Source organism: Phacochoerus africanus, chromosome 3, assembly GCF_016906955.1.
Source record: "Phacochoerus africanus isolate WHEZ1 chromosome 3, ROS_Pafr_v1, whole genome shotgun sequence".
Lineage (NCBI taxonomy): Eukaryota > Metazoa > Chordata > Mammalia > Artiodactyla > Suidae > Phacochoerus > Phacochoerus africanus.
This window is the reverse complement of record NC_062546.1, coordinates 3,981,325-4,050,919: the sequence shown is the minus strand read 5'-3', so window position 1 is coordinate 4,050,919 and position 69,595 is coordinate 3,981,325. Positions and strand designations below refer to the sequence as shown.

The 69,595-nt window shown below is 52.7% G+C and overlaps 2 protein-coding genes across 4 annotated transcripts; one reads left to right on the top strand and one right to left on the bottom strand.

Annotated features, from left to right (window-relative positions):
* The first annotated feature begins 39,033 nt into the window (after positions 1–39,033).
* Positions 39,034–51,619, top strand: NELFCD (negative elongation factor complex member C/D). 3 transcript variants are annotated; one of them, XM_047770754.1, is made up of 15 exons: positions 39,034–39,165; positions 43,160–43,275; positions 43,746–43,855; positions 44,684–44,793; positions 45,606–45,713; positions 46,196–46,348; positions 46,825–46,913; positions 47,487–47,652; positions 47,854–47,988; positions 48,403–48,542; positions 49,193–49,307; positions 49,780–49,875; positions 49,958–50,098; positions 50,908–51,037; positions 51,142–51,619. In XM_047770754.1, the coding sequence occupies exons 1-15, from the start codon at positions 39,079–39,081 to the stop codon at positions 51,174–51,176; spliced, it is 1,731 nt and encodes a 576-aa protein (XP_047626710.1). In that variant the 5' UTR covers positions 39,034–39,078; the 3' UTR covers positions 51,177–51,619. The 3 variants fall into 3 exon arrangements, with proteins under 3 accessions (XP_047626710.1, XP_047626709.1, XP_047626711.1); XM_047770753.1 differs by having other exon boundaries at positions 46,783–46,913; XM_047770755.1 differs by lacking the exons at positions 39,034–39,165; positions 43,160–43,275 and having other exon boundaries at positions 43,746–44,558; positions 46,783–46,913.
* A 1-nt stretch (position 51,620) lies between these two features.
* On the bottom strand, positions 51,621–59,953 carry CTSZ (cathepsin Z). Its single transcript, XM_047770756.1, has 6 exons — positions 59,683–59,953; positions 59,105–59,268; positions 55,767–55,946; positions 53,855–54,005; positions 53,123–53,285; positions 51,621–52,110 (listed from the first exon to the last, which is right to left on the bottom strand). Exons 1-6 carry the CDS (start codon positions 59,829–59,831, stop codon positions 52,000–52,002), a joined length of 918 nt encoding a protein of 305 aa, XP_047626712.1. The 5' UTR covers positions 59,832–59,953; the 3' UTR covers positions 51,621–51,999.
* Positions 59,954–69,595: the final 9,642 nt, after the last annotated feature.

Genomic DNA, 69,595 nt, shown 5'->3' with positions numbered 1-69,595 from the left:
ACAAAGGTTCCAACCCTCCATTTACTTGCCAGCACTTGTTACTTTCTATTTATTTGGGGCTTTTTGGATAGTTGCCATCCTGATGAGTGAGGTGGTGTCTCACTGAGGTTTTGATTTGCATTTCCAATGATCAGTGATGTTGAGCATCTTTTTATGAGCTTATTGGCTATTTTTCTGTCTTTGTGGGAGAGAGGTCTCTTGAGATCCTTGGTGGTTGTTTTTTTAATGAGGTTTTGTGTGTTTTTGTTTTGTGTTGTTTTTAACAAAACAAGCTTTAAAAATTCCTTTTATTCAAACAGAATGCAAAGATCTTAGAATTTCCATAAAGCAAGTCCTTAATTTAAAACAGATTTTGACCTTATTGTTGTCCTTATTTTTACTTTTTGTTAGGAGTTTCACTTAACAAATATGGTATATTTGATATATGCATTACTAGCCCAAATTAACGTTAAAAAAGAAGCATATTTTAATAATTGGCAGAGTAGCTCCTCATGTAAACATAGCTTAGGTTGAGTTTCTTTTTTTTGATATTTAGCTTATTAAAATTATAGTTGGTTTATAATGTGGAAATTTCTGCCGTACAGCAAAGTGACCCAGTCATATACATATATATATATAAACATATATACATATAAACACACTCTCTCTTTTTTTGTCTTTTTTTGCTATTTCTTGGCCGCTGGCGCGGCACATGGAGGTTCCCAGGCTAGGGGTCGAATCGGAGCTGCAGCCCCCGGCCTACGCCAGAGCCACAGCAACGCGGGATCTGAGCCGCGTCTGCAACCTACCCCACAGCCCATGGCAACGCCGAATCCTTAACCCACTGAGCAAGGGCAGGGACCGAACCCGCAACCTCATGGTTCCTAGTCGGGTTCGTTAACCACTGCGCCACGACGGGAACTCCACACTCTCTTTCTTATATTATCTTCCATCATAGTCCATCCCAAGAGATTGGATATAGTTTCCTGTGCTGGACAGTAGGACCTAATGAGGCTTTTTGTTGCTGTTGTTTTTAGTTTTTGTTTTTTGGGGGGTTTTTTTTTGTTTGTTTGTGGTTTTTTTTGCTTTTTTTTTTGACTTTTGTCTTTTTAGGGCCACACAGCAGCATATGGAAGTTCCCGGGCTAGGGGTTGAATTGGAGCTGTAGCTGCTGGCCTACACCACAGCCACAGAAACACAGGATCTGAGCCTCATCTGCGACCTACACCACAGCTCATGGCAACCCTGGATCCTTAACCCGGCCCGGGATCGCACCCTCGTCCTCACGGATACTAGTCAGGTTTGTTAACCACGGAGCCACGACGGGAGCTCCAGGAGTTCTTGATATATTCTGGATATTCATCCCTTACTGCAAATATTTTTGCCTGTTTTGTAGATTTACCTTTTACTCTGTTGATATTGCCTTTTTTTTGTGTGTGTGTATCTTTTTTGCCATTTCTAGGGCTGCTCTGGTGGCATATAGAGGTTCCCAGGCTAGGGGTCGAATCGGAGCTGCAGCCCCCGGCCTACGCCAGAGCCACAGCAACGCGGGATCCGAGCCACGTCTGCGACCTACACCACAGCTCGTGACAACACCGGATCGTTAACCCACTGAGCAAGGGCAGGGACTGAACCCGCAACCTCATGGTTCCTAGTCGGATTCGTTAACCACTGTGCCACGACGGGAACTCCTGATATTGCCTTTTGATGCACAGCATTTAAAATTTTTCTCAAGTCCAATTTTTCTATTTTTTTCTTTTGTGCCTATGGTTTAGTTTATGTTCAAGAAATCACTGTCAGAGTTCCCTTGTGGCAGGGGGGGTTAAGGATCGTGTTGTTCCTGCAGCGGCTTGGGTCACTGCTGTGGTGCGGGTTCAGTCCCTGGTCTGGGAATTTCCACATGCCGGGTGTAGCCTACAACAAACAACCACAAAGCAATCATTGCCAAATCCGGCACCATGAGGTTTTGCCTTGTGCTTGCTTCTAAGATTTTTACAGCTTTGGGTCCTACCTCTCACATACGTAGGTCTTTGATCTATTTTGAATTGATTTTTATATGGTGTTACAGAAGGGTTTAACTTCATTTTTTTACACGAGGACGTGCAGTTTTGCCGGCACCGCTTGTTAAAAACACTATTCTTTCCCCGACTGAATGGTCCAGGCACTCTTGTCAAAAATCATTTGACAGTATATTCATGGGTTTCTTCTGTTCTCTTTAGTCTAGTCCATGGGTATATCTGTCTACACGCTAGTGAACCATTAGCAAACTCTCTTGCTTACTGCGGCTTTGTACTCCGTTTTGAAAAGGAGTAGAGTTGAGTCCTCTAGCTTTGTTCTTCTTTCACAAGACTGTTTAGGCTCATCAGGGTCCCTTGAGATTCCATATGCATTTTAGGACGGGTTTTTCTATTTTTGTGAAAAATAGACATTTTTTCCTTGATTTTACTAGAGATGGCATATTGAGGATTACACTGAGTCTGTCGACTGCTTTGGGTCGTACTGACCTCTCAACAACATGAAGCCTTCTGGTTCATGAAGATGGAATTCATTTCCATTTATGGATGACTTCTTGAATATGTTTCAGCAATATTTTAGAACGTTTATTGTACATGTCTTTAAATTCCTTAATTCCTAAATGTTTTGCTGCTATTGTAAATGCAATTGGTGTTGTAATTTCCTTTCCAGATTATTCATTGTTAGCATATGAAAATACAACTAATTTTTGTGTGTTGACTTTTGTCCAGCTACTTTGCTGAATTTATTTATTCTTTTTTTTTTTTTTTGTCTTTTGTCTTTTTAAGGCTGCACCTGCGGCATATGGAGGTTCCCAAGCTAGGGGTCGAATTGGAGCTGTAGCCACTGGCCTACTCCACAGAATCCGAGCCACATCTGCGACCTACACCATAGCTCACGGCAATGCCAGATCCTTAACCCACTGAACAAGGCCAGGGATTGAACCTGCATCCTCATGGATGCTATTTGGGTTCATTAACCACTAAGCCATGATGGGAACTCCCTATTTAATAGTTCTAACAGATTTTCTGTGTGTAATCTTTAGTGTTTTCTACATGTAAGATCATAGCATCAGGCAAACTCTTGCCTTTGGAATGGATAAGCAGTAAGATCCTGCTGTATAGCACTGGGAACTATATCTAGTCACTTGTGATGGAGCCTGATGGAGGATGATGTGAGAAAAAGAATGTATATATATATGTGTGACTGGTCACTTTGCTGACAGTAAAAAATGACAGAACACCATAAACCAGTTATAATGGAAAAAATAAAAGTTATTTTTTTAAAACAAGAATATTCTGGTGCAAAAGATTTGTTTACCAATGCATTGTTTATTGTGTAAAAAAAAAAGGAAACCTAATTGTTGAAGCTAATTGAGTAATGTTTGACATATTCATTCAATGAAATATTTAAAGAAAAAAATTAAGATCATATCATTGGGGAACAGAGAAAATTATACTTCTTCCTTTCTGGTTTGGATGCCTTTTCTTTCTTTTTCTTGCCTAATTGCTATGGCTAAAATGTATAGCATTATGTTGGATAGAAGTGGCGAAAGTGGGCACCTTGTCTTGCTCGTGATCGTAGGGGAAAATCTTTGTCTTTCACCTCTAAGTATGATTTACCTGTGGGTGTTTCATATTTGGCTTTTGTTGTACTGCGGTAGTTTCCTTCTATTCCTAGTTTGTTGGTGTATTTTTTTTTTAATCATAAAGGGGTGTTGAACTTTGTCAAATACTTTTTCTGCATTAATTATCATGTGCATGTGAGTTTTTTCCCTTTCCCTCCCTTAATGTGGTGTATTTCCTTTGGCAGTGTCTCTATCTGGCTCTGGCATCAGGGAAATGCTTGCCTCACAGAATGAGTTAGAAAGTATTTCCTATTCTTTCATGTTTTTGGTCAAGTTTGAGAAAGATTGGTATTGGGTCTCCTTTTAATGTTTGTTAGAATTCACCAATGAAGCCATCAGGTCTAGGGCTTTTCTTTGTTGGGAGATTAATGATTACTGATTGAATCTCCATACTAGTTATAAGTCTATTCAGATTTTCTTTTTCTTCAGAATTCAGTGTTTTTTTTTTTCTTTTTTTTAAGGGCTGTACCTGTGGCACATGGAGGTTCCCAGGCTAGGGGTGGAATCGGAGCCATAGCTATGGGCCAACGCCACAGCCACAGCAACGCAGGATCCGAGCTCACTCTGCAACCTAACACCAGAGCTCAGGGCAACGCAGAATCCTTAACCCACTGAGTGAGGCCAGGGATCGAACCTACAAACTCACGGTTCCTAGTAGAACTGGTAATGTCCCTGCATTCATTTCTGATTTTAGTGATTTGAGTCTCCTCTCTTTGTAAATTAGTCCATGTAGCTAAATGTTTTGTAAATTGGGTTGATTTTTTCCAAAGAACATTTGGTTTCATTCATTTTTCTCTATTGTTTTTCTATTCTCTATTTTGTTTATCTCTGCTCTAATCTTTATTATTTCCTTCCTTCTGCTAGCTTTGGGTTTAGTTTGTTCTTCTTTTTTAGTTCCTGAAGTTGTAAATTTAGATTAACTTGAAATCTTCCTTGTTTTTTTCATGTAAGTGTCTATAGCTATAAATTTCCCCATTAGTACTGCTTTCGCTGCATCCTGTAAGTTCTGGTTTGTGGCGGTTTTGCTTTCATTTATCACTAAGTACTTTAAAATTTTCTTTGCTATGTCTTCTTTGATCAATTTGCTTAAGAGTGTTAATTTGCACAAATGTAAATGTATGAATTTTCTAGTTTCCCATTCTTCATTTCTAACGTTGTCCTGCTACGGTTGGAGAAGATACTTTGTGTAACATCTAGCTTTTAAAATCTACTGAGATGGAGTTCCTGCTGCGGCTCAGTGGGTTAAGAACACACCAGTGTCCACAAGGATGCAGGTTCAATCCCTGGCCTCACTCAGTGGGTTAAGGATCTGACATTGCCACCGCTGAAACATAGGTTGCAGATGCAGCTCAGTTGCAGCCTCGATTCGACCCCTAGCCAGGGAGCTTCCATATGCTGTTGGTGTGGCCATAAAAAGAAAAAAATAAGTCGATTGAGATTTAATTTGCGGTCTAATATATGGCCTATCTTGGAAAATGTCCTATGTGCACTAGAAAAGAATGTGTAGGCTGTTGGTGTGTGTTCTGTATATACCTGTTAAGTTCATCTGCTCTAACACGTACACTGTTTAAGAAAGCTCCTGAGAGTAGATATTTTAGGCTCTGTGGGTGAAGGGCAAACTCAATAAGGTACCTACTTATACAACAAGAGAGGATACAAACTTCACACTTTTTTTTGGTCTTTTTAGGGCACCACCCACGGCATATGGAGGTTCCCAGGCTAAGGGTTGAATTGGAGCCGTAGCCAATAGCCTACACCACAGCCACAGCAGTGCAGGATCTGAGCTGTGTCTGTGAACTATACGGACTAAGGATCCAGCTCACGGCAATGCTGGATCCTTAACCCACTGAGTGAGGCCAGGGATCGAACCCACAACCTCATGGTTCCCAGTCGGATTTGTTTCTGCTGAGCCACGATGAGAACTCCCACAAATTTTTAACTAATGAAATTCAAAATGTAATAAACTATAATTTTTTGTATAGGTCAACTGTTGAGAAGAATGGAATGCTTTTGGGGGGATAATGTTTGTTTCATTGATGGTCAAAGTTAGTGTTCCTATAATCAAAATCAAATGCAAATATTCATCTACAAAGGCTGATCTGTGATGAGATTTTGTTTTCCATCTTTGAAAATGCCTTGGAGTTCCCATCATCGTGCAGTGGTTAACGAATCCAACTAGGAACCATGACGTTGCGGGTTTGATCCCTGGCCTTGCTCAGTGGGTTAAGGATCCAGCGTTGCCGTGAGCTGTGGTGGTGTAGGTTGCAGACGCGACTCGGATCCTGCGTGGCTGTGGCTCTGGCGTAGGCCGGTGGCTACAGCTCCGATTCGACCCCTAGCCTGGGAACCTCCATATGCCGTGGGAGCGGCCCAAGAAATGGCAAAAAGACAAAGAAAGAAAGAGAGAGAGAGACAGAGAGAGAGAAAAGAAAGAAAAGAAAAGAAAAGAAAAAGAAAAGAAAGAAAAGAAAGAAAAGAAAGAAAGAACGAAAGAAAGAGCCTTTTCACACAGACGGGTACTGCCAACCCTGGTGGCTCTCCGCAGACATGTGACGTTCATTGACCATGTTCATCACACACGAGGCGATTACAGAATTCCGTTAGAGTCTTCTCTTGGTATTTTTTTTAGCATGTCGTTTCATTTCAGATTAATCACTTCCAAGGGAAGGTTATGTGGAATCTATTCTGCTTTATCGTTAAATGGATTTTTAAATGTGTAGATTTCCTTTGAGCTTCCACCAATGTCTAAAAACACTCCTTGAACTGTAGTTTGAACTCAAAAACTAAATGCACTACAAGTTTATTTGGGAATGGAGATCTTCGCTCTTGTCTCAACTTTTGAAGCATGGGACATATATAAAGCCGCTTGACATTCCTTGTGATTCAAAAAGTATTAGATCCCCGCCCAGACCTGCAGCATATGGAAGTTCCCAGGCTAGGGACTGAATTGGAGCTGCAGCTGCCGGCCTGTGCCAGAGCCACAGCAAAGCCACATCCAAGCCACATCTACGACCGACACTGCCACTCACGGCAACACAGGATCCTTAACCCACTAGGCGGGACCAGGGATCAAACCCACATCCTCACGGGTATTAGTTGGGTGGGTTTCCACTGAGCCACAATGGGAACTCCCCAGTCTAATTCTTCAGTCACTTCTAACTTAGCACCCACTCCTTAAATAAACACCAACTGAGTAGTAACATCTGCCCTGTTTTTAAGTTGTTGCCGTTTCCATTGTCCTAAATTCCTCAAGCTACTGTTCTTAATACAAGGCTTCTGGTCTTAAAAACTCCCCCCCCCCCCCACCCGGACACATTTATTCAGCTGTTGCAATCAAACATCTAATTAACTTACCATTTATAAATGGTTTCTTTCTTGGCTAACAAATGAGCCACTTGACGACTTATTTTGATAGCAGACTCCTTTTCATGTTTTATTTGCATGAAGACAGTCTGTCATGATAAGGTATCATTTAAAATTTTCTAACTTTTCTGACCATACTTCCCTCTGATTTGGGCAGGTTCTGATGAATGCTTAGGCTGCTGCTTATTGGTGTATGTTGCACCTTAGACATAGCTTCGGGGTCACCACACAGTCAACACGACATCTTGCCACGTAATTTGATAAACAGAATCCACACTCCATTATGCCTGACAAGCATGGCATTCGCAGTGCACTTTTGTCTTCTTTTTTTTGTTTTGTCATAAAGGATATGCACTGGTAACTTCTTTTTTTTAAGTCACCGTATGGCAGTATGTGTGACCCTCAAAATGCCGTTGATTTCTAACTGCATCATGGCAATTTGCATTGTCCCCAGCAGCAGCATAAAACCATGAGAGCACCATACACGGGGCTATAATTCCCCTCCTTTTGCTTTGGTAGCAGGAAAAATACCCACAGGAAATGTGGAACAGTACAACTGGATGGACACTGAAACCTGACTTTCAACTCATTTTTCACGTGCCATGACAAAGTCTTCTCTCATTGTTTTCCACCTTTGAAAAACGTGACAACCATTTCGCTCATGGTCTACATAAAAATAGGTGACATGGGGAGTTCCCGTCGTGGCGCAGTGGTTAACGAATCCGACTAGGAACCATGAGGTTGCGGGTTCGGTCCCTGCCCTTGCTCAGTGGGTTAACGATCTGGCGTTGCCATGGGCTGTGGTGTAGGTTGCAGCCGCGGCTCGGATCCCGCGTTGCTGTGGCTCTGGCGTAGGCCGGTGGCTACAGCTCCGATTCGACCCCTAGCCTGGGAACCTCCATGTGCCGTGGGAGCAGCCCAAGAAATAGCAAAAAGACACACACACACACACACACAAAAAAAAGGAGACATGGCAAGATGTGGTCCAGAGGCTGTAGGTGCCACCCCTGCTATGAGTCCAGAAACACAGCATACTTCACGCCGACTAGGAGGGCTGTGATCAAAGACAGATGACAGCAAGTGTTGGCAAGTACACGGAGAAACTGAAACCCTCACGCGTTGCTCCTGGGAAAGGGCAATGGGGCAGCTGCTTTGGAAGACAGGTGGGCAGCGCCTCGAAAAGTGAACCATAGCGTCACTCTGCGACCCAGCAATCCTGCTCTCGGGTGTATACCCAGCAAAAATACATTCCCACGAAAACTCGTACACGATCGGTCTTCGCAGCATGATCCACCAAGGCCCCGCCGTGGAGGCAAAATCCAAGGGTCCGTCAGTTGGGGATGGGTAAGCTAAGGTGACACATTCACGCCATGGACTACTAATCATAAGGGATGAACTCCTGGTGGCGAACACAGTCTGGCGAAACCTCGGAGACACGATGCCAAGCGAAAGAAGCCCGTCACGAAGGGCCGCAGATTACGTGATTCCATTGACATGAAGAGGGAAGTAAGCACATCCGTAGGGACAGAAGGGACATTCGTGGTTGTCAGGGGCCGGGGAGAGAGGAATGGGACCTTTTTTTTTTTCTTTGCACCCACGTCCTGTGGAAGTTTCCAGGCTAGGGATCAAATGGGAGCTGCAGGTACTGGCCAGCGCCACAGCCACATCAATGCCAGATGCGAGCCACATCTGCAACCTACACTGCAGCTCGCGGCAATGCCAGATCCTTAACCCTCTGAGCGAGGCCAGGGATTGAACCTGCATCCTCGTGGATACTAGTCGGGTTCTTAACCCATTGAGCCCCAATGGGAACTCCGGACTGGGGTTTTTTGGGGGGGTAGGGGGGGGCGATGGCAATATTCTGGAACTAAGTGATCATGATGGTTGTGTGACCTTGTGACTACACTAAATCCCGCTGAATTGTGCACTTTAAAGAGTGAATTCTATGGTGGAAGCGCTATATCTCAATAAAATAAGGTACCATACTACACAGACACCCCGCCTTTTCCCCTTAATATTATCCGGAGGTTTGTCTGTTTGTTTGTTTATTTACAGCTGTGCCCACAGCATGCGGAAGTTCCCCAGGCCAGGGATCAAAACTATGCCACAGCAGTAACAATGCCAGGTACTTAAGCCACTGAGCCACAAGGGACCTCCATCCAGAGGCCAATTTAAAGGGGATGAGACATGTAGAAGCTGTGAAATTCCGTGGCTGCTTCTGTCCCCCTCAGCAAACGTTACCGCACCAGAAGCCCAAATCTCAAGACGCTTGCCTGGAGGCAGGGAACAGGACCTGAGAGCCTTTCTCTAACTCTGTTCAAAGGTCTCTGAACTGGTTGTGAGTAGGTCTAACAGCTCGGAGAATCAAACCATCTCAGATGGAGCCTGTAGTTTGCAGAGAACACACAACAGAGCTCACCGGCTATGTTTAGCTGTACCTAATGGCAACCGTTGAGAAATCAAGTTGACAGGTTGGAAGTGGAATAAAAATATCCAGGAACTGGAGTTTTCTGGTGGCCTAGTGGGTTAAGGATCCGGCTTTTACACTGCTATGGCTTGGGTCACTGCTGGAGTGCGGGTTCAATCCCTGAACCAGGAACTTTTGTGTGCCTTGCATGCAGCAAAAAAAAAAAAAAAAAAAAAAAAAAAATCCAGGAACAGCCTGTGATTTCCCCAGACCCGCATATTCTGAAAGGGGGCTCATGGCCCCATCTCCCTAAGGAAAGATCCTCCGCCCAGGAAAGGCGGCCGTTTCTCTCTGGCCCTCCTTCCCCAAACGTTTGCTTGGCTGGGAACCAGCATCCAAACCCACCGTAACCCGGGAGTGCAATGTATGACCAGGGTAAGAAAGAAGAGCCGGAATTTGCCACGTCCTGGCTGTGTTTATGAGAATGGACTTGGGGTGCTTGGGCAGCACGGTGGGGCTCGCTTTTCCACTGGAACGACGTGACGGGTCGGAGCGCATCCCCTCGGGAGGCAAGGCAGCCGCTTTAGCAGTTTGCTGTTTCAGCTAATGTTTTGCGCGCCTCTCTGTGCAAAGCGACAGGAGAAGGCCAGTAGTGCCTGGCATGAAAGAGAAGAAAGACTCCAGAGACTTCAGGAGGCAGGAAGGCTGCACCGGGAACCAGCCCTGCTCCTGCTCACCCCCCCCGCCCCCCCACCAGGCCTCCTGTTAGGCCCGGAAAGACTACCTTTACCTTTGCCTCGAGGAGTGGCTTGGCGAGAAAGACGTCAGTCTTTTAAAAGGGGAGAATAGACTTGTGGTTCCCGAGGGGGAGGGAGTAGGATGGACGGGGAGCTTGGGGTTCATGGATGCAAACTATGGCCTTTGGAATGGATTAGCAATGAGATCCTGCTGTGCAGCACTGGGAACTCTGTCTAGTCACTTATGACGGAGCGTGATAACGGGAGAAAAAAGAATGTGTGCATGTACGAGTAACTGGGTCACCATGCTGTAGAGTAGGAAAAAAATTTGTATTGGGGAAATAACAATAAAAAAGAATGATAACTTATCATTATACATAAATATGTCATGATTTTAAATAAATAAAATATTACACATGTTAAAAAATAATTAAAAGGACTAGATGGGGAACGCAGGGGGTGATGGGGGTCATAGTTGGCCCTACCGGTCAGGTGCCGTGGGGATGGGGGGGGCTAGGTTGGCTGATCCAAGGGCTCACTGTCACCGGCCAGAAGCAAAGCGGACCTTGTTGTCCTAACAGGCAACAGGCACCCTTGTTTATCTAACATCACAAAATGGTGTGGTACCCAGAGATCTCAGCTGTGGTTAATTAACCATGGGGGGGGTCCTCAGGAATTAAAGGCACAGACCACCCCTCCCCTTTTTTCCCTCCGTAAAAGAAGTCCAGGTCTAATGAGAATCGGCACAATTAAGAAAATCATCAAAGGCAAGACACAAAAAGTCAAGGCCTTTCAGGTAAGTCTTGATGCTCGGTCCCTTGCAGGACTCAGTCTCGTCCAGACAAAGCAGAGGTCAGAGACGGACCAGGAAGGTAAGAAGGAGCAGCTGCCCTGAGGATTTTTTTAAGGCTTTTCTGCACCAAGAGTCCCTTGGAGGGGAGAAGTGAGTTCATTCATCATCTAGCACGTCAGATCCTGCAGCAGGAGGAATATTATGCAGACACCATCAGAAGCTACATGTATTCTCAGACAGAGAACTTGGGCTTATAGCTGTGTTCGTTTGTTTGTTTGAATGCCCGCAGCATGTGGAAATTCCCAGGTCAGAGACTGAACCCACGCCACAGCAGTGACAACGCCGGATCCTTAACCACTAGGCCACCAGGAAACCCCCTGCAATTGTGTTTTATTATTTTTTTAATTTTAATTTTTTGCTTTTTAGGGCTGCACCTGTGGCATATGGAAATCCCCAGGCTAGGGGTTGAATCAGAGCTGTAGCTGCTGGCCTACACCACAGCCACAGCCCTGACAGATGTAAGCTCCATCTGTGACCTACACCACAGCTCAGGGCAACGCCGGATCTTTAACCCACTGAGCAAGGCTAGTGATCAAACACACCCACGGCACATGGAGGTTCCCTTTTCATATTTTCGTCTGTGACCTACAACACAGCTCACAGCAACACCAGATCCTTAACCCCTTGAGTGAGGCCAGGGATCGAACCCACAACCTCATGGTTCCTAGTCAGGTTTGTTTCTGATGCGCCACGATGGGAACTCCTACACTATAGATTGTAGATGTTAAAAGGATATGTTTAAAATATTACCTTGTCTATGGACTTGACAACTTAGATAAAATGTACAACTTCTTTGAAAGGTAACCTTCCAAAGCTCACTACAGAGGCAATAGGTGATCCAGATGTTCCTATATATAATATAGAAATTGCACTGTAAAATCTATAATATAGAAATTGCACTGTAAAATCTATAATAAATTGCACTGTAAAATCTATAACAAACTGCACTGTAAAATCTATAATACAGAAGTTGTACTGTAAAATCTATAATACAGAAATTGCACTGTAAGATCTATAACATAGAAATTGCACTGTAAGATCTATAACATAGAAATTGCACTGTAAGATCTATAACGCAGAAATTGCATTATAAAATCTATAATATAGAAATTGCATTGTAAAATCTTCCCCAAGCCCCCAGATCAAACCAAACCAAAAGTCAGCCTCAATGGGTTCAGTAGTTAATTCCACCAAACATTGAAAAAAGAAATAGTACAAATTCTCACAAAATCGTCCAGAACATGGAAGGGAAGAAGTTACTTCCCAGTTCATTTTTGAGGTCATTACTCACTATCCCAACCTGAAATAAATAGGATAAGAAAAAGTAACCTTCAGACAACTACCCCTCGTGACCATGGACACAAAAATTGTAAACACGTTATTAGCAAACTGAGTCTGTCCATACATGTAAAGCATAATACCTTGTGAAAAGGGAGAGGAGATTATCCTGGAAACAAGGCTGCCTTAATATTCAAGACCCGATCAATGCAATTCAATAAAGCAAAGAAAATCCACAGGAACATCTCCGTGCAAAAAGAAGAAAAAAAGAAAGAAAAAGGTCAAACATGTGACACCACATTCAACATCAACTCATGATTAAAAAAAACAAAAGTTTCCACTCATCAGGACCAGAAGGAAATTCCTCCACGCAATCAAGCGCAATTACAAAAGCCAGGCAATTCACATCGGATGTGATTGGGAAAGACGAAAGGCTTTCTCCCCAAATCAAGAGCAGTGCAAGGATATTCAGCTTGGCCACCTCTGCTCAGTGTCCTCCTGGAGGCCCCAGCCAGAGGAACGAGGTCAGAACAAGACATTAAAGTCATGCGGATGGGTGATAAAAAATAAACAAACGCTTGGATTACAGAGTTTTAAAAAAAGGGTCTAGAATCAAGGCATTTAGCAAGGCCACAGCATACGAGGCCAATTCAATCACGTTTCTATACACTAGCAATGAACCACTACAAACCGGAGACTTTTACAGTTCGGTTAAGGGGCGTGCAAAATCGCGAAATGCAGAGGCTAAAGTCTAACAGAACATGTACAAGACCCGCATGCTGAAAAATACCCAACGTCGAAAAAAGGAATCAGGCCTAAGTAAGCGGAGACGTGGGCTGTAGTCATGGCCTGGGAGATTCAACACTGTTTAAGTGAAAATTCCTGCGTTCCCGTCGCGGCGCAGCGGAAACGAATCTGACTAGGAGCCCTGAGGTTGCGGGTTCGATCTTCGGCCTCCATCAAGGGGTTAAGGATCCGGTTCTGCCCTGAGCTGTGGTGGAGGCCAGCAGCTGTAGCTCTGATTGGACCCCTACCCTGGGAACCTCTATATGCTGTGGGTGTGGCCCTTAAAAGCAAAAAAAAAAAAAAAAAAAAAGAAAAGAAAGAAAAAAAATTCCACCAAAATTGATCCATAAATTCAGTAAAATACCAATCAAAATCCTAGAAAATTTTTTCTAGAAATATACTGACTCTATAAATTTATATGTAAAGGCAAAGGAACAATTAGTGCCAAAATGGGTTTGTTTTCTGGGTTTTTTTTTTTTTTTGTCTTTTTGCCATTTCTTGGGCCGCTCCCACAGCACATGGAGATTCCCAGGCCAGGGGTTGAATCGGAGCTGTAGCCGCCAGCCTACGCCAGAGCCACAGCAACACGGGATCCGAGCCGCGTCTGCGACCTACACCACAGCTCACGGCAACACCGGATCGTTAACCCACTGAGCAAGGCCGGGGATCGAACCCTCAACCTCATGGTTCCTAGTCGGATTCACTAACCACTGAGCCCCAACGGGAACTCCCAAAATAGTTTTTAAAAGGCAGCACCAGCAGCATTTCCAGGCTAGGGGTTGAATCCCAAGTCGGAGCTGTATTTGCGACCTACACCACAGCTCAGGCAATGCCAGATCCTTAACCCACTGCGCGAGGCCACAGATCGAACTCACGGACACTATGTCAGGTCCTTAACCCTCTGAGCCACAATGGGAATTCCACCAAAATAATTTTTAAAAGAAAACTACGGGACTCCTGGTTTCCGGCCTGGCATGTAAGGGGGATTAGAAGTCAACACCCCTGCCTCATGCGTGAAAAACGGAACAAACTGAAAAATCGACAAGCCTCAGGTCTGTCAGAGAAGTGAGATCAGGGGGCAAACGGCCACCCCCCACCCCCCAAATTAAAAACACACACAAGCTGATGGAACCACAACTTACAGGAGCAGACACCTCCGTGGATCCAGCACCTGGGCAGGTAAAGGTGAGGTCTTGACAAACTGCCAGAGGCTCAGGGTGGACAGTTCTGAGAGTGAGAATCTTCAGGGGGACCCAGGGATGGGAGAACCCCCCACTCTTCCGGGTTTTGCTTCCAGGGGCTTTACCGGGTCCTCAGAGCCAGCATCAGAAAACAGCTCCCTCCTGCTCCCAGGCCGGGGGAGGAAAGAGGCCTCTTTGAAAGGCTCCAGAGCTTTCTGTTCTCAACAAGCACAGCCCTCAGGGGAAAGTACTTCACCAGGGCCCCACCTACCAGGGGTTTACCTGGCACACTTGCGCGGGGGGAGGAAGATGCCCACCTCCTGCCCTCTCCTGCCATCTGAACCCCCTCAGAGGGAGCAGAAAAGGCCAGAAGCAGTGGTGAAGTCCACAGTCCACGGGCACAGCGTCACCAAAAGGTGGGGAACCTGGTCCAGGACTGGAGAAGCCGCCCTTTCGCCCCCCCCTCTTACCTGGGCGCCACTAAAGGGACGGCAGGTCCCTTCACCCAGTGCCTCACGTTGAAAGGTGGCTTTCAACAAAAACTTAAAAGGATACTAGAAGGCAAAAAACACAATTTAAGGAGACAGAGCAGATGTCAGAACCCGACTTGGAGATGGCAGGGAGATTGCAGGTATCAGACTAGGATTTTTTTTTAATATTATTTAATTTAATGATTGAATGGTTTAAAAGATTTAGAATTCAATTAAATGATTAATATGCTAAGAGCTTTAAGGGAACAAGTAGACAGCATGCAAGAACACAAGAATAATATAGGCGGAGGGGTGAACATTCTAAGAAAGAATAAAAGAGAAATGCTGGAGATTAAAAAAAAATAATACGGAGTTCCCATCGTGGCGCAGTGGTTAACGAATCTGACTAGGAACCATGAGGTTGCGGGTTCGATCCCAGCCCTTGCTCAGTGGGCTAAGGATCCGGCGTTGCCGTGAGCTGTGGTGTAGGTTGCAGACTCGGCTCGGATCCCGAGTTGCTGTGGCTCTGGTGTGGGGTGGCAGCTACAGCTCCAATTCAACCCCTGCCTAGCCTGGGAACCTCCATATGCCGTGGGAGCAGCCCAAAGAAATGGCAAAAAGACAAAAAAAAAAAAAAAAAACAAGAGAAAGAAGGAATGCTTTTGATGGAATTATTAGTATATTGGACACAGCTGAGGAGAGAATCTTTGCACCTGGGGATACGACAATAGAAACTTCCAAAAGCAAAGAGAAAAAACACAGAAGAAAAAACCCCCCAAGACAGAGCCTCCACCACCTGTGAGACAGCTACCAAAGGTGTAACATAATCATGAATGAGAGCCCCAGAAGGAGAAGACAGGAGCGGAAGAAATATTTTGCAAAAATAATGGCAACAATTTCCCCAAGTCAATATGAGACACTGAAGCACAGGGCCAAGACCTCCAAGAATAAATGTGAAACAAACAAACAAACAAGAACAAGAACAAACAAACCTCTAGGTACATCGTACTGAAACTTAAAAAAATCAAAAATAAAGAAAAAATTTGAAAGAAGCCAGAGGAAGGAAACCACTTTACCTACAGAGGAGCAAAGACAGGAATTCTACTCACCTTCTTTTCAGAAACCTTGTACGCTGGAAGAGAGTGGAGCAAAGTATTTTAAGTTTTTAAAGAAAAAAACCCCTGGAATTCTGTACCCTGAGAAACGATCCTTCACATGTAAAGGAGAGGAGTTCCCGTTGTGGCTCAGCAGGTTAAGAACCCAATAGGATCTGTGAGGACGCAGGTTCGACCCCTGGCCTCGCTCAGTGGGTTGAGGATCCAGTGTTGCCGTGAGCTGCGGTGTAGGTCAAATGTGGCTTGCATCTGGCACTGCCATGGCTGTGGCTGAGCCTGGTAGCTACAGCTCCCATTTGACCCCTAGCCTGGGAACGTGCCTATGCTGCAGGTGTAGCCCTTAAAAAAAGAAAAAGTGAAGGAGAAATGACAAAAATGCAGGGTATGTGTTGCTGGTAGACCTGCCCTTGTTCTTTCGAGAGAAGGAAAATGAACGATGCAGTTCAAAACTTGGATGTACATATAAAAAGGAACTGGAGAATTAATAAGTGAAGATAAAATCCAAACTTCCATTTTTCCTATTTTTTATTGACCTAATGCATCCAAATGATTAATCCAATTGATCTCGATGCAATAATATCAATAATCACATCAACCAACAATGGTCTAAATGTGCCAATTGAAAGACGGAAATTGTTAGGCTCGGAGTTCCGTCGTGGCGCAGTGGTTAACGCATCCGACTAGGAACCATGAGGTTGCGGGTTCGGTCCCCGGCCTTGCTCAGTGGGTTAAGGACCTGGCGTTACCGTCAGCTGTGGTGTAGGTTGCAGACGCGGCTCGGATCCCGCGTTGCTGTGGCTCTGGCGTAGGCCGGTGGCTGCAGCTCCGATTCAACCCCTAGCCTGGGAATCTCCATATGCCACGGGAGCGGCACAAGAAATGGCAAAAAGACCAAAAAAAAAAAAAAAGAAAAAAGAAATTGTTAGGCTGGATGTAAAAACATTACCCATCTATATGTTGTCTACAAAAAACCCTTTATTTATTTATTTGTTTATTTATTTATTGGTCTTTTTGTCTTTTTAGGGCCACAGGGAGGCATATGGAGGTTCCCAGGCTGGGGGTCCAATTGGAGCTGTAGCTGCCGGCCTTCACCACAGCCACAGCAACATGGGATCCGAGCCGCATCTTCCACCTACACCACAGCTCATGGCAACGCCAGATTCTTAACCCACTGAGCGAGGCCAGGGAGATGGAACCCGCCTTCTCATGGATGCCAGTCAGGTTTGCTAACCACTGAGCCACGACGGGAATGCCAAGAAAACCATTTTAGACATAAAGACGCATATAGATAAAAGTAAATATGCAGATGGAGTTCCCTGGTGGCTCAGTGGGTTGAAGATCCAGCATTGTCACTTCTATGGCTCTGCTTACAGCTATGGCACAGGTTCGATCCCTGGGCTGGGAACTTCCACATGTCATAGGCACAGCCAAAAAAAAAAAAAAGTGAATGGGTAGAGGAAGATACACTATGCTAACACTAGTTTTAAAAATGGGGGAGTTTCTGCTGGGGTGCAACGGGATCGGAGGTGTCTTGGGAGCACTAGGATGCAGGTTCAATCCCCAGCCTGGCACAGTGGGTTGGGGATTTGGCATTGCCACAGCTGCAGCTTCAGTTGAGACTGTGGCTCTGATCTGATCCCTGGCTCAGGAACTCCATATGCCTCAGGATGGCCCAAAAATGAAAAATAAAATAAAAATGGGAGTAGCTATATTCATTTCAGACAGGGCAGACTTCAGAGCAAGGATAGTTATTAGGGATAAAAAGGGGCTTTACACAATGACAAAGAGGTTGATTCTCCAGGCAGATGTTACCATCCTTCAGGCAGATGCCCCTATAACCACCGAGAATCAAAATACTTGAGGCAAACCCTGACAGAACAGCCGGGAGAAACAGGCGAACCTGCTGTTAGAACTGGAGGCTTCCACCCACCTCTGTCAGCAATGGATACACTCCCCAGGCAGAAGGTCAGTGAGGACACAGTTGAACCACCATCAGTGCGCTGTGGCTATAAATGACATCGCTCGAATACTTGTCCAACAAGAGCAGATTACTCAGAGATTCCGTCCATGGCTCAGCAGAAATGAATCCAGCAGAAACGAATCCGACTAGGAACCATGAGGTTGCAGGTTCAATCCCTGGCCTTGCTCAGTGGGTTAAGGATCCGGCGTTGCGGTGAGCTGTGGGGTGGGTCACATACGCGACTCTGATCCTGCGTTGCTGTGGCTCTGGCGTAGGCCGGTGGCTACAGCTCCCATTAGACCCCTAGCCTGGGAACCTCCATATGCTGCGGGAGAGGCCCTAGAAATGGCAAAAAAAAAAAAAGAAAAAAGAAAAAAAAAAGAGAAGAAATAGACAATCTGAATGGGCCTATATCTGTTAAAGACATGGAATCCACAATCAGTAGTTTTCCTCGGCGCTCCCGTTGTGGCTCAGCAGTAATGTACCCAACTAGCATCCATGAGGATGCAGGTTCCATCCCTGGCCCCGCTCGGGGGCTTAAGGATCCTGTGTGGCTGCGGCTGTGGTGGAGCCTGGCAGCTGCCGCTCCAATTTGACCCCTAGCCTGGAACTTCCATATGCCACCGGTGCGGCCCCAAAAAGACAACCACAAAAAACAAAACCAAAAAACAATCAATATCCTTCCAAACAGAAAGTAAAAGCCCAAGACTCTTGACTGGTGACTCCTGCTACCCCTCTAAGGGAGAAATTACACCGCTCCTCCGCCACTTCCTTCAGCGCATAGAAGCCCAGGAGAGCCTCCCAATTCCTTCCAGGAGGCCAGCGTTCCCCTAATACCAAACCAGACAAAGGCACCGCAAGAAAAGCAAACTACAGACCCACGTCGCTCACGAAAAACGTCGCCGACCATATATCGGCACCTCAGACCTGACAACGTATTATAAAAAGGGTGATGAATCACGACCAGGCGAGGTCTCCAGGTACGCAGAGCTGGTCAACAGGCAAACACCCACCACATCGACAGGCTGAAACAGAAAAATCACAAGATCACATCAACAGGCACAGGAAAAGCATCCCACAGAATCCAGGACTCATTCAGGATAAACACGTTCGGTAAAGAACAGAGGGGAGCTGCCCAATCTGACAAAGACTATCTGAGAAAAACAAACAACAAACACACACACACACCCCCAAAAAACCGCTTTTGGCTGACGTCATACTTAATGGCGAGACACTTGAAGCTTTCTTGCTGAGCTCAGGCAGGAGGCAAAGATAAGCCCTCTCCCCACTGCTTCTCAGCGTTGTACCGAAAGTCCTAGCTGATGGCATGACACACGAAGGTAAAACGAGAGGGACACAGCTTGGGGAGGAAAAAAGAAAACGGCCGTGTTGGCAGACGGTTGTCTACGTGGAAAGAATACACCCCCGACTCCTGGGACTCGAAAGCGGTCGTAACAGAATGGGAGACGACGAGCTTGAGATACAAACGTCCATTGCTTCCCTACACAGCAGCAATGAACAAGTGGACTCTGAAATGGAAAACACAATAGCACTCGTATGAGCACCCAAGAAAGGGGCTCTAGTGTAAAACTCACCAAATATTTGTAAGGCCTACGAGGAAAGTTAGAAACTCTGGTGATAAAAATCAGCCAACCGCCATGGAGAGAGAGTTCAGTTTGTGGACTGGCAGACCGGGTATGGCCAAGACACCGATTCTTTTCAACTCGATTGGGAAATTCCAGGCAATGCCGTCATTTGCCCTGTGGATGTGAACACACCGACTCTAAAGTTGATGAGAAGAGAGAAGCGTCCCGCAAGAGCCAACTCACTATCGAAGGAGATAAATACGTCTAAAGACTGACATGACCAAGCTTCAAGGCTTCCTGAGGTGGTCTCTGAGGAGGCTGGGGACCCTGGAGTACTGCTGGAGGAACTCTCAGCAGCCTTGGACACTGTGGACCCCGCCTTCCTTCATAAGAACACACTCGGCCCCCCACCTCCTCTGGCTGTCCTCCTGTTTCACCCCATGGTCTCCAGCTTTCTTGCCCACGCCACCTCCTCCCCCTCTTGGCCACGGAATGTTGGAGATCTGAGGACTTGGTTCTAGACCTTCTCTCTCCATCCATATTTGCACCCTGATTTCTCCTTTGAGCTCTCAGCCTTTACAGCCACCTCCCTATCAGCAGCTCCCCTTGTCTGTCTTCGAGGCATTTCAAACACTAACTGTGCACTGTCATGGGCCCTCCACCTGCCTTGCTCACTCCGGGTCCTTTTTTGATGCTCTTTATCGGGGGAACCGTACCACCATTTCTGCTCAAGTCAGAAACCTAAAAGTCATGCCTGAAACGTGTCCCTTTTACCCCATTTCCCATCCATCACCCAATGCCCCCGCAGCAAATCTTCTTACTTCTCTCTGTCTTCATTTTACTAAACTGGTGCATCATCTGTCACCAAGTTGGCTGCACTAGCCTCCAGGTGTCTCCTCTTGCTCTCTCAGATCCTTCCACCACCGGAGGGGTTTCATTGTTGCTCTTAGCACGCTCGTTCTGTTTGTTTTAGCTATCTTATTGTCACTGCTCTGCTAACCTCTCCGTGGCTTCACAAAATGCCAGACTCTGTGGGGTCCAGTCTTATAACCCCTTCCTTGCATTCCCCAGTGCGCCATATGCCCTCTGCAGCCACACGCCTTCACATTTGCTGTTTCCTCTTTTGGGTTGTGATTCCCTCCTCTGCCTGGTTGAGCTGACTTTCAGTCGTGCTTCAGACCTCAACACACGCATCGTTCCCATAGCCTAGCCTTCCCGATGCCCCAGGAGAGGACAGGTTGTCGGACCGTGTCTTGCTGTAGACCAGCAGTTCTCTGTCAGGGGCAACTTTGCCCTTCAGGGGACATTAGCGACGTCTTAAGATATTTCTAACTGTCGCAGTGGAAGGGTAGGGTGGGGTGGGACATGGGCATCTAGTGAATATCACCCAATACTGGACATCCATACTGGACATCGTACAATGCCCAGGGCAGCCCCTACAACAAAGAATTATCCGGCCCAAAATGTCCACAGTGCTGAGGTTGAGAAACGCTGTGGTCAGCCTCTGTTCTCTCCTCTGGAGTGTGTGTTTCAGTCATGACTGGACAGTGATGGTACGTGTCTTTGACTGGTGTCTATCTCAGTGTGACCGTGAACTTCAATTGAGAGCTGTAGTTATGGTCGTTCTTGTTTCATATGGGCTTCTCTGCGCCTGGCACATCCCTACACTTATTTGCTGGTCACTAGGATACGGGGAAGCTTCTTCCCCTCTTTTTGGTAGGAACATCTTGATTTTCCGGGGGGCAACACCTTCTTCGGGATTTTGCATTTGGTCTTGGTAGGCGCGTCCACCACGGTACAGTGGGTCTATGGCTGAGGTAGACTAATTAGACCTTCTGTTTTTGAAAAGAAAATTGAACATTTTATTAATAAACATGGACTAGATATCGGAAAACAGCCATACGCCTTCATTTCCGTCTTGTCTTTGGCTGTTTTCACAAACTGCAGCAGAGCTGAGTAGTTGTCACAGAGGCTGAATAGCCCGCAGAGCTGAAAATACCTACAACCTGGTCTCTTACAGAAAATTTCTGCAGCCCCTGATCTCAGGCACGATTCATGAGTTCGCACTGACGAATTCCTCGGAGCAGGCCTGGACCTCTCTGAGCCCGGCTCGTTCACTTTTCCTTCAACTGTGCCACCTTCCCAATAACATCCCATGACCCCTTCCCCCTGCTCCCTTTCTTGGCTTGGTTTAGCCAGAAGAGTTGTCAGATGTCACCTAAAGAGCCTTAACTATGGCAGCAACCCTGTGGATGTGTGTGAAGTAGCTTAACACTGCGGGAGGTTGGATCCTGGTCCCCTAGAATATGTGTCCACGTCCTAAAGCTCAGAATCTGTGAATGTGACCTTGTTTGCAAAAGAAGTCGAGGTTGCAGACATACCGAAGTTAAGGATCTTAACGTAATCTGGGATATCATCCTGGATGAGCTGGGGGGGGGCCCTTAATCCAATCACAAGTGTTCTTATAAGACACACAGAGGAGAAGGCCCTTGAGGATAGAGGCAGAGCGTGGGGACTCCTTGGCAGATACAGCCCTGGGACACTGGACCCGGGTGAAGGTGGAACAGGCAACGGCAGCAACAACAAATCCCCTAGAGCCTTCGAAGGAAGCACGGGACTGCCTGGGGCTTTGAAGGAAGCATGGGACACCTTGATTTTGGACTTTTGGCCTCTGGAACTATGAGAAGACAAATTTCCCTGAAGTCCCCAGTTTGGGGTCATTGGTCACAGAAGTCGTAGGAAGCTAACACAGCAGTCTCTGACCGTTTCCTGATGCTCTTAGGGTAAGGTCCGGTCTCCTTCAGTGTTTACAAGGCCTTTCATGGCCTGGCCGCTGACTCCCTTTTTGAAAGGTCACTACCTTTGTTTTAGGTTGAATTGATTGTTTCGGTTCCCAGCATAGCTGAATGGGAGGTACAGGGCTTTTGGGTGCGCCTTACGCCTCCCCACCTGTGCAGACGCCCCCGGCGCCCGCATCCCCATTACAAGGGTGCGTTAACGTGGAGGACCCTACCCTGACACGTTTTCATCTTCCAAAGTCCGCAGTTCACCTTAGGGTGACTCTTCGTGTCGTGGAGTCTCTAGGCTTGGACAAGCTTATAATCACATATTCACCTTTTCAGCATCGTCTAGTAGTTTCGCTGCCCTAAAGTTCATCTGTGCTTCATGTACTCGTCTCTCCATCTCCCCCAACCCCCGAGAGCTAATGATCCTTTTACTGTCTCTCTAGTTTTGCCTTTTCCTGAAGGTTATCTATTTGGAATCATATAATACATACCCTTTTCATACTGGCTTCTTACACTTAGTAATATGCATTCAATGCTTCTGCAGGTTTTTTTCCATGGCTAGATATCTCATTTCTTTTTAGCACAATATATGTTCAATTCTTTGAATGTCCCCCAGATTGTTTATTTATTAACTGAAGGATATCTCAATTGCTTCCAAAGTTTGGCAATTATTGATAAAGCTGCTATAAACATCAGTGTGCAGGGTTTTGTTTTGTCTTTTTAGGGTCCCAGCTGCAGCATGTGGAAGTTCCCGGGCTAGTGGTCAAATCAGAGCTGCAGTTGCCAGCCTGCGCCACAGCCACAGCAACGGAGGATCTGATCCACATCTGTGACCTACACCGCAGCTCATGGCAATGCCAGATCCTTAACCCAATGAGCGAGGCCAGGGATCGAACCCACAACCTCATGGTTCCTAGTCGATTCATTTCTGCTACACCACAATGGGAACTCCTCCAACATCCATTTCTGATTAAAAAAAAAAAAAACAAACAAGAAAAACAAAACAAAAAATCCCCTCCAGAAAGTGGGGATAGAGGGACCCTACCTCAACATAATAAAGGCCATATATGACAAACCCACAGCGAACATCATTCTCAATAGTGAAAAGCTGGAAGAATTCCTGCTGGGATCAGGAACAGGACGAGGATGTCCACTCTAGCCATTACTATTCAACATAGTTCTGGAAGTCCTAGCCATAGCAATCAGAGAAGAAAAAGAAATAAAAGGAATCCAAATTGGAAAGGAAGAAGTAAAACTATCATTGTTTGCAAATGACATACCTTACCTGTAAAATCCTAAAGACACTACCAGAAAACTGCTAAAGCTCATCAATGAATTTGGAAAAGTTGCAGGATACAAAATTAATACATAGAAATCAACTGCATTTCTATATACTAACAATGAAATATCAGAAAGAGAAATTAGGAAACAATCCCATTTACCATCACATCAAAAATAATAAAATACTTAGGAATAAACCTACCTAAAGAGACAAAAGACCCGTACTCTGAAAACCAAAAGATGCTGATGAAAGAAATCAAAGATGACACAAACAGATGGAAAGATACACCATGCTCTTGGATTGGAAGGATCAATATTATCAAAATGACTATACTACCCAAGGCAATCTACAGATTCAATACAATCCCTATCAAATTACCAAGGACATTTTCCACATAACTAGAACAAAATATTTTAAAGTCTGTATGGAAGCTCAAAAGACCCAGAATAGCCAAAGCCATCCTGAGATAGACCTCTGAAAGGAAACCAACCAATGATCAAAGTCAAGTTGATGAGACACTCTCTCATGTGGGACCAGGGTGACAACACCTGAACTCTGATCCATCTTCACATCATAAATTGAATCTAAAAGTGAATGTATTTGAAGTACAGGAGGAGATAATAAAGAAAATGGAGGAAGAGCTAATATTTGAAGAGATATTAAATAAAGGCATTTTCAAGCAAATAAAAATCCAAGAGACTGTATATTAACAGTCTCTCACTAAAGGACCTTCTAAAAAAGGTACTCCAAAAAGAAGAAAAACGACTGTAAAAAGAAATTTGGAGATGTAGCTAGGAACTATGAGCAAAGGAAACAGTGCACATATGGGTACTTCAATAAGCGGTGCTGGGAACACTGGACAGCTAGATGGGAAAGATGAAACTAGAACACTTCCTAACACCACACACAAAAATAAACTCAGAATGGATTACAGACCTAAACGTAAGACCAGATACTATAAAACTCTTCGAGGAAAACAGAGGCTGAACACTCTCCAACACAAACCACAGCAACATCTTCTCAGATCCACCTCCTAGAATCATGACAATAAAAGGAAAAATAAACAAACGGGACCTAACTAAACTGAAAAGTTTCTGCAAAGGAAACCCTAAACAACACAAAAAGGCAACCCACAGGATGGCAGAAAATGTTTGCCAGTGAAGCGACTGACAAGGGATTCATCTCCAAGATTTAGAAACACCTCCTGTAGCTCCCTACCGAAAAAGCAAACCACCCCTTCCAAAAATGGACGGACGATCTGAACAGACCCCTCTCCAAAGAAGACATACAGATGGCCAGAAACCCAGGCAACTGTGATCAACATCACGCATCATTAGAGACCCGCACGCGCTTCAAACCTGCTACGAGCCACCGCCTCACGCTGGCCAGAAGGGGCGTCGTCAAGAAGTCTACAGACAGTAAATGCTGGAGAGGGTGTGAAGGAAAGGGCCCCCCCTTAACCCTGTGGGTGGGAAGGTTAACTTGGTGCAACCACTGTGGAAAACAGTATGGAGAGTCCTCAGAAAACTGAAAGTGGAAGTACCGTCTGATCCAGCAATCCCGCTCCTGGGCATCGATCCAGAGAAAACCATGACTCGAAGAGACACGTGTACGCCAGTGTTCATTGCAGCTCTATACACAGTTGCCAAGACATGGAAACAACCTAGATGTCCATCGACAGAGGCGTGGATCAAGAAGACGTGGTCCGTACACACAACGGAACCTTACTCAGCCACGGAAAGGAAAGACCTACGGGCATTTGCAGCAACATGGATGGACCTAGGAATTACCCCGCTAAGGGAAGTCAGCCGGGCAGTGAGACGCCAACGTCAAATGCTATCACTTACATGTGGAATCTGAAAAAAGGGCACAACGAACTTCTTTGCAGAACAGATCCTGACTCGCAGACTTTGAAAATCTTGTGTTTTCCAGAGGAGACAGGTTGCGGGGTGGGGGGATGGGCTGGGGGTTTGGGGTGGACACGCTGTAAAACTGGGTTGTGACAGTCACCGTACCAGCATAAGTGTAACCACGTTCATTGAGTCGGCAGAGACAAGGCGGTAAAGAGGCGCCAGGAGGAAAAGGAGTCCCGACTTTCCCTTGTTTCTTTCATAAATTGTGCCTTTGGTGTTACACCCGAAAAGTCATCACCAAACGGAGGGTCATGGAGTTTTCTCTGTTGTCATTTTCCGGGAGTTACTGTGTTTAGCCCTGAGGTCTGTGATCCATTGGAGTTGATTTTTGTGAGAGGAGTAAGGTCTGCATCAAGATTAATTTCTTTTTTTTTTTGCAAGTGGCTATCCGATTGTTTCAGCACCTGTTGTTAGAAACACTGTCTTTTCTCCATTGTGTTGCCTTTGATCGTTTGTTAAAACTCAGTTGACATAATTATGTGGGTCTATTTCTACACTCTCTCTCTCTCTTTTTTTTTTTTTTGGCTGCCCCGAGGCATGTGGAGTTCCCGGGCCAGGGATCAGATCTGGGCCTCAGTTGCAGCCTATGCTGCAGCGATGGCCATGCCAGATCCTCAACCCACTGTGCCAGGCCCAGGGTGGCACCTGCATCCCAACGCTGCAGAGATGCCACTGATCCCATTACACCACAGCGGGAACTCCTATCTACCCCATCGCTCTATTTGCCCATTCTTTTGCCAGGAGAACAATGTCACAGCTGGAATAGCTTTCCAGGAAGCCTTGAAGCTTGGTCATGTCAGTCTTTAGACGTATTTATCTCCTTCGATAGCGAGTTGGCTCTAGCGGGACGCTTCTCTCTTCTCATCAACTTTAGAGTCGGTGTGTTCACATCCACAGAGCAAATGACGGCATTGCCTGGAATTTCCCAATCGAGTTGAAAAGAATCGGTGTCTTGGCCATACCCGGTCTGCCAGCCCACAAACTGAACTCTCTCTCCGTGGCGGTTGGCTGATTTTTATCACCAGAGTTTCCAACTTTCCTCGCAGGCCTTACAAATATTTGGTGAGTTTTACACTAGAGCCCCTTTCTTGGGTGCTCATACGAGTGCTATTGTGTTTTCCATTTCAGAGTCCACTTGTTCATTGCTGCTGTGTAGGGAAGCAATGGACGTTTGTATCTCAAGCTCGTCGTCTCCCATTCTGTTACGACCGCTTTCGAGTCCCAGGAGTCGGGGGTGTATTCTTTCCACGTAGACAACCGTCTGCCAACACGGCCGTTTTCTTTTTTCCTCCCCAAGCTGTGTCCCTCTCGTTTTACCTTCGTGTGTCATGCCATCAGCTAGGACTTTCGGTACAACGCTGAGAAGCAGTGGGGAGAGGGCTTATCTTTGCCTCCTGCCTGAGCTCAGCAAGAAAGCTTCAAGTGTCTCGCCATTAAGTATGACGTCAGCCAAAAGCGGTTTTTTGGGGGTGTGTGTGTGTGTGTTTGTTGTTTGTTTTTCTCAGATAGTCTTTGTCAGATTGGGCAGCTCCCCTCTGTTCTTTACCGAACGTGTTTATCCTGAATGAGTCCTGGATTCTGTGGGATGCTTTTCCTGTGCCTGTTGATGTGATCTTGTGATTTTTCTGTTTCAGCCTGTCGATGTGGTGGGTGTTCGCCTGTTGACCAGCTCTGCGTACCTGGAGACCTCGCCTGGTCGTGATTCATCACCCTTTTTATAATACGTTGTCAGGTCTGAGGTGCCGATATATGGTCGGCGACGTTTTTCGTGAGCGACGTGGGTCTGTAGTTTGCTTTTCTTGCGGTGCCTTTGTCTGGTTTGGTATTAGGGGAACGCTGGCCTCCTGGAAGGAATTGGGAGGCTCTCCTGGGCTTCTATGCGCTGAAGGAAGTGGCGGAGGAGCGGTGTAATTTCTCCCTTAGAGGGGTAGCAGGAGTCACCAGTCAAGAGTCTTGGGCTTTTACTTTCTGTTTGGAAGGATATTGATTGTTTTTTGGTTTTGTTTTTTGTGGTTGTCTTTTTGGGGCCGCACCGGTGGCATATGGAAGTTCCAGGCTAGGGGTCAAATTGGAGCGGCAGCTGCCAGGCTCCACCACAGCCGCAGCCACACAGGATCCTTAAGCCCCCGAGCGGGGCCAGGGATGGAACCTGCATCCTCATGGATGCTAGTTGGGTACATTACTGCTGAGCCACAACGGGAACGCCGAGGAAAACTACTGATTGTGGATTCAATGTCTTTAACAGATATAGGCCCATTCAGATTGTCTATTTCTTCTTTTTTTTTGTCTTTTTTTTTTGCCATTTCTAGGGCCACTCCCGCAGCATATGGAGGTTCCCAGGCTAGGGGTCTAATGGGAGCTGTAGCCACCGGCCTACGCCAGAGCCACAGCAACGCAGGATCAGAGCCGCGTCTGCAACCCACCCCACAGCTCACCGCAACGCCGGATCCTTAACCCACTGAGCAAGGCCAGGGATTGAACCTGCAACCTCATGGTTCCTAGTCGGATTCGTTAACCACTGAGCTAGGTCGGGAACTCCCAAGATTGTCTATTTCTTCTTGAGTGAGATTAGGCACATTGTATCTTTGAGGGAATTTACCTGTTTCATCTGTTATGAAACTCGTGGGCATAGAGTTGTTCTTAATATTCCTTTCTTGTATTTTTAATATCCAAGAATCTGTAGTGATGTTCTCTTTCTTTTCTGATAACAGTCATTTGTGTCTTCTTTTCTCTTTCCTTTTTTTTACTTTTTTATGACTTTTATTTTTTCCATTATAGCTGATTTATAGTGTTCTGTCAATTTCTACCGTACAGCAAAGCGACCCAGTCATACATACATATATACCCATCTTTTCCTCACATTATCCTCCATCACGTCCCATCGCAAGTGACTAGATAGAGTTCCCTGTGCTGTACAGCAGGATCGCATTGCTTATCCACTCCAAATGCAATCGTTTGCATCTATTAACCCCAGTCTCCCAGTCCATCCTACTCCCCCCCCCCCCCCCGCCTTGGCAACCGCAAATCTGTTCTCCAAGTCCATGAGTTTGTTTCTTTTCTCTCTAGATGGGTTCACGTGTGCCACTTGTTAGATTCCAGATAGAAGTGACATCATACGGTATTTGTCTTTCTCTTTCTGACTTGCTTCACTTAGTACAAGAGTCTCCAGTTCCTAATCTCACCTTTGCAAGTCTTCACATGGTAGCCTTTGGGTGTCTTCCGGAAACGTCAGACCAAGTGGGTTGAGGGCATTGTTCAAGGCTTCTACACCCTTTTCAATTCCTTGCCTGTGGTGAGAACACATAACATGAAATGTACCGTCTTAACTGTTTGCAAGCGCACAGTTTGGTAACAGTAATATACTCCCATTGCTCTCACACAGATCTCCAGAGCTTTCGTACTTCACCAATCTGATACTCTGTACCCATTACAAAATAACTTCCCTCACCCTCACCCTTCCCCTTGTACCCCCCCATTCTACTTTCTGTCTCTACGAACTCAATTACTTTAGATACTGCATATAGGGCGACTTATAAAATATGCGTCTTTGGGGGTCTGGCTTATTTCTCCTAACGTTGTGTCCTCAAGTTTCATCCCTGCTGTAGCACGTGGGGAGGTTTCCTTCCGTGTTGAGGCTGAGCGATAGTCCATCGTCACATAGACGGCATTTTGTTCATCCAGCCATCCCTCAGCGGACCCCTGGGTTGCGTTCACCGCTATTCTTTACTCTTGTGAACGAAGCTGCTATGAACATGTGTACAAATATCTCTTGAGACCCTGCTTTCATTTCTTTCGGATAAACACAGGTGGAACTGCTGGATCAGGTGATAATTATATTTGTAAGGGTTTGAGGAGCTGCTGTGGTAGTTTCCAGAGCCACTGCTCCACTTGACAGTCCTATCTTTGCTGACGTTTTTGGTCCAGCTGTTCATCGATTGTCAAGAGCAAGATCCTGAAACTTCCAACGATTATTGCTGAGTTGCCTATTTTTCCTTTCACGTCAGCCAATCTTTCCATGATTTACTCTGGGTTAACCAACAGAGGGTCACACACACACACACATATATATATATACACATATAATTGTTATATTTAACTCAGGTATTGATCTATTTACGGTTACAATTTATCTTGAAGTCTTAAAGTCTCCTTGTCTGATATTGACAAAGAAACTCCAGCTCTCTCATGGTTGCTATTTGCATGCTGTCTTTTTTTCTGTCCTTTTAGTTTCAACCTATTTGTGTCTTCAAATCTATGGTGTTTCGTTAAAGAGAAAACACGATTAGGTCTTGCTTTGTCATCCAGTCTGACAGTCTCTGTCTTGGGAAAGTTTTAGTGTTTTCACATTTGATGACATTCCTGATATGACCAGATCTGTGCCAGTGTCTTGCTATCGATTTTCTATTTGTCTTTTGTGTCTTTTGCTCTCCTTTGCTGCCTTATTTGACATTAAATATGTTTTCATGAACCACATATCTGTGGATTTTTTTTCTACTTTTTAAAAGTTATTTGAGGAGTTCCCATCGTGGCTCAGTGGAAATGAATCCGACTAGGAACCATGAGGTTGTAGGTTCGATCCCTGGCCTTGCTCAGCGGGTTAAGGATCTGGCGTTGCCGTGAGCTGTGGTGTAGGTCACAGACATGGCTCGGATCTGGCGTTGCTGTGGCTGTGGCTTAGGCCGGTGGCTACAGCTCTGATTAGATCCCTAGCCTGGGAACCTCCATATGCCACAGGTGCGGCCCTAAAAAAGACCAAAAAAAAAGTTATTTGAGTTCCCCCGTGGCTCAGTGGGTTAGGGATCTGGTGTCACTGCTGTGGCTCAGGATGCTACTATGGTGCAGGTATGATCCCTGGCCTGGGAACTTCTACAAGCCATGAGTATGGCCAAAAATAAGTAATTAAAATAAAACGAAAGTTATTTTAGGGAGTTCCCTATGGCACAGGGGATTAAGGATCTAGTGCTGTCACTGCAGTGGCTTGGGTCACTGCTGTGGGGCAGGTTTGACCCCTGGCCTGGCAACTTACACATGCCATGGGCACAACCAGAAAAAAGTTGTTATATTAGTATTGCTGTGAGGGATTAACAGTATACATCTTACCTTAGCACAACCTGCTTCAAAGCAACATTAAAGTAATTTCAGTAAAACAGGGCAACTTTGCTCCCATGTCTCATTCTCCCTCCCATCCTCTGTGCTATTATGAACCCAACTATCCATCGTCTCATCCAATTTTATGTATTTTTTAAAAGGCAAGAGGAGAAATGTAATCTATTTATAGAATCTTTTCAATTTACTCTTTCTGACATTCTTCATTTCTTCCCATGAAATCAAGTTACAATCTAGCAGTAATTTCAACTTAAAGACCTTCTCTTTAGTATTTCTCATACAGCAGGTCCACTAGCCACAAAGTCTTTCAGTCTTTGTTTATCTGAGAATGTATTTATTTCACCTTCATTTTTTATATTTGTTGGGCAGAGAATTCTTGCTTGACAGTTGGTTTTCTTTCAGCATTTCGAGAATGTCATTTTGCTGCCTTCGGTCTCAATTATTTTTGATGAGAAGTCAGTCATTAATTATATTTGCCTTGTTGCTTTCAAGAGCAGGAACGTACACGGGCAAAAATGTCACTGAGTCACACTGCTCCTACGTGAAGCATGGAGATTTTCTTTTCTTTTCTTTCTTTTTTTTTTTTGCCTTTTTTAGGGCCGCACCTGCAGCATCTGGAGGTTCCCAGGCTAGGAGTCAAATCAAAGCTACAGCTGCCAGTCTACACCACGGCCATAGCAATGCTGGATCTCTAACCCACTGAGTGAGGCCAGGATCGAAACTGCGTCCTCAAGGATGCTAGTCAGATTCGTCACTGCTGAGCCACAACGGGAACTCCCGGTGATTTTCATTAAGAAAGGCTTCTCAGTTTGTTGAATGCCTTTGGTCAGTTTGCACAAGGCTGCAATGCTTGTTTTTGACCGTTTTGTCCAGTTTTGGGGAGGGGGGATTTGTTGATCTCATTCTGTTGTCATGCCACATATAAGTAAATGGTTTCTCTTTCAGCTGAAACCAAAGCCACTGGTGAGTATCAAATACAGAAGGGCATAATTTGATTTATGGGTTTTTTTTTTCTTTTTATCTTTTTTCTTTTTATGGCCACATCCACGGCATATGAAAGTTCTCAGGCTAGGGGTTGAATCCAATCTGTAGCTGCCAGCCTATGCCACAGTCACAGCAACACCAGATCCGAGCCACATCTGTGACCTACACCACAGCTCACGTCAACGCCGGGTCCTTAACCCACTGAGCGAGGCCAGGGATCGAACCCGCAACTTCACGGACACTGTTCTAGATTCTTAACCTGTTGAGCCACAAGGAATCCCTGATTTATGTTTGAAAAGGTCACTCTTTACAGCTTTATGCATTAATGTTTGCTGCATGAGAAATTTTACCCCAAATGGGAATTCCCTCGTGGCTCTGGTTCAAGGGCTTTCATGAGGCTGCAGACAAGATGTCAAGTGGGGTTCACAGGCAGTGGGAGACCCACTTCCAAGTTCACTTTCTTGGCTGGCGTAGGAGGCTCAGCTTCTCACCGCACCGTCCTCCCCCTGGGGCTGTCCTGCCGGCGCCTCGGCGTCTGTCTGCCTCCAAAGCCTGTGACCCGGGTGACGGTGACCAAGATGGAAACCACGGTGTCTTTTTGTGACCCATGTGGAGACATCTCACCCCGCCCTGCTTATCCCATTCGTTAGAACGGAATAGCTCCGTGCAGCCCACTCTCCAGAAGAGGCTCCATCGAGCTCCCTCTCAAAGAGAGGCGCGTTCCAAAGCTTTGTGATGACAAGCGCGTCACTTTGGAGAGGCAGAGAGGAAATGAGGGGCTGGAAACTGTACCCCCTCTAGATCATTACAGGCACTTAAAGTTTGTTCATGAGCCTCTCCTGCTCAAAAACCTGCTCAAAAACCTGTTTTCCACTGCCTCCACCCTATGGCAAGAGGGTCAAACTCACCCTATGGCAAAAGAGGGTCAAACTCTTCAGCGTGTCATTCAAGGCATTCTGTGATGTCACCTGCTCTCCAGCTTTCTCTCCCGCTGCCCTTGGCTCTCCCCCCACCAACCAAACGGAGCCATTTCTCATTCCTCACCGCTGTCTTGGTCCTTCTCCTTCCAATGTCCTTTCCTCTAATTTCAACAGGCTCCCATCCTGCCTACCCGCCTCAGGATCCCTCGAAAGCCCTTCCTCCCCAAGGAACCATGCCTACCCGCTCGGTCAGAATTGAAATCTTCCTTTTCTGAATTTCAAGAAGACTTGATCAGCACTTCTGTCACAGGAAATGCCATTTTCACTCTTGTGTTGAAACAACCTCTATGCACATGCCATCTCGCTCCTCGTGGGTTTTCGGTTTCTCTATGGCCTGGGTCACGGTCAGCTTTCTTCCTCCTTGGCATGTAACCTTGCATCTAGAAGTTCAGTAAGTATTTGTTCATTTTCCTTGCATTGTAGGACACAAATTACGACAACAACGAAAAGTGGGAGGAGTTCTGTAATCTTTGGATTTTTTATGATAAAGTGATTTGCCAAAATTAAAAAAGAAAAAACGTAGAGGATGGTTGGACGATAGGCTGGAATAGAGCAAGGACAGAGGGAGACAGGTTACTTGAGGGTTTTGCAGCATCCAGGTGAGAGCCAGTGGAAACGAGGGCCAGGATGGTGGCAGTGGAGACGGGGAGAAGAGGAGAGAGTTACCGTATTTTTTTTTTTGCTTTTTAGGGCCGCACCCATGGCATATGGAGGTTCCCAGGCTAGGGGTCGAATGGGAGCTACAGCTGCCAGCCTACACCACAGCCACAGCCACGCAGGATCCAAGCCATGTCTGTGACCTACACCACAGCTCCCGGCAACGCCGCATCCTTAACCCATTGAGCAAGGCCAGGGATCGAACCTGCAACCTCATGGTTCCTGGTCAGATTCATTTCCACTGAGCCACGACAGGAACCCCTGCTGTATGTTTTTAAAGTGGGACAGAGCTGGGATTTGCCTTTGGATTGCACGCGGGAGAAGGGACCAGAAGTTAAGGATGACTTGCAGGTGTTTGGTACTAGTAACTGCAGCTGGTGGCTCCTAGAGGGTAAGAAGGCAGGAACACCTGTTGGGATGCTTACAGAGATGTTCACATGCCCAAGGGGAAGCCTAATGTGAGGTCAAGGAGCAGGTAGTTTATAGATACCCAAGTCTGGTGACCAGAGAAGACACGAGGGCTGGAGGGGTACATGTGAGAGTTCTCATCAGCCAGGAGATGGCCTCGAAGATGGAGGAGAGGCGTTGCCTGGTGGCTCAGCAGATTAAGGATCGGGCTGCGGCACGGGTGCTATCCCTGGGCTGGGAGCTTTCTCGTCCTGCAGGTGTGGCCAACAATAGACAGAGAGAGGGAAAGAGAGAAAGAAAGAGAGAAAGAAAGGGGAGGAAAGATGAGGATGAAAGAGACCCCCTAGGGAAAGGCTGGAGAAGGGGAGCGTCCCCGCCGGAGTCCCGAGGCTCTGCAGTGTCTGGAGGATGAACGACAACAGGAGGAAACGTCTGAGATGAATCAGCCGAAGAGGCAGGAGCAAACACGGGAAGCGCGGTGGGGCTGCCAAGGCAGAGGAGGGAGAGCACTTCAAGAAGGCAGAGTCGCCCGGGCCAATAACTGCCAGGAGGTCAAACCGCATGAAGACACAAAAGTGTTCTCTGGATGTGAAAGAAAGGTTGGTGTGGTTCAGGGGCCCGAAGGAGACAGACGAGAGAGGGAAGTGGGTCGAAGGAGGAAAGGATGAAGAATTTCAACATCGGGGGGCTTATTACACACTCACCAGCTAAGACCCTTGACACGCCATCTGTCCAAACTCCGCCATCTACTCACTCCATCCCCAGACCTGCCTCAATCTCAGTTACCATCGGTTTCCCCTGGACGTTCCATCCACAGCACCCCGACATCCAGCCTCGACTTTGCCTCCTTCAGACCCTGTCTCTGTGGCAACCAGAATGCCCTGGGGAGACCCTACCTCTGGCCATGTCACTCCTGTGTTTAGAGGTGTTCCATGGCTACCCATTACCCTGGGGGTGAAGTGCAAACCGCGCCACGGCTCCAGGCCAGCTGGCTCCCATCTACCGGTCTCTCTGTCTCTCTCTCCTCCTTTCTTCTCTGCTCTCCAGTCATTTTCTTGCACTGCTGTCTCATTTTCTCTACTGTGCCCTATTCTCTTTGTCCTCTGGGTTCACAGCAATACCAGGTCCCTAACCCCCTGAGCGAGGCCAGGGATCGAACCCGCATCCTCATGGATACTAGTCGGGTTCTTTACTGCTGAACCACAATGGGAATTCTGAGTATATAGTTCTTAAATGGATGAAATGAAACCAACTTCTCTTTTCCAAGGAAATGCTGCCCCAGACTTTTATGGAAATAGGAAGCTATCTTAAACGATTTTAGAGCACTTACTTTAAGTAATACAAGCTAACCTGGATATCTGCCATGAGGCTTTTCAAAAACAACAGGTCAACAAAATCTCTGGAGGAAAGACCTACAGACCCAATTCAAAATCACTGATACCTACAGACAGAACGTAGTGCTTTCCTTAGGGGTTGTTTATTCATCCATTTAATAATAAGTAACCTTTTGGTTGAGAGAGAGGTCGGTTAAATAATCCCTGATTTCCGTAAAAGCAATTAGTTATACATATATTAATTTTCCGGCTTTCGATTCAGGCACTATTCAAAAAAAAAAAAAAAATCTGAGAAAAGAAGTAGAGGGATATTCACCGCCATCCATTCTCTGCCACATTTTCAAAACGCAAATGAAAATGAACCCTGGCACAAGTCAGCAGCAGGGGCGCTCATTAACTTAATACACTTTAATCTTGTGAACAGAAGCAGGAGCCTAGTCGCTGAATCTGGGTGGACTCCCACCTGCGTGCAGGGCATCGCCGCCGCCGCCGCTGCCGCTGCCCGGGTGTTCTGACGTCACCTCCGATCAGCATGGGCCCAGCCAAACTCCTGAGCCAACTCATTAGGGTCCCTTGCAGAAACGGGCCCCCCTCCTGTGCTTCCTGTCTCTCTGGAGACCCACCCCTGACACACAGGCTGCAAGGCTCAGCAACATCTTCTCAGGCTGGCTCCTTGCCCCCCCGCCCCCCACCCCCCACCCCAAGCTGCTGCATCCTCAAGACTTAACCTTCATCTCGCAGCAGCTCCCGGCCCCTTCTCTACCCCTGTGAAGCCTCCCTGAGGCTTCCCAGCTTTTGCCTTCCCACCTCCAGCATCCTGCGCCTGTAAGACCTCCCGCCTGTAAGGCTGTGGGGAACCGCTTCCAAAACCCAGGTATGATCCGGTGGCACCCTTAAAGCAACCCAAAACTCCCCCAAGCATTTCATCCTCATCAGAAGGGCTAGTATTTACCGAGCACCCGCTGTGTGCACGCTCCACTCAGTGCACTTGCACGCATCAGCGCGTTTAATTCCATCAAACAGTCCTCAGCAAAAATCCTTACTCCCCACCAAGCCCTCGCCCCGCAAGCCTGGCCCACTTCATCCAGGCTTCTCCCTGGCCCACGAGGTGCCAGTCTCAGCTGCCTTTGGGGTCCCAGGACACACGGCCAGCCTTTGTCCTGGCGGCTCTGCTCTGAAGTGTTCTCTCCGTGGTCCAGATGCTTCAATCCTTTCGCCCTACGACCCTGAGCTCAAATATAGGTTTCTTAGAGAGGCCTTCTCCGGAGTGCCTGTCGGTGGCTCAGCTGAAACGAATCTGACCAGCATCCATGAGGACAAGGTTTGATCCATGGGCTCGCTCCGTGGGTTAAGTATCTGTAGGATCTGTCGTTGCCGTGAGCTGGGTGTAGGTTGCAGACATGGCTCAGATCCCACGTTGCTGTGGCCGTGGTGTAGGCCAGCGGCTACAGCCCCCATTAGACCCCTAGCTTCCGACTAGAACCTCCATATGCTGCAGGCTCGGCCCTAAAATGACCAAAAAAAAAAGGAAAAAGAAAAGAGAGAAGCTGTCTCTGATGGCCTAAAGTCGGTCTCTCCTATTGTCACCGAACACCAGCACTTGTCACCCTCTGTCACTATTTTATTTGTCTGTTCCCCCAGGAGAATACGGGCTCCCACAGGGTGAGGGCCGTGTCCAGTGGGTTCACCCAGGGGCTCCACGTGTAGCCTAGCGTTGGCATTCAGGGGTCATGCCATCAGCCCTGGTGGAGGAGGAAAGAAAGCAGGCGTGGGAGCTCAGTGCTGGTGGGCTCTGTAAGTGGTTGCTGTGACCGATACTCCAGAGCTCTCGTTTCTACCACTTTCAGGCCTGCGTCTTACTCTTCAAAGCAGCTGGATCTGGTGGTGGTAAGAGCCCCTCTCAGATCTTCCCACAATGATCCTCAGCTTTTCAGGTTTGAATTCAGGGGTACTTGATTTACAGTGTTGGTTTCAGGGGTGTAGCAAAGCGCCTCAGTTACGTATAGTGCATATATTACATATATGTATATAGATATACCTTCTTTTTGAGATTCTTTTCCATTATAGGTTCTTACAAGATACTGAATACAGTTCCCTGTGCTATAAGTAGGTCCTTGTTGTTTACGTATTTCGGCTATAGTAGGTGTGTATCGGTTCATCCAAACTCCTGATTTATCCCTCCCCCACTTCCCCTTTGGTAACTGTAAGTTTGTTTCTTCATTTTTCTTTTCTTTTCTTTTCTTTTTTTTTTTTTTGCCTTTTCTAGGGCCGCTTCTTGCGGCATATGGAGGTTCCCAGGCTAGGGGTCCAATCAGAGCTGTAGCCACCAGCCTCCACCAGAGCCACAGCAGCGTGGGATCCAAACCGCGTCTGCGACCCACACCACAGCTCACGGCAACGCCAGATCCCTAACCCACTGAGCAAGGGCAGGGACCGAACCTGCAACCTCATGGTTCCTAGTCGGATTCGCTAACCACTGCGCCACGACGGGAACTCCTATACATTTGTTTTCCATGTCTGTGAGTCTGTTTCTTTTTCATAAATAAGTTCATTTGGATCGTTTTTTAGATTCCACATATAAGTAATATCATATGATATTTGTCTTTCTGTCTGATTTACTTCACTTACGGAGATAATCTCTAGGTCCATACATGTTGCTGCAAATGGAAGTATTTCATTCTTTTTTATGGCTGAGTACTTTTCTGTTGTACACGTGCACCGTATCTGGTGATGGACATTTAGGTCGTGTCCATGACTTGGCTGTTGTAAACAGCGCTGCTTTGAACACTGAGGTGCATGTATCTTTCCAATTAGAGTTCGTATTTTCTGGATATGTGCCCAGCACTGGGATCGCTGGATCGTATGGTAGTTCTATTTTTAGTTTTTAAGGACCCTCCGTACTGTTTTCCACAGCGGCCGCACCGGTTTATGTTCAGACCAACAGCATAGGGAGATTTCCTTTCCCCCACACCTTCTCCAGCATTTATTATTTGTACTTTTTTTTTTTTTTGGTCTTTTTGCTATTTCTTCAGGCCGCTCCTGCGGCATGTGGAGGTTCCCAGGCTAGGGGTCGAATCGGACCTGTAGCCACCGGCCTACGCCAAAGCCACAGCAACACGGGATCCGAGCCGCGTCTGCAACCTACACCATAGCTCACGGCAACGCCGGATCGTTAACCCACTGAGCAAGGGCAGGGACCGAACCCACAACCTCATGGTTCCTAGTCAGATTCGTTAACCACTGCGCCACGATGGGAACTCCTATTTGTACATTTTTTGAGGAGAGCCATTCTGACCAGTGTGAGGTGACACCTCATTGTCGCTTTGACTTGCATTTCTCTAATAATGAGCAATGTTGAGCATCTTTTCATGTGCCTATTGGCCATCTATTTGCCTTCTTTGGAGAAATGTCTGTTTAGGCCTTCTGCCCATTTTTTGATTGGGTTGTTTGGTTTTTTTGATAGTGAGCTATATGAGTATTTGTATATTTCATTTTATTTTGTCTTTTGTCTTTTTTTTTTAGGGCCACACCCGTAGCATATAGAACTCCGTATTTATTTATTTTGGAAATTAATAGGCTGTCATTTTTTGACCGCCTGTAAAAGCATCATATCAGTTACCCTTAGCAACTACTTCCATGGTAAGGCCCCCTTTTCCAGGGCCACACTATGACATTTGCCTTTGAGGGCCCTTCTTCTGTAAAGAAATATTAAAAATTTTTATTTTACACTGTGCTACTTCTTTATACAAATTATACTTGTACAAATATAATCCAGCCTGGATTCATTATTATCTTATTTATTTTCTCATTTTGGAAGAACTAAAATATTTTCATGGCCCTAAACCCTGTGCCTGATACGGAAGCCAAGTCTTGGGCCCAGGTGTCAGAAGAGGAAACGGATGGTCAGAGAACGAGCTCTCAGTGGAGAAGGGACGGGGCTGGGACCCGAGCCCGGGCCAAGTGTGAAAGTAGTTGGAAACGTCTTCCCGTCTGCCCGGAGCCCAGAGCCCGCGGCTCCAGCCAGGTTGTGCTCCCGGATCAATTCCGGTCGCTCTATTGGCGGGAAGGTAGGCCGCCCTCTGCGCCCCGCCCCTCCGTCCAGGCCCCGCCCCTCCGTCCAGGCCCCGCCCCTTAGCCCTGGCCCGGCTCTTCCCGCCCGGGCCGAGGCGCGCGTCCGCGGTGGGGGAGGGGGCGGGGCCGCGGGGCCGCGCGTGCGCGCTCTTGCCCGCCGTGCGCATGCGTGCGCCGGGCTCGGGCGCGCTCGCGGGAGAGGATGGCGGGGGCCGCGCCGGGCGCCATCATGGACGAAGATTACTTCGGGAGCGCGGCCGAGTGGGGCGACGAGGCGGACGGCGGCCAGGTGAGGGCGGGGGAGGGGGGGCACCGGGCGCCCCCGACGGGGACTGTTGGTTTCCGTCGCCGGCGGGCCGGCTGCGCCCCCGCCGCGTGGCCCGAGCACAGCCCGCCCCGCCCCCTCCCGCCGCGCGCCCCCGTCGCCCGGGCCCGCCCCTCGCGCCGCCTCCGCGGGGGCCGAGCGCGCGGGGCGAGGGGCGCCGGCGAGGGCGCCCCCGCAGTGAGCGGTCCGGCCCCAGGGGCGCCGGCCCCGATCGTGACCCGAGCTGACCCGCCGACCGCCCCGGGGCGGCCTCGAGCCAGCTCCCGGGAGCGCCGGGCGCCCAGGCGCGTCGGACACCACCTCGAAGGTGGAGCGCTGGGCTCAGCCGCACAGTTAAAAAAGTAGTTACAAGTTCCACAGAATCCAGGTCCGCGTGGTGAGGGGGGACGTGGAACTTTTCCTCTCTGTAGAACCTGCTCTTGGGTGCTTTGGCTGAGTTAACCAATCCTTGGGCCAAGGGACTTTGGAAGCGGACGGGTCCGAACCTTCTCCCCTGGAGGGAGCTGGCGCGGGCGCCGGAGGACCCCAACCCGAGTCCCATTAAGACCCGCCTGAATCCAGCTTCTCAGGCCCGTCCCCGGGTGACCGCGACTCCGCTGCCCTCTGCGGGAGCCTAGGACCCTGCCTTCTAATAGGTCGAGGTTGGGTGTGTTTGGGACACGTTGGAGTGATAGTTTGGAGGGGAAGGCATGGAGCAGGGCGTGCCTGGTGGAGGGGCGGGTGGCGCACAGGGGGCGATGAAGCCGGGGACCAGGATGCGAAGATAGGCGCTGTGTTCCTGGAGCTGAAAGGAGGCCTGTGTGGTTGGTGGCCTGGTGGAAGCAGTGGCCTGAGGTCTGGGAGGGAGCGCCGTCTGAAGGGCCTTTGAGAGCTGCTGAAAAGTAAGACTTGTTCAAGAGTTTGGGGTAGAGAGTGACAAAGATCCGAGTGTTGGATCCTTCGGTGGTGTTGGAGCTTCGGGCGGGGGATGGAGTCCGGTTTAGCTAGTCGGAAGCCTGTGCTGGCTAGCTGCTTTCATACTCCTTGTTCCACGTTCAAGAGGCAGTTGAGTGTTCGTCTACTCATTTTGGAAAAGAAGAAATTGAGACAGGAGGACCCAGTGACCTGCCTAAGGTCGTGAACCTAATACATGAGGTGGGAGTGGGACCCAACTCAGTGCTTAGTCTCCATTGCCACTTGGTCCAACTGCTGGACCACCGAGCGATCCTGAAAAAAAACAGGGTGTCAGGGAGTAATTCCAACCCGCCACTAAACTAACTTCAGACGAATTACCTAAGACTAATTTTGTCTTGTTCACAATGTCCTAGTACTTTCGTCCCAGTGAGCCTTCCGGTCATAGAGTTACAACTGGGGCATTTCTGAGGGCCGTTGAGTCCAGTCTTTCATTTTCTCTCTTTTCCTTTTTTGGCTGTGCCCGTGGCACGTGGACGTTCCCGGGCCAGGGCTCAAACCCGTGCCGTCGCAGGGACAACTCCAGATCCCTAACCACTGGGCTACCAGGGAACTCCTCTGGCGCTCTCATTTGATAAACGGAGCATATTCCACTTGTTTGCCTTGGTTATGAAGTTAGGGATGGCAGAGCCCGGCCTAGATGCTGTAGACGGGAGGTTTGAGGGTCTCGCCTTTGGAGGACTTGAATCGCCTAATAAGCTCTCACTGATGAGAGGGGTGGACCAGAGGCTCATTTCGTGTTCATCCTGACTGACTTCGTGCAGGAGGGAGAGAATCTGGAGACGTGACAGGAGGGGTGACACGAGCTGGGTTTTGAAAGACCGTGGCAGGTCAGTCCGTGTGACCCACAAGCCCTTCACTTGACCCCACGGTGGGTGGGTTCAGGGAGGCAGGCAGACAGGTAAGGAAGCTACTGTGACCTTACGTGCAGGTGGTAGAGGGTGAGAGGTACCGAAACGCAGATGGCTCCGGGGGGAACCGGGGAGCGCCAGGGAGCGAGGCCGGCCGGGCAGCCGGGAGGCGGAGGTCAGGCTAGAGCTCGGCTGTCTTTGCTGAGGGAGGTAGGAAACTCAAGGCAAGAAAGACACAGATGTGTGGCTCATGAAGGTCATCGTGGCATCCGAGTGAGGGGCGACTGAAAGGAAGGGACAAGCCTGAGCCACGGAGGGGCTGAGTGTGCGCAGAATAAGGGTGAGCAGAGAGAAGGGTGGGAGGAAGGGCCAAGCGGGGCAGAAATGTGGGACAGAGAATTGGCAGGTCTTTGGACAGGACGTGGGGTGGGGTCATGGGGCAGACTTTGAAGCCACTCCTGGGTTTGTGGCTTTGGGGTGACAGGCGGATGATGGGATCCTTTGCTAAAACAAGGCGGTAGGAAGGTCTGTTTAGAGGGAGCAGAGGAGGTCCGTTAGGGACCTGATGCGTTTGCAGCACCAGGGGGGCGTCCAGACGGAGGTGAGGACAGACGATTGGAGCTCGAGAGAGACCTGGGCCGGGTTCTAGACGGATGAGCGCCGGCTCCGTGGTGCAATGGACAGCGCCTTGGACTTCTTGTAGGTTTGTGGGCGGGGAGGCGGAAGAGAAGAGCCCAGGGGCCCCAGACACAAGGACGAGCAGGGGAGGCCAGACCCCTCACAGCCTTGCTCAGGGCTCCCCGCTCAAGGCCTAGAGCAGGGGCCGTGTCTCCAGACTGAAGGCGCCTCGCTCCTTCTCTTCCCAAAGCACTGCTTTCCGGATGCAAGTCCAGACCAGTGCGGGCAGACTTGGCTGTGAATATGGGGGGCTGTCACAGCGCCCCTCCCCTGCGTTCCAGGGGGACGCAGCCACAGACAGTGTAGAAGCGGGGGGGGGGGGGGGGGGGGGCTGTGTTCCAAGAAAACATTGTTTGCAACACCACAGGGAGGGTTGAATCTGGCCCCCAGCCATGGTTGGCTCTCAGCCCCTCCGTTAGGGTCGGTGGCACTGAGCTTGGCTCTCCCACTAGTTGGTAAACGCCTTCGACCAGGACGGCCGCGTCCGGTCTTCTGTTCTCTCGGGTTTCCTGGTGACAGGTCCTCGGTATGGAGGACGTGTCAGAAAGCATCTGCTTGTTGGTATGAGGGCGTCGAAGTTGGCCAGACCCCGGGGCCACGCAGCCCGTCGTCAGCACCTGTCGTCCCGCTTCGCCCGTGGAGTCGGCACTTGCCTGAGTGGCTTCCGTGTAGACCGGGGACTAGAGTCCAGCCAGGCCTGCCGAAGCGAGGCAGCCAGTGAGCCTTACTTTCTGACAGCACATCGATGGCCCAGGCCGTCAAGAATCACTCCAGCAGCCCCTGCTGGAAAGCGCGGCACGGCCGTCGTGACAGTAGTAAGAGTAGCTGATGTCTCTGAACTCCTGCTAGATGTCCGGTACCACGCTTGGCTCTTCCGCAAATGAGCTCATGGAACCCTCCCAGCAACGGGGTGGGAGTAGGTACCGTTGTTATCTTTGTTTAGTAGGCGAGAAATGGGTCCCCAGCTGCGGTGCCGGGTGTGGGGGCAGTATCCTGTGTGAGCGCCGTGCACATGGTCGCCAGCGGGCAGGCCTGGCACAGCCCACCTACTGGGACCCTGGGTTCTGTCTCCTTGGCTCCTTACCCATCTGGTGAACTTCATGAGATCATCATGAAAATCAAATGAAACGCTGATGTGGACAGCGTTATATGGGCCTTTGGTGAAATTACGGAACATTTGTATTAACAAAAAAATAGCATGGATTTTTTTTTTTTGCCTTTTCTAGGGCCGCACCCGTGGCATATGGAGGTTCCCAGGCTAGGGGTCAAATCGGAGCTACAGCCACCGGCCTGCACCACAGCCGCAGCCACGTGGGATCCAAGCCACGTCTGCAACCTACAGCACAGCTCACAGCAACGCCAGATCCTTAACCCACTGAGCAAGGCCAGGGATCGAATCCGCAATCTCATGGTCCCTGGGCGGATTCGTTTCTGCCGTGCCACGCCGGGCACTCCAGCACGGCTGTTCTTCCCAGCAGCAGGAGGATGATTACGGAGAGGGCGAAGATGACGCGGAGGTCCAGCAAGAATGCCTGCATAAATTTTCCACCCGGGATTATATCATGGAGCCCTCCATCTTCAACACCCTGAAGAGGTAAGCGAGAAGGGTGCTTTGTGTTGGGAGGAGGCTGGGGGGAAAGGTTTGTAACAGGCTCAGGAGGTGACACGTAAAAGTGAGAATAACACGATTCAGGACGGATGGCTCCTCAGGTCCTGCCCACTTTAGAAATCTTAATAACCTGGAGGGCCCGTGTTGGCGCGGTGGTTAACGAATCCGACCAGGAACCATGGGGTTGCGGTTCCATCCCTGGCCTTGCTGAGTGGCTTGAGGATCTGGCGTTGCCATGAGCTGTGGTGTAGGTCGCAGACGTGGCTCGGATCCCGTGTGGCTGTGGCTGTGGTGGAGGCCGGTGGCTACAGCTCTGATTGGACCCCTAGCCTGGGAACCTCCATAGGCCGCGGGAGCAGCCCTAGAAAAGGCAAAAAAAAAAAAAAAGATCTTGCAACCCATCTTCCTCTTTCGTCCTGACGCTGAGCGCCGTCGCTTGTTTGCTGCCCTCGTAGGTATTTTCAGGCAGGAGGGTCTCCGGAGAATGTCATCCAGCTCTTATCAGAAAACTACACGGCCGTGGCCCAGACCGTCAACCTCCTGGCCGAGTGGCTCATTCAGACAGGTGCTCTGGGGGTGGCCTGGGTCCTGGCTGGTTCCCCACCCCACCTCTGTCACGGACTGTTGGATCATTATAATGCTGACACGTGGGAAAGGCCGCCTTTGTTTTCCTGGCTTTTAAGACTTCCATAAGTGAGAACTGAACTCCTTACCCACTTTCATCTGCTTGATTCTCATCTTTGATTCAGTAATTGAGGTTTACAGATAGCCTGCAAATGTGATTCTCATTGAGCTGTTTTCCCTAGCAGGTTGTGGGATTATGGGATTATACAGGGTATGTTCACTGTGCCGTTTTTAAGAGGTCTGTTACAACAGGCAGTGAATGATGGATAATTTAGGACCGGGTATGATTGTGGCTTTTAGCTAATATGATCAAAGTAGAGCCTTACTGTAAATCCACTGAACTGGGTACAGATGACCTCATGGAGTAGGTACTGCCCGGAAACTCGTCGAATCAGCACCGTCACGTTGGTTGCACAGGAGCCAGTCTCTTGGCTGGCACCTGCTCTCTTCTGCTGTGGGGGGCGGGACGTGTTTTTCCATCCTCCTCCCTGTCTTGGCAGTTTGTCCTTGCTCTTAGCGGGGCTTCGAAGATGTCACTCGCCGTCCCACGTAAGCAGACGTCCTGTGTGATCTGCCCTGAGCTCCTTTTTGGGTCTTGTGATTGGCTGGGATGAATGTTGATAAGAGGCCTCAAATCCTAAGCAGTGAGCAGCAGTTGTGTGATAATTCGATTCGCGTGGGGACTTTGGGCCTGTCTTCTTTTTCTGAAATAACACAGTGACCTGAGAAACTGCCGCTTTCCATCGAGTTGCTTTCATTTTTTTCTCAGGTGTTGAACCAGTGCAGGTTCAGGAAACTGTGGAAAATCACTTGAAGAGTTTGTTGATCAAACATTTCGACCCTCGGAAAGCGGATTCCATCTTTACTGAAGAAGGCGAGGTGAGGGCCCCGGTCCGAGAGCCGTGGGCTGAGTCCCCGTGAACAGTGGAGGGGGCGAGGCGTGGAGGGGGCGTGGGAGTTGGGGGTGGAAGCCAGGCTCTGAGACCGAGCTCGCGTGGGGTCAGACGTGGCGGCGGGCGCTCTGCTCGGGGGCGAGGTCCTGCGGGCCAGGAGGCCCGAGAGGAGGCGCAGCCGGTCACTCCGAGGAGCAGAGAGCAGCCCGGGCCTGGACCTGCCTGCGAGGGAAGGTGGTCGGGCTGGAGGGGGCCGGGCCGAGCCCTGAAGGCAGGAGGGAGGGAAGGAAGGAAGGCTGGGGACAGAGAGCCTTAGACGCTAGTGCAGTGTCCAGAAAGTTCCAGAAACCTCCGTGGGTGGGTGGTCTTACATCCCAGTTGCCTGTCCCCGGAGCCCCGTCTCCCAGGAGTGGCCTGCCGTGGGAGCAGCCTTGGGAGGTGGGTTCGGCACCAGGTCTGCCACTGTCATCATCACAGAGACCGTGGCTGCGCCACGTGGTGATGGATACACCACCTGCGTTGCTTACGTTGCCAAGGGCACGCGCTGCTGGACAGGCGGCAGTTGTGTGCGTGGTGCTGCGCCAGGCGTGGGCGTCCCAGGCCCTGCTTGTCAGGGGCTGGGGCCTCCGAAGGCTGCGAGTGGGCCTTCCGTCTCTGGCCCTGCCACCGGGCTCTGTGCAGCCCTCCAGCCCTGGGTCCCAAAGCTCAGAGCTCGGCCCCCCCCCCCCCAGCCGGGAGCCCGAGGCTGTTGGCACAGCGCCACCTGCACTCAGGCTGAAGCGCGGCCTCCCCTGGCAGACCCCCGCGTGGCTGGAACAGATGATCGCGCACACCACGTGGAGGGATCTGTTCTACAAGCTGGCAGAAGCCCACCCGGACTGCTTGATGCTTAACTTCACTGTCAAGGTAGGAGGGGTCCTAGGGCCAGAGAAAGACGGCAGCGTTGGTGACTCAGGCCTGGCTTGGGCTGGCGAGCTGGCGGCCCGCCCTTTGGAAAGCGCCTTTGCCGTTCTGGTGAAGGATTTCATCACTTGGCTTCAGTCACTCACACGCTGAGAAGGAGAGGCATGGCCCTCGTGTCTTTGACGTGGGCTGCGCTTCAGCATCTGGCAGGGACGTGTTCAGGGCCCGTGGTGTGGGGACAGACAGGCGCCCTTGAGCAGGCCCGGTCTCACACGGGGAGCCAAGGCGGGGCTTGGCTGGGCCGCAGACCTGCTTAGTGGTCAGGTGGGCATCCGAGTGAAGCTTTGACACCTGCCACCAGTGCATCTTGCCCCCTCTGACCCTGGACTCCGCCGTCTGCCCCCCTTCCTGTGGGTGGCTCCCCACGGCTTCGTGACGGGTCCCCACGGCTTCGTGACTGTGTCTGGCTTATTTTTGTGTCGTAGCTTATTTCCGACGCGGGGTACCAAGGGGAGATAACCAGCGTGTCCACAGCCTGCCAGCAGCTGGAAGTGTTTTCTAGGGTGCTTCGCACCTCTCTGGCTACAATTCTGGATGGAGGAGAGGAAAACCTTGAGAAACATCTCCCGGAGTTCGCTGTGAGTTCTTTATGCGGCTCAGATTAGGAGGAGGCTGCTCTGGAGTTCCCGATGTGTGGCTCAGTGGCAACGAAATGACTAGTGTCCATGAGGACACCGGTTCGATCCCTGGCCTCGCTCCGTGGGTTAAGGATCCAGCATTGCTGTGAGCTGTGGTGCAGGTCGTGGACACAGCCCGGATCCCGTGTTGCTGTGGCTGTGGTGTAGGCCAGCAGCTGCAGCTCCCGTGTGACCCCCCCAGCCTGGGAACCTCCACATGCCACAGGTGTGGCCGTAAAAGACAGAAAACCCCAGGAGGGGGCTGCTTGGAGAACGTCGGGTAGAAGGCCCCTCCCGAGACAGAAGCCCGCGCAGGCCCCTTGCAGTCTCTTGCGTCTGCACTTGGCGTTACCGGGGTCCTGAAGCCCCAGACGCCCTCCCCTGCGCTTTTGCAGAAGATGGTGTGCCACGGCGAGCACACGTACCTGTTCGCCCAGGCCATGATGTCCGTGCTGGCCCAGGAGGAGCAGGGGGGCTCGGCCGTGCGCAGGGTCGCGCAGGAGGTGCAGCGCTTCGCCCAGGAGAAGTGAGCCCCGCTTCCGCTCAGCACCCCCACCCCGCGTTGCCCTGAGTCCACACCCAGACTCCCGGTGCTCCTGTTCCGACACATAGGCGCCCTTCCTTTTACCTGGTAGAGCTGGAGGAGCGGGGTCCTTTCTGAGTGCGGAGAGCTTGCTTTCGGAAGTTTTGCTTGAGTGAATGTTTTGTCAGGTGTTTACTATTTAACTCCCTGTATTTACGAACCCGAGTTCCCAGAATATTGGGGTTCGCCGGTGACAGACGACAGTGGTCCTGAGGTCGCCGTTCGGTGGTCCCGGGTGTGGTCGTCCGTATCCCGCAGAACAGAAGCAGCCCCGGCTGCCTCGTGTTCTGCTGGCGGGGTCCTGAGGTGCTTGGAACGTGCCTGCCCCCCTCTAGGTCTGCGAGCCGCGTGTGCAGGGTGGTTGTCACGGCGCAGGCAGTAGTGAGCGTCCTGGGCGAGACAGACCCACGCGAGAGCCGAGGGGCCCCGGCCACGCAGAGCCGTCTGCGGGGGGTGGGGGGGTGGGGGGCACAGGTCCCGCCTGGGGCCTGACGGCCGTGTGCTCTTCTCTCCCAGAGGCCATGACGCCAGTCAGATCACGCTGGCCCTGGGCACAGCGGCCTCCTACCCCAGGGCTTGCCAGGCCCTGGGGGCCATGCTGTCCAAAGGGGCCCTGAACCCGGCCGACATCACCGTCCTGTTCAAGATGTTCACGAGCATGGACCCGCCGCCCGTGGAGCTCGTAAGTGGCTTTTCGCGTGACGGCAGCACGGGCCGCTGCCCCTGCCAGTCGGTCGGCGCGCGCGGCTTGGAGGGCTGCCTTCCTCCCGGGCGCCTTCCTGGTCCGTGAGCGCCGCTTCCTGCTGAGACGGGCCGGCCCCCGCCTCGGCCCGCGCTCGGCCCCGCGTGGCAGGGGGTCCACGCGCGGCGCGTTGCTTTGCAGATCCGCGTGCCGGCCTTCCTGGACCTGTTCATGCAGTCCCTCTTCAAGCCGGGGGCCCGCATCAACCAGGACCACAAGCACAAGTACATCCACATCCTGGCGTACGCGGCGAGCGTGGTGGAGACCTGGAAGAAGGTACGGCCCGCGCGCGCGGCGCCCGGGCCTGCGGGGACCGAGACCCCCTCCTTGAGATCACTTGGGAGTTTGGCTGCAGGCAGTGGGGAGCCCAGCAGCTGAAAGGCCTTCTCGAGTCTCTGGGCGTCACACAGTCCAGGGGCTGACAGGAAAGCACGGGCCGTCGGCTCCACGCCAGTAGAGTTTCAAAAAACGTAGAAGACCGTGTGCGCAGCACGCGTGATGCTGATTCAGCCTGTGCTTTGAGGCGTGACCAGGGCCCTGAGCCGCACGCGCCCGTCCTGCTGGTCCCAGCGCCTGGCTGCTGTGTGTCTGGACAGGGGGGCCTCGGGCGGGGGGGTGGGCAGTGATGGGCAGAGGGGGGCGAAGCCGGGCCCCGCCCCGTGGGATTCTCTGCCTTTCGCGTGTTTTCAGAACAAGCGCGTGAGCATCAATAAAGACGAGCTGAAGTCCACGTCGAAAGCCGTTGAAACTGTTCACAACTTGTGCTGTAACGAGAACAAGGGGGCGTCGGAGCTCGTGGCGGAGCTGAGCACCCTCTACCAGTGCATCAGGTGGGCAGCGACCTCACTCTTCTCTGGGGAAGGGCGGCTAGGTCTTCACAGTAAAAGCTCAGAAAATCGCAGGGTTCACAGATACTTATTCATGGCACCTCTCCCTCCTTTTTTCTTTGTGTTTTAACTACATAGAACTTTTAACTGTTGTATTCGCAGCATGAGTCACTTCAGGTGTTTACTTGCCGGAAGTCTGTTCACAGATTAGACTTAAAGGAAAGTAAGACCCATCAAGTAAGACAAAAGTTGATTGGAAGGGAAGGATCTATTTATAGTAAAAGTTAGGCCAACAGAGTGCTATTGTCTGGTCACGTCAGTTATTTCAACCTCCGTCCCCTGGAAGCTTTTCCGGGGGACGTGCGTCTGTCCTCCGTTGCTTGTACTTGGGCGAAAGAAAGGGTTTGCTAAGTGAGCGTCAGCTTCAGCCCAGTCCACCAAGCTCCCGGGGTGTTGCGTTAATGGTCTTTTCCTCTTAAACCAGCAAAGTGGTCTAAGCTGAGGCCGGAATCTGGGGTCGCGCGCCCACACCTGAGAGGGGGCTCTTCTCATCAGGCCGTTTGCACTGTCGAACCTTCCCAGGCGTGTAGGTGTGGAATTGACTCTTTTAAAAACGTCACGTCAAGGAAGCGTTCTGCCCGATTGGCCTGCAGGTTTCCCGTGGTGGCGATGGGTGTGCTGAAGTGGGTGGACTGGACGGTATCGGAACCGAGGTATTTCCAGCTGCAGACTGACCACACCCCGGTCCACCTGGCCTTGCTGGACGAGGTAGGGTCCTCCCCGCAAAGCTCCGTCTCTGCCGCCTGCCGCGGAAACCCACACCTCACCGTTCCGTGCCTTCAGAAGACATTTTTTTCAAAGCTAGTTATTTCTTTTCAAAGTGAGGGGTTTCCTCCTTTTTTTTTTTTTGGCCACAGGCCTGCTGACGTTTCTGGGCCAGGGATCAAACCTGAGCCATAGCAATGACAGTGCCAGATCCTTAACTGCGAGGCCACCTGGCAACTCCGAGAATTAGCTTTTAAGGAGCTCGTTTCATTGGCTCCATAGATTTCCGTTTTTGTCAAGTGTCCCCAACAGGATGAAGATAGGACAGAACGCAGCAGCCCTGGGCCAGGGTGGGGGCCACCGTCATCGGCCATGGGCCGTCCTTGGCGGCTGTGGCTGGGACAGCAGTTCTCTGGCTGCTGCTGAGCCAGACGCAGCCTCGTGCTCAGGGCGGCTCCCCCCGACCTGTTTGTAGATCAGCACCTGCCACCAGCTCCTGCACCCCCAGGTCCTGCAGCTGCTCGTCAAGCTCTTTGAGACGGAGCACTCCCAGCTGGACGTGATGGAGCAGGTGAGCAGCGGCTGGGCTTGGTGGCCTGGCTCAGGGAGGCCACCCCTTCCTGACAGACCCGTCTCCGTGCCCCCTCGTGTAGCTTGAGCTGAAGAAGACGCTGCTGGACAGGATGGTGCACCTGCTGAGTCGGGGTCACGTGCTGCCCGTGGTCAGTTACATCCGCAAGTGTCTGGAGAAGCTGGACACCGACATTTCTCTCATTCGCCACTTCGTGACCGAGGTCAGCAGACGCCACTCGCCGCCTCCCCAGGCAGCGCCCTTCCCGGCCCAGTTCAGTCATCTTGCACCTGCCAGAACTGCTTCCTGACAGCCCTGGTGATGGCAGCCACCCAGACACCAGGCACCTGCCCCTGGGGACCCCTCGGGGTCTTGTGGTTGGTTTTGGTTTTGGTTTTTTTGCTTTTTCTAGGGCCACACTCAGGGCATGTGGAGGTCCCCAGGCTAGGGGCCAAATTGGAGCTGCAGCTGCCAGCCTATGCCACAGCCACGTGGGATCCGAGCCGTGTCTGCAACCTACACCACAGCTCACGGCAATGCGGGATCCCGGACCCACTGAGCGAGGCCAGGGATCGAACCTGCATCCTCATGGATCCTAGTCGGATTTATTTCCGCTGCGCTGCAATGGAAACTCCTCCCCGCCACCCCAGTGTGTTAACGTAGATTAGAATTGTCGATGGAAAGCGAGTGGGAGGGAGGGTCCCCGCCACTGTTGCCTTTTTTTTTTTTTGTCTTTTGTCTTTTTAGGGCCACACCCGCACCATATGGCGGTTCCCAGGCTGGGGGTCCAATCGGAGCTACAGCTGCCGGCCTTCGCCACAGCCACAGCAATGTGGGATCCAAGCTGTGTCTGTGACCTACACCACAGCTCACGGCAACGCCGGATCCTTAACCCCCTGAGCGAGGCCAGGGATGGAACCCGCTTCCTCATGGTTCCTGGTCGGATTCGTTTCCGCTGTGCCATGACGGGAGCGCCCGCTGTTGCCCTTTGACCAGTGGGTTAGAGCCGCTCCCCGCTGTGCTCTTCCCCAGGTGCTGGACGTGATCGCGCCTCCCTACACCTCTGACTTCGTGCAGCTCTTCCTCCCCATCTTGGAAAACGACAGCATCGCAGGCACCATTAAAACCGAAGGCGAGCACGACCCCGTGACGGAGTTCATAGGTGGGTTTTGCCCGGGGGCCTCTGCTGCCGTTGCCCAGTTTCCCACGGCATTGCTTCCCGCCCGTTTTCTAACGTGGCGCCCATCTTCCTTGTGTTGGTTGAAGCTCATTGCAAGTCTAACTTCATCCTGGTGAACTGATCTAGCCAGAACATTCCTGGAGACCCCCGGTGGAAAAGCCCTTCCCAGAAGCGGTGGGTGAAGAGGCCCAGTCAGCGTCTTGAAAGTGGGCCCTGGTGGGAGGAGGTGGGCGACGTTTAAAAAGGAGAGTGGGAGCCGCGTCAGTGGAAGGCTGCCCCCGGGAACGGTCCCCCTCTCCCTAGGAATCCAGGGCCGCCCCAAACTCTGTTCAGTGTTCATCCCCACCTCCCCTAACGGGCCTGGGTCCATCTTACCTCCTGGGCAGCGGTCAGCTGCCAGCCCCGGGGTGGACGCCTAAATGAACTGTGTGACGCCTAAATCAAAGCTGATGTGAGTTTTCTGACCGGACGCTTTAAGTTTCTGAGAACACATGGCAGTCTTTCTGCCTCGGAAGGCGCAGACCCGGGGTAGGTGGTTCTCGCAAATAAAGCACTCAGGCTGGGGTCTGGTGTGGAGTCGTGCGTTTTATTCATCACTTGTGTGAGGTGACATTGCCATCTCCCCCCACCCACCCCCAACCGCACGGCGACAGGAACTGGTGATGGGTCTGAACTCTCTTAAACACATTCCAGACGCAGGAGCGCGGCGGGCACGTGGGCCGCTCTGCTCGGGATGGCAGGGTGGCCTGTGCAGGTGCCCATCGTCCCCCTCCAGCCCGTGCCGCTCCCTGCCAGCTGCCCTCCGGGGTGCTCGCAGCTGCTACAGCTGGCACATCCTCGCCCATCAGCCCCAGTTCCCTCTCACCGGGGCAGCACCAAGCCCGTGCCCATGACTTTGGGGTCCCCTCGGGCCTGGGCTCATGAGACTTCCGGAGACGTCGGCCTCAAACGATGGGGTCCCCGAAGGTGCAGTTCTCCTCGATGGCAAGGTTGTAGTGGGCGCCCGTGCCGTCTTTGTAGGTGCTGGTCACAATCCTCATCCAGCCTCGCTCACCCTGGGGGGCGGGGGGGGCGTTAGCCCCGGTCCTGCCCGCCCGCCCGCCTCCCGGTCCTGCCCGCCCGCCTCCCGCCTCCCGCCATGGGATTCCAGCCCGGGGAAGGGCGGGGGCACGGGTGTAGTGCGTGTTAGCCCCGGTCCTGCCCCCAGGGTTCCAGCTGCATCCAAACCCTGCCCTCAGCTGCCGCTTCTCTTCCTGGGACCCTCTGTGGAAATGTCTCCCGGGAACTATTTAACTTGACTCGTATGTTACACAGGGATCCATGGCCCCCCCGAAGGCCAAAAGCTGATTAAGTAATTAAAATGTGGACTCTTTAGACCAGGTGGCTTAACTACCTATCACTCCCTGTTTGCAGTTGCTTAATAAAAACTGCTGGCGATTTTGGCATAAATCTCTGTCCCAGTACATAACCATGAATGTGGTTAATAGGTCTTAGAGATGGAAATTCGGGCAGTTCATTTAATTCCTCTGGGTTTTTGACCCAACTCAAAAAGTAGTCTTGAAAACACTCCACAGTATGACTTAGGAGAACCAGAAATATGACAGGAAAACTAATGAGATGACAGTAAAGGCATAAGCTGGCTGAAGGAGCCAGGATCGGGCCTGCTTCTCAGCCGGCCCCACCCAGCCCCGAGGCCTTTGGCAAAGCCTGCAGCCATCTCTGCTTGTCACACCTAGGGGGTGAGGAGGAGCATTCGGCACCGAATGGGGCCAAGGATGCTCTAAATACGGTCCAGTTGGAGTTCCCTGGTGGGCTAGTGGTTAAAGGACCCCATGTTGTCACTGCTGTGGTGTCAAAGGTTCGATTCCTGGCCCAGCAACTTCCACAAATACACACTCGGAGGCACAGGACAGGGACAGCCCTCGTGCAGCCCAGGAGGACCCCCCCTCGGCCGCACAGCGCTTGCTCCCGGCCTGGAGCAGGAAGCCCCTCTGCGCCGGGCCGAGTTGTCAGCCACCAAACCACAGACCCATCGAGGTGGGAGGAGCCGCGGTGGGAACGCCTTACCCAGGGCTCGCCCCACGAATTCCGGACAATCCAGTACTCCGTCCCGTTGCTGACGCCCCACCCGGCCACCGACACGATGTGGTTGATGGAGGCCTGCTCCTTGTACTCGGCGAAGATGCCGCCGCTGTAGCTCGACATCTTCTCTGTGGCCATGATGCCGCAGCTGCGAGCCCCGGGCAGCGGTGAGCCCACCGGTGGAGAGCCTCCACCGCCGAGGGCTTCGGGGCAGAGCCGCTCCTACGACGCCCACCTGGGCGTCCAGCCCCAACCCGGTACCCGGCGCCCTCCCCTGAAGCCGCGGCCACCCCAGCAGGGCGGCACCCGCCCTCCCGCCACGGGACCGTCCCGCCAGGGGCCCCTGGGTTGTTCAACTTTCATTCTTTTGTCTTTTTAGGGCCACACCTGCAGCATATGGAAGGTTCCAGGCCAGGGGTCCCACTGGAGCTGCAGCTGCCGGCCTGCACCACAGCCACAGCCACAGCCGTGCGGGATCCAAGCCGCTTCTGTGACCTACACCACAGCTCACGGCAACGCCGGATCCTTAACCCGCCACCTCGTGGGTACCAGTCGGGTTCAGGGCTGCTGAGCCACGACGGGAACACTGGGGGCTTTGCTTCTGAGAAAACCCTCGGGAGCTGTGTCTCCAGCCTCGTGAGCCAAGCGGGCCAGAAGGAAAGGGGCCAGAAGGAGGCCGGCGGGCCCGGTGCCCGCAGCCGTGTGCCGGCGCCTCACCTGATGGGCCCGTTGGCGTAGATTTCAGCCATCATCTTCTCCCGCCCGGAGACAGAGCCATAGTCGCCAACCTTCCAGAGGGTGTAGTTCTGGATGACGTGGCATTCTTTGAACTCAGTGCACGTTCCACACTGGTTAAACTTGTCACACTCTGGGGGACAGGGCGGAACGTCAGCGTGAGGCTGGTCCCTCATTCACCTGCCGACAGGTCCGCTCTGCACCCAGCTGTCACGAACCCAGACCAGCTTGAACCCAGACCAGCTTGCCCGACTCTCAGCTGCAGGGGCGAGAGGCGAGCCCTTCCCCAGCCGCCTCCGAGAGACCCACGTTAACTAGCCCGTAGCCGCCGCCACTCAGGAGCTTGGCTTTTCCTTTCCAGCCCAGGGCAAAGCCCTTCCACAATGCTCTACAGCTGAAAATAGTGTCATTAAATTAGCTTTTCATGAGATTATATGCTTGGCTGGTGAATAGGTCGCACGAAACACTTGGGGGAGAAAACAAGCATTTTCTTTCTTTCTTTCTTTTTCTTTTTTTGTCTTTTTGCCATTTCTTGAACCGCTCCCGCGGCATATGGAGGTTCCCGGGCTAGGGGTCGAATCGGAGCTGTAGCCACCGGCCTACACCAGAGCCACAGCAACGCGGGATCCGAGCCGCATCTGCGACCTACACCACAGCTCATGGCAACGCCGGATCCTTGACCCACTGAGCAAGGGCAGGGATCGAACCCGCAGCCTCGTGGTTCCCAGTCGGATTCGTTAACCACTGCGCCACGACGGGAACTCCAACAAGCACTTTCTTACTTGGGGTTGAGAAGGTGTCAAGATTTAGGCTTCAAAACAAACAAAAAAAAGCATCTGGAAGACCCCAAACCATCACCTGTGTCCTTCCTGGACCCCAGACAGTGTCACTTCTTCCTGGGTCGATCCGGCCTCGGGCCTGTGACCCCAGTTTTCACTCCGTCCCTGTTACCCGTTTCTGTCCGTTTCCTGTCAGTCCACACCCTCCCCGGCGACATTAAACTCGAGGATGAAACTGTTGCTTTAACTCGTCCCTGGGCACATCGGATGCCCAGTGCAATCTGAAGCAGGTGGCTCTGTGGCCGCCTTTGCTCCTACAAAGGCTGCTTGGGGCAAACAAGCAGGTGCCAATGAGTTCCACCCGGCCTGGGTGCGAGGCGGGCTGGAGGGGCCTGGCCGGGGCAACCAGGACAGGTTCTGGGCAGAGCGGCCTCAAGGACTTCTGAACTTGGGCCCTGGGCGGGGGCGGGGGATGCCTTGCCACTCCTTTCATCATGGGCACCTCCCGTGGGTTCTCTACCACTTCAGCAGGACTCCCTCAACCAGTCTGGGGGGATTCCTGCCAGCAGAAAAGCCCCCAGGGCCTCCCCACTCCTGTCTCAGATAGCTGACAGGGACAGGCCACTCAAACTGCCCACTGAGGGTTTGGGGTTTGAGCCTTTTCTTGCCTTTGATTTCCAAGGGGAGCGGCCTGAAAGGAGCGTGCCAACCCCAGTGATTCCTGGCCAGCTTGAATCCGCTGTCCACGCGGCGCCGTCTGCCCCAAACCCGCCTGGAGGCTGCGGCCCAGCCACGCCCAAGAAGCAGGCCGAGGCCATGTTCCCGCCCAGCCTGCCCGTTTCCTGCCTGCACCCCCCGCCCCCACCTGCTCCTGGAAAACTCACCCTGGACAAGCATTCTCCTTACAAAGGCCCGCGAAGCCACCCAAACATCAGCACCTCAGATCCCAAAAAGCAGGTGTGGGCCTGACCACGGAGCTCACAAGCCAGATGCCCTCCCCAACAGGACCCAGCCCCCAGGTTTAAGGGGCAGGGGGCTCCGGTCTCTGTCCCGCTCCCCCCCAAACCCCCGCCCTGGCCACAGGCCCTGAGAAGGCGGGGAGGGCCGGGGCCTACCTTGGTCCTTGGCCTGGTAGTTGTTGCAGGTCTCATCCGGGATGCCATGCCGGTGGGCGTAGGCCCACACCGGCAGGTCGTCGCCCCCCTCGCAGGAGCCGGCGTTGCCGCAGTCGATGACATGCTGCACAGACAGCAGCGTGGAGGGCCAGGCCCCCTTCCTCTTGATGTTGATTCTGTCTGCAAGGGCAGCACCCAAGCCTGTTGGCACTGCCCGCCCAGCCACCCCAGGTGCCACGCGTCCCCTGGGGGCTCTGCTCTCCAGAGAGGCCTCCTGGGCCTTCCCAGCACTGATGCCCGTGTCACCTGCTCCAAGTGCCCCCCGGGCAGGGCGAGGTGGGTACTGTGCCCACTGTGGTGGAGCCAGGACACGGGCACCGCGGACCACAGACCAGGGTCAGACGCGTCCCACTCTCACTCCCCCGGTGCCTGGGCCACAGCCCCCGCGGGGCGGCCAGGGGCACCCAGCCTGTCTCCCTGTCACGCACAAGAATCCTACCGGCCCTCAGCCCCTCCTCTCCGGGCCGCTCGCCTCACCTTCCACTCCTCCAGGGCCACCAAGGCCATTTCACAGCCACGCTGCTCCCACCTCCAAGTCGCAACTCACTGGATCTTCCCCTGATGACAGCCCGCGGCCACACCACAGGGCCCCTTCCTCCCTCCCACCGCCCCAGGCCCACCTCCCACCCCTGAGGCCACCTGCCCCTGCCTGCTGGAACCCGCAGCAGGTCATCAGCCCTCCCTCCAGCGGCCCCCCCTCCACGGCATTCCCCCCCGCCGCCCCCCTGCATCCCCCTGCGGCCGCCCCTTGCCCAGCCCTGTCCTCAGGCCTCCCCAGGGCCCTTCCCAGAAGCCCCCGCTGGCCGCCGCCCCTCGCCCCTCAGCCCCTCCCCAGCCCGCTGCCCCTCCAGCTGCCCCTCCCCAGCCCGCTGCCCCTCCCCAGCCCGCTGCCCCTCCAGCTGCCACTACTTGACACACGAACTCTGGCCCTCAGCTCCTCATCAGCGCTCCACCTGCCAGGGTGTTGCGCCCTCCGCTCTCGGCTGTAGACCGAGTGCCTGAACGAATGGCCCGGCGCAGAGTAGGCGCAGGAAATAACAGCTGCCTCTGGAACTCCCTGAAGTTTACCCATCTGAAGCCTCTCCCTGGCTGCCAAGCCCCAGGCAGTGCCCCTGGAGTGGAGGTCCCAGGTCCTCACGCCACGCTGGGCAGGGTCTGGAGGTGCGGTGAGCACCCGCTTCAGCCTCTCAACTGTTTCCACACCGATCCTCAGCTGAGCTAGCCCCAAGGGTCGAACCCACTTCTCAGCGCAGCCCAGACGCACCCGGCCCCCGCCCCCACCTGCTTCTCCTCTCATCACAGCTGCCTGTTCCCCTACTGTGTGCCAGGCTCTGTCCAGTGAGCAAAACAGAGCTCCCACCCACGTGAGGCAGGATGGGTGATGGGGTGGCACCCACGGGGGGGGGGGGCGGTGCAGCAGGAACCTGGCCTGAGAGCATACCCTGTTCTCCAGTTCTTGGAGTTCAAACTGGGTGCCACCGCAGAACGGGGAGCCAGCTTACACAGGCTCCGAAATCTTAGAGGGTTTCAGGCAGACCAGGACAGGGACACGGTGGCCTGGGTCTGAGCTGGGGGCACCGTCGGAGGCCTGGGGCAGGGCGGCAAGGGACCCGCAGGTGGACCAGGCGGGCGGCTTGGGCAGGGCCAGGCCCCCGCGGCAGACAAGCTTGAAGCGTAACTCGAAGGTGGAGCCCAGATCCGTGGCCGGATGGTATAAGGGTATAAACAGGGCCCGCGGGCCTTTGGGCTTTCACCTGAGGGAGAAGGAAGCCAGGAGAGAACTGGTTTGGGGGCCAGGCAGGTGGTGGAAAGGAGAAGCTTGTGAGATGGGAGGGTTGGGGGTCCAAGCAAGAGGGAGGGTGGCAGGTGGGCATGACCGTCGAGGCCAGGTGGAGGGTCCCGGGGACCCAGCGTGCAGGGCTTAAGTTGGGAGGACGAGGAGCCGGAGGGAGTGAAGGGAATGAAGGGAGGGCCAGGGAGGCCGGAGGAGATCGGGGCGTTGTGGGGGGGCGATCTAGGCAAGAGGCTCGAGGGGCGACCGGTGGGCCTGCCCATGCGGAGCTGGAAGCGAGGCTGGATGGTCCCGAGAGGCAGGGGGGGAAGTGGGACGCGGACACCTGTGGGGGCCCGGAGCCAGCGGGCTGGAGGCCCCCTGGCCATTTGCTCAGCGAGGGCCACAGGCCACGCTCCGGGAGGGCGGCCTCAGCAAGGGGCTCAGGCGCTGGGCGCCCAGGGCAGAGGGACTGCACACTGTGGGCAGCTGCGCTGGCGGGCAGCTGGGCCGGGCACCACGGAAGTCCCCTCTGGGGGCTTCCATCGTCTCAGTGAAAGAGGAAGCTGCTCGCTGCTGGGGAGACGTCAGCAGTTTGAGGAGAAAGGGGGAGACGCCGCGGTTGCCCAGGAGACTGTGCTCCCGGCGGGGAGGGCGGGGACAGACAGGTGGCCCCCAGCCCCGCTCCGCCCACGCTCCACTGCAGCTGCGAACCGTGGCATGTGACTCCCTCTCCAAGGTCCCTCAGGCTCCCACCAGACCCCTCCCCTGGCAGTTCGGCCCCTGGGGACCTCTTCAGCTTCCCCCCCCCACGCCCTTGGGGCCGCCACAAGGTCCTCTCAGTTCCTCAATCCAGCCAGCGGGTCCCTGCTGCCGGACCTTTGTCCTGTGCCTCTGCCTCAAGGCCGGCCCCCACCCGGCCTGCCTGCCAGGCCCCAAAGTCGCCCGAGGCGCCAACGGTGAAGACTCTGGCTCCACGTTCTCAGGGGCCCTGCCCACGTCCTTCCCAGTCAGCACCCCCCGCCCCCCAGGCAGGCCTCGCAGCCCTCTCACGCGGTGTCGCCTCAACTCCCCTCCTTCCCCTCACTGCGGCCAGCCGGCTAAGGTCCAGATGATAAGCGGGCCGGCCTTGCTCACTATCCCAGGCCCAGGACAGGCCTTGGTCTCAGATATTAGGCACTGCAGCTCCACGTCCACGTGCCCAAACACCAGTGGGGGGTCCGAGGAGTTTGTTTGTGGTTTGATCCCCAGCGGCTGGGGTCACAAGCCTCGGAGAGAGAAGGCACCGGGAGCCATGCGTCACTGGGCTTCAGTCCTGTGACTTCCAGGCGCCCACAAGCCCCAGGTGTGCGTCCCTCGGCCTGAAAGGCTCAGAGCTCCCGAGGCCGAGTCCTGGCACAGAATCACAGGCCCCCGACCCTACGCTGCAGCCACCCGTTCCGACAAGAAGGCAGCTGGACAGGCCTTCCAGGCCCACAGCCAAGAGGGGCTGTGGTCCCCTACCTACCAGCCATGGCGCTGGTGCTGCCGTGGGCCCAGCAGGAGCCACAGTACTGGGGGATGTGCTGGTTCCTGGTGACACTGGCATAGTTGACCCCATTCACGTTGCGCCAGTCCCAGCTCTTGGGCAGATCCGATGGGGACAGGTACTCATGAGGCCGGGGGTACGTCCTGGGAACAGATCACCACGACAGAATCAGCACGGGGGCTTCTGGGGCAGGGGTGGGGGGCACGGGCAGCCCTCTCCCCTCCCCCAAATGAGAGGGCGGGCAGACCCCCACCCTCCCAGAATATCCAGGAGGCAGCGCATTCCCTCCCAGCGCCCCGCAACCAGGCAGGAGCCGGGCCGCTCCCCCAGCAAGGCCCCAAATGCCCCAAATGCCGGGCAGGTGCGGCTGGCCTGCCTCCTGCGCTGACGGGGCTTTTGGCCAAGGCCGCAAATGGGAGAGAAACTGCCCCCGCAGCAAAGGGCTGCATTGACCCGCAGAGGTCAAGGGGGGCAGGGCGCCCCAAAGAGGCGGCAGGGTCCCCAGAGGCGGGAGAGCGCGCGAGGCCCCGGCAGTCGGGCGGCCCCCCGTCCCCGACCTGTGCCCCAACTGGGTCCGCTGGTCCCCGCGCAGGGGCCGGTAGCAGCTGCAGCCCGGGCGGAAGTGGAGGCCGGCCCGCGCCGCGCCCGCCAGCAGCACGAGCAGCAGCAGCAGCAGCGGCGGCGGCGGCGGCCCGGACGACGCCATGGCTCCCGCGCCCGTGCGGCCCGACCCCGCCTGGTCCCGACCCCGCCTGGTCCGGACCCGGCTCCGCGCCCCGCCCGGCCCTTAAGGTGGCTGCGCCCGGGCGGGCCCTCCCCCGGGGCGGGGCGCGCTCCTGCCCCCGGTGACCCGGCCCCGCCCCGGCCGCCCGCAGGGCCCGCAGCCCGGACTCGGGTCACGCGCCCCGGGCCTCGCCGCACCCCAGACCGGACCCCACCAGCGGGCGCGGGCCTCCGATCGCCCGCGGGCCCGATTTCCCCCTCGGGCCGCCCGCCTTGGATCCTGGCGACCCCTGGCCCAGGAGAGCTGTCCCCTCCCATCCAGTCCCCCCTGGGACAGGGGTTCCCCGAGTCCGGGGAGGAGGCCGCGTCTAGCTTTCTGCCTCCCGTTTCCAGAAGGCCCAGGACCTTTCTGGAGAGATGTTTATACAGAGGGGAAGGGGGATCCTTTTAGAAAATGTATGCCCCAAAGGGCACCGTCCCTTGGCGATGCACCATGAATTTGACATTGCGGCTTCCAAAGCCGCCTGACCAGGTTTCTGCTCACAAAGCATTTCGCCTTCCAACGCAGGGAAAGCAGAAGTGGGACCCCTGGGGCCTCGGTTTCGCAACTCAAGTGTTTGTCTCTCCTCGTGAGCAGTGGGCACACTCCCTTCTCCTCGTGAGCGGTGGCCACAGCATGGCCTCCTTGTCTCGGGGGAGGAGGGCCCAGAGTTTTGTTCTGGGGCCCACAGCCTCTGCTGCAGGGTCTGGAGGCGGGCAGACCCTGCTCTCCCACAGCCCCCCACGGCCCACCCCATCTCCCGCTCTGCCCGGGCTAAGCCTGCGAGCAGAAATCACAGCGGCTGCCTTGTGGACTTCCAGCAATTTCCGTGACCACCCCCGAAAGCCCTGGGACACCCACGGCACCCCAACAGGGCTTGGTCCTTGCTCCTGAGGTGCCATCGCTGAGTAAAGTGTAGCCACGGCCTCTTTCCATTGAGGCGTCTTTTCTCTTCGGGGAATGTCGGCGCCTCCCAGCCCTTAGCACCAGTTCCCCGGTGGGCGGTGGGTGACGGTGGCCTCCGGTTCCAAGAAAACTCTCAGGTGTGAGTGGTGGGGGCGGGGCCCGGAACCCGGGTCTCCAGAGGCGGCTTTGCCCCCGCAGGTGTCCTGGGCCTGGTCCCAAAGTCTCTGGCTTCCCTTCCCTGGGGTGAAGCAGGTGCGGGAAGGGCGGTGCCAGCCGGGACTTCCCCGGCCCAGGCGTCTCCCCTCCACGGCTGCGGCGACTCCGCCAACCCTCCGCCTTCCTCCACGTGAGGAAGAAAGCCGGGGACAATTGTCCCCAACACCCGTGACCTCCATCATTCAAGGAGGCTCCGGCTGGGTGGTGGCTTTTTGGTCTCTTCTAAGGAAAAACTTAAAAGCTCATGATTGTCAAAGAATGACCAGCGTGGTCAAATATTACAGTGTGACAACTCTTGTGGGGACTCCCGGGTCCCCAGAGATGGTCAAGGTCCAGGAGGTGCAACGTCCAGCCACAAGTTCTACCACGTAGGAAACGGGGCCCCGAGGCCTGGCCTCTGATGACTGGGCTGTGAGGCCCGGGGCGCACGCTGACGTGGGCATGAAATAGTGTCCAGTTACCGGCTTTTCTGGTCCTGGGTGTTTCGAGATGCCCTGGGGCCCTCGGGGAAGGGGTGGGGGTGGGGGCAGAGATGCTGTGACAGGCAGGATGGGCTTCCTGGGTGTGTGACCCCTGCGGTCGGCGGGGCCCGGAGTGCTTGGTGTGATGCGGGCTTCTCAAACCCACCCCCCGTTTTTGTTTCGAGCTGCAGATTCTGGAGCAGATCAGGTGCTGATGCCGCCTCTGTAGGCCAGGGACAGATGGCATGGGAAGGGCAGGGAACACTGGGCCCCACGGAATGCAGGTGAAAGGGAGGGACAGTGGCATTTGCACTCTGGGAGCGCATCAGACATCTAGAGCTGACAGGTTGTGGGACTTGGCACTTCCCTGCGCTGGAAGCAGCTCAGACCCAGAGGGACAGGGAAATCGGGCAGGAAGGAGGCGGGGGATGATGGGAGGCCAGACATTTGAAAGCACAACTTTCAAGGCAAGAAGAAGGTAAGTGAGCTCTCCTGTGACCCACCCGCTCTGCCCTTCAGCACCTGTGATGCTTCCAGCACACGAAGCCAGGCGCCTGGACCCTTTCTTAACCTCTGAACTTGGCTGTGGTCCGTGGATTCCATCCACCTGGCTCTTGGCTCTGAGGGGAGCTGGCTGCGTCACTGTAAGGGTCACTGAAACCACGTGGGATCCCTTAGGGTAGCTGTTTGTCAAGGGTATCTGGCCCCAGGAGCTCTCCGGCCCCCGGGGCTGCAGGAGAGAAAGGACGCAGCAGCGAGGAGCCTGCTGGACCGGCCGCCCACCTGTCTGACCAGCTCTTTTCAAAGCAGGGGCACCTGAGAGGCGGGGGGGGGAGGGGGCTCTGCATGCCTGTGAGGTCATCCTCTGGGTAATGACTCATCTTATCTGCCTGGAACAGAGGAGGCTCAGGTTCAGGGCCCCGTGGCCGGCTCCCCCAGAGGGCGCCCCCCCCCCGCCCCCGCCTGGGTGTCACCTGGGAAGCTGCCCGGGAGCCTGCATGGAACTGAGTCGTGGTCCCTGCTCCCCGGCAGTGCTTGGAGGCAGATTCAGCGACTTTCTAAAAGACGCTCCAGTCTGGGAAAGTCTTTTCTCACTGGATCCGTGACGTGCTCCTGTGAGGTGGGATCAGATGCGATCAACCACTTTACAGGTGGGAAGACTGAGGCTCCAGAAGTTAAGAGAATTCTACTCAGCCTGGGGATTTGGGGGTGGCGGGTCTGAACCTGCTCCTCCCTGTTCTCAATACCCCATAAAGTCTCCTGGCAAACCCGAGATCCAAGGCCAGGATGCAAAAGCCTAATCATTTCTAAAAGGGCTTGGCGTTCCCGTGTGGCTCCGCAGATTAAGAACCCAAATACTGTCCATGAGGGATGCAGGTTCGATCCCTGGCCTCGCTCCTTGAGTTCAGGATCCAGTGTTGCCGCAGCTGCAGCTCGGATCCCACGTTGCTGTGGCTGTGGTGTAGGCTGGCAGCCGCAGCTCCTCTTTGACCCCTAGCCCAGGAACCTCTATATGCTGCAGGCATAGCCCTAAAAAGAGGTTTTAAAAAGAAAAAAAAAAGTAAGTTTGCTCTTTCCTCTTCGCCCGAGAAAGATCCCACATACTTCACAGGTGGGCGGGGGCGGAGCCAGGCTCCCAGCCCGCGGGGGGAACGTTCGTGTCCCGTGGGGCTGCCTCCAGGTCCTCGCCTTCCTCCTTCCTTCTTGCCATGTTGTCCCCCCCACCCCACCCCCCTGCAGGCTGCAGACATTTCCTTTTATTCCACATTCCTGAGTTTAGCCACTTCCTGGATACCACGTTTGCTGTGATGGCTGCTGACAGTACCGGTAGGCGAGTCTGGCTTTGTGGGCCACCGAGGTGTCCTTGCCGGCTGCCAGCTCCTCTCCATCCACGCGGCCACGCGGTCACATGCTCCCCTGGACCCTTTGTGGTGAAGGTTGGCCAGATTCATGGTCCAGCCTGCCACTGTCCCCAAATGCCATCACCACCGCACCGGCTCCTGGTTTGGTTGGGAGGGAACCTTGGCCCTAAAGCTCCCCTTTATGAGGAGGGTGGGTCAGGATCACCTTCAGAGCATGTGGTCCACTGCCCACAGGTCACGTGCAGCACCCCCCCCCCCCGCCGCACCCCCGGCCCCTGGAAACCTGCTCCGGAGCAGCCTCAGTCCTTGGCTCCATCCGGGCTGCTGGCTCTCTAAAAAAGTGTGGTTGGCAAACATCGTTGAGTGCCTAGCATGCGCCCAACCACTGCCTCAGCCCCGGGGACACAGCCCTGTCAGTCCCTGCCTGGCTGGGGGCGGTGGGGGGCCCTTCCGGTAAGGGGACATGGGGAAACGTTGTTGTGGGCAGTTCCCTTAGACTGATGAGGACATAGCCGTGGAAGGTGCTCGATTTTCAAGCAGAAGGAGAGAGTGTGCAAGGGCTTCGAAACGCAAGCTCTCTTAGTAGGTGACCAAGTGGAAGAAGGCGGCGGGCGGTCGGGGAGGAGGGGGACAGGGTGAGGTCCCAGAGCGGTCACCCTCAGCGGTCACCCTCTGGGATCAAAGGCCACGCTGCCCACTTCCTGAAGGCCACTGTTCTGGAGGAGCAGGACTCCCACCCAACCCTCCCTCCCTCGGGGCTTAGCCATTGATCTGAGCAGCACACCAGCTGTGGGAAGAGGGGTGGTTTAACCCCATGTCAGCTAGTTTCCTGGAGGCCGGTGGGCGGGATCCTTTATGAGCTCCCTCTGGGAGGGCGGATGGAGGTCTGCTAGAGGCCACTGTGGCCGTGGAGGGGAGAGCTGGTGAGAGTGGGTCCTGCGGGGAGGCAGGCCCGGCAGCACCCAGCTGTGAACCAGATGTGGGGAGGAAGGCCCAGCTGGAGGCCATCTGGCTGGCCCACCCCTCGTCACCTCCAGTCACCCCCTCAGATGAGGGTCCAAAGACCTGGGAGTCACCTCTGGTTCTGCCGAGTCATCCTCGGTCTCTTCTACCCAATGGAGAGAATGGCCCCTTGCTCAGAGGTGGCAGGGGAGACGGTGGCAGAGAAGTTGGTAAAGACCAGCGAAAGCAGAGCCCGAGCTTCCTCCCTTCCCGAGGTCCCTCGAGGCCCCCAGAGAGCACTCAGCCAATATCTGGTGGATCAGCGACTCGGACAACGATGCTTTCTTGGACAAACACTGGGCTTGCAGGAGGACATATTTCTGTTTGATTTCAGCATCAGGTGCTGCTCCATTGTAGGCTTCTCTCTCTCTGCCACTGAACACTGCTTATCCAGAGCGGCACACCTGGGGAGGTAGGCGAGACAAGGCTGGAAGGTTCATGTTCATGTTTCCTTACACCCTCAGGGTCACGACAGCTCATGGCAGAGTGTGTGTGTGTGTGTGTGTGTGTGTGTGTGTGCACGTCCACATGTTTCCTCCTGCACGTCGGAGATGCCACAGCCCAGGATGCAGATTCTCAATGTCCCTGGCGATGGCGTGGAAGCTGGGCAGGGACAGAGCCACCAGCACGGAGCCCCCAAAGGGGAGAAGCTCTCAAACTCCTCCGAGGAGCTGGGCAGCCTGGCTCAACGAAAATCTGCAACAAGTTTTTTAGTTTTCACTTGCAGTGACTTATTCATCCTCCCAGAACTTTCTCTGACAGTAAGAGAACACACAACGAAGCAGAGTACAAGGAAGTGGAACTCAGTTCATCTGATGAGCTGCCCACACCCGCTGAGTCACTCATAATGGCCCCTCAGATGTCATTTTCTTGCTAAGACATTTGGAAAAATTTCTGCCTCTGAATCACAAGCAAACACTATAATTCAACGATCTTCTCTAAGTTATTCAAGGAACTTCAATGCACTCAGCAGTGGAAGCTCAGGGGCGGATGAAATCAATGAATTCTCTTGAGAACTTTGTTTTTCTCCTAATTAAGTTTCCTTTGCCAAGTGGAGGGTGGGGGGAGCACCACCTGACCCCCAAGGGACAGCTCAGGGGAAGCCTGGAAGCAGCCGATTTGGGGTTTCTGGATGACATTGGGTTTCCCTTATCGTCTTGGTTCTGTTCCCATAATAGACCCAAGTGTCATCCAGGAAGGGGCTCGCTCCCACTGCCTCTCCTCGAGGACTCTCCCTGCGACAGCCGGCCGGAGGAGGGGTGTTTTGACGAAGGGCTTAAGCATCTCAGAGTCCTGGCACGGCAGACACCGTTGCCGTGCTGGGTCACCCCGGGGGCGCAGGGACGTCTTGCTCCTGCCCTCTGCCCCCGGAAGCTCTGCTCCCCTGTACCTGCCTTTGCTGCAGCTCTTCTCCGGGGACACAGCGACTTCGTCACTTGCTGCGCTTCAGGGCACGGGGTCGCTTGCAGCCTGGCAGGAGAGCAGGACTTTGGTCTCCCCAGGGCCCCGTTCACCCGTGTCGCGGGCAGGGGCCACTTCCCGGGGGCTGGGAAAGGCAGTGTGTATGCACCACCTGGCAGGCTTTCCCTAACCTGGCAGCCAGAGGGTCGCGTGTTCCCGGGAAGGAGCAGGGTCCTTCATGAATGAGGACAAAGGGCTAGAGACACAGGCTGATTTCAGACCTGCTGCATGTCCTGCCGCTCTGAGCTGCCGGGATGTGTTCAGTCCAGGTGGGCAGCCACGTGTGCCCACAACGAACACAGGCCTGACACGTGGTAGGGGCTCAGACCCAGGTGCTGGGTGATGGTGCCATCCACACGGTCAGTCCCTTGCTGCCTTCCATCCTGCTGAAACCTCTGCCTGCCCAGGGGGTAGAGGGCCGCTCAGTTTTTGCAGCAAACAAGCTTTTCCCGAGCAAAGAAAACCATAAACTAAACAAAAAGACAGCCTATGTCATAGGAGAAAATCATTGCAAGCAATGCAACCAACAAGGGCTTAATTTCCAAAATATACAAACAGCTCATGCAACTCAACAACAAAAAAACAAAAAACCCAATGGAAAAATGAGCAAAAGAACTAAATAGACATTTCCCCAAAGAAGCAACACAGATGTCAACAGGCACCTGAGAAGATGCTCCACACCCCTGATGATTAGAGAAAAATGCAAATCGAAACTATGAGGTACCACCCCACACCCATCAGAATGGCCATCACTAATAAGTCTACAAATAACACATGCTGGAGAGGGGGTGGAGAAAAGGGAGCCTCCTACACTGTTGGTGGGAACCTGAGGTGGTGTAGCCACTCTGGAGAACAATGTGGAGGTTCCTCAAGAAAACCAAAAGAAGGAGTTCCCGCTGTGGCACAGTGGGTTAAGAATCTGACTGCAGTGCCTCAGGTTGCTGTGGAGGCATGCGTTGGATGCCTGGTGCAGTGGGTTAAAGAATCTGGTGTTGCTGTAGCTGTGGCTTGGATGTGATCCCTGGCTCAGGAACTTCCATAAGCTGCGGCTGTGGCCATTAAAAAAAGAAAGAAAGAAAGGAAGGAAAAAGAAGTAGAACTACCCTATGATCCAGCAAGCCCACTCCCGGGCATATATCTGGACAGAACTATAATTTAAAACTATATGTGCACTGCTATGTTCATAGCAGCACTATTCACAGTAGCCATTTAAATGTCCACTGACAGAGGAATGGATAAAGAAGATGTGGTACATATATTCAATAGAATACTACTCTGCCATAAAAAAGAATGAAATAATGCTATTTGTAGCAACATGGATGCAACTGGAGATTATCTTACTGAGTGAAGTAAGTTAGAAGCGGAAAGACAAGTATCATTCATTATCACTTATATGTGGAATCCAAAATATGACACACGAGTTCCCACTGTGGCTCAGGAGAAATGAATCTGATTAGTGTCCATGAGGACGCAGGTTCAATCGCTGGCCGTGCTCAGTGGGTTAAGGATCCAGCATTGCTGTGAGCTATGGTGTAGGTTGCAGACAGGGCTCGGATCCGGAGCTGCTGTGGCTGTGGTGTAGGCCGGCAGCTGTAGCTCGGATTGGACCCCTAGCCTGGGAACCTCCATGTGCTGTGGGAGTGGCCCTAAAAAGACAACAACAAAAAACACAAATGAATTTCTCTGCAAAGTAGAAACCTTTTCACAGACAGAGAGAACAGACTTGGGGTTGCCAAGGGGGATCGCTGTGGGGGAGGGCTGGACCGTGCAGGGGGTCGGGGGACGGACCGGGAGTCTGGGGCGAGCAGATGCAAACTATTTGTCTCTATGGTGGATGAACAGCGACAGAACCGCAGCACAGGGACCTCCACCCAATGTCTGGTGAGAAACCATAACGGAGAAGAATGTGAAGAAGAACATACGTGTGACAGAGTCACTTTGCTGTGCAGCAGAAATGAACACAGCATCGTAAGTCAACTACATTTCAGCTAAAAACAACAGCATAAAAGACCTGGCCCTCGGGACCCTTAGCCTGCTTTCCAGCCCAGACGCCTCAGATCTGGGGGTGGGGGTGGGGGTGCAGCGAGCAGCAGCCCCAGGACCCCCAGCTCCCTACCCCGAGCCCCGGCCCCTGGCAGCGTCCAAAGCTCAGCGCCTGCAGCCCAGGCTGAGTAAACACCGCCTGCCGGGCGGGATTCAAAGCAAACAGGGTTCCTCTTCTTCCCCGCTTTTGCCAGCTGCCCCATTAACAGAAAAACCTTTTAAGCGCTCATCTGGAAAGCTGGCCTCTTCCCTCCCTGAGCAAACTGACGTGACCGAGAGGGACGCAGGTCGGGCGGGGGCGGGGGGGGGGTGGGCAGCGCAGCGCGAGGCCAGGGATGGCCCCGCGGCCCGGCCCGCGTCCCGACTTGTCCCCGATCGCACGTGTGGGGCCTCCATGCCCGCTCCCGACGTCCTGGTTCCTGGGAACAGCTTGCTCTTGCAGCCTGGACCACCTCCTGGGGACAGAGAAAGAGCCCTGGGCACCGCGGCCCGCCCCACCCAGGAGGATGCGGCCGTGGATAAATACATCCTCGGCGCTGGGAAAGCGGCCCCTCTGAGCGGCCCGCGCAACCCTGCTCGACCCGCCCAGCTGTTGATTTGCTCTGAGCAAATATTGGCCGAGGCCCTGCTGGGGATCGGGCACTTCGGGGACCCAGAGGTGAACCGGGAGCGGTAGCTCGCGGGCTGGCAGGGAGATAAGCCAGGAGTATGAGTAATTAGCAAACAGACCGGGTGTGGGAAGTGTCACCAAAGTGCTGGGGCTACCGGAGGCGGGGGTGTCCCTGGGGTGTCCCCAGGGGCCGACCTGCTCCAGCCTGGAAGCTGCGGGGGTCTGCCGGGCAGGTGGAGGTTGGGCACGGAGGAGGGGACCCAGAGGGAAGCCAAAGAGGCCAAGGCGTCTCGGAGGGGCACCAGGGTGACTTCCGTGGAGGCGGAAAATCTTTCTTTTTTTTTTTTGTCTTTTTAGGGCTGCACCCGCGGCATAAGAAGGTTCCCAGGCTAGGGGTCGAATCGGAGCTGTAGCTGCCGGCCTACACCACAGCCACAGCTATGCGGGATCCGAGCCATGTCTGGGACCTACACCACAGCTCATGGCAATGCCAGATCCTTAACCTGCTGAGCGAGGCCAGGGATCGAACCCACAACCTCATGGTTCCTAGTCGGATTCATTAACCACTGAGGCATGGTGGGAACTCCGAAAATCTTCATTCTGTGTTTTTTTTTGCTTTTAAATTAAAAAAATTTTTTATTGAGTTCCCTGGTGGTGCACTGGGTTAAGGATCCAGCAATTCTCGCTTCTGTGGCAGGGGTTCAATCCCTGGCCGGGAACTTACATGTGCTGTGGGCTTGGCTAAAATTTTTTTTTTTTTTTTTGCTTTTTAGGGCTGCACCTGAGGCATATGGAGGTTCCCAGGCTAGGGGTCAAATCAGAGCTACAGCTGCTGGCCTACACCACAGCCACAGCAATACCAGATCCTTAATCTGCGGAGCAAGGTCAGGGATTGAACCCACAACCTCATGGTTCCTAGTCAGATCTGTTTCCACTGTGCCATGATGGGAACGCCAAAAAATTTTTTTTAAATAAAAATAAATAGGAGTTCCTGCTGTGGCACAGTGGGTTAAGGATCTGACTGCAGTAGCTCAGATTGCTGCAGAGGCTTGGGTTCGATCCCTGGCCTGGTGCAGTGGATGCTGGTGTTGCCATAGCTGTGGTGCAGGTCACAGCTGCAGCTCGGATTCAACCTCTGGCCTAGGA

Excerpts from the sequence above, each read along its gene's own strand:
- CTSZ (XM_047770756.1), bottom strand. The coding sequence starts at position 59,831 with ATGGCGTCGTCCGGGCCGCCGCCGCCGCCGCTGCTGCTGCTGCTGCTC. Across the intron at positions 55,947-59,104 it reads CAGCACCAGCGCCATGGCTG|ACAGAATCAACATCAAGAGG; the intron begins GTAGGTAGGGGA and ends CTGCCCTTGCAG. Across the intron at positions 54,006-55,766 it reads CTACCAGGCCAAGGACCAAG|AGTGTGACAAGTTTAACCAG; the intron begins GTAGGCCCCGGC and ends CCTGTCCCCCAG.
- NELFCD (XM_047770753.1), top strand. The coding sequence starts at position 39,079 with ATGGCGGGGGCCGCGCCGGGCGCCATCATGGACGAAGATTACTTCGGG. Across the intron at positions 46,349-46,782 it reads AACATCTCCCGGAGTTCGCT|AAGATGGTGTGCCACGGCGA; the intron begins GTGAGTTCTTTA and ends GCGCTTTTGCAG. Across the intron at positions 51,038-51,141 it reads CCCCGTGACGGAGTTCATAG|CTCATTGCAAGTCTAACTTC; the intron begins GTGGGTTTTGCC and ends TGTTGGTTGAAG.